Source organism: Engystomops pustulosus, chromosome 1 (assembly GCF_040894005.1).
Source record: "Engystomops pustulosus chromosome 1, aEngPut4.maternal, whole genome shotgun sequence".
Classification (NCBI taxonomy): Eukaryota; Metazoa; Chordata; class Amphibia; order Anura; family Leptodactylidae; genus Engystomops; species Engystomops pustulosus.
Genome location: NC_092411.1, coordinates 16,290,329 through 16,362,417, shown reverse-complemented (window position 1 = coordinate 16,362,417; position 72,089 = coordinate 16,290,329). Strand labels below are relative to the sequence as shown.

The window sequence follows — 72,089 nt, the reverse complement described above, 5'->3', positions numbered from 1 at the left end:
CTGTTCTTAAAGCGCACCACGTTCCTCCTCTTAAACGCCTGCCCGGAGTATTGTGCACTGGAGGTAAAGGAGGGAGCACCGCGGCTCCAGGCATTTCTAGGAGGCTCTTGACGGGGTTCACTCTGGCTATTAGGGTGATGGTCTAATCTAGGGGGATCTGACTTATTTGGGGGGCTTGATGTTAGAGGGGGGAAATCACATACATCATCCTGTACAACCCCCTGCGCCCCATCCACCTCTATGCTATTATTAGATGGTTGCATATCCCAGACAGACTGAGGGTCCCCTCCATCCCCCAACCCCTCAGGTTCATCAGAATGTCCCCCAGTCTCGGTCACAGCAGCACAGATCTCCTGGGACAGTGCATCAGTCTGACACACAGAGGAAAATGCTTTGTCTTGCTGCTGCGCAGTCACTGCTGGGACTTGTTGTACCACATCCTCGTGCTCCTTCTCAGTGACTGCTGCAGAGGTCTGCGGCTGATCCTGCGACTGTCCCTTTTGGAAGGAGAAACTAGCAGGTTTCAGTACAGGTGTTGTAACACGGGGCGCATCTGGGATCTTGGGTCTGGGGTCACAGCTCTGCCTCTGCTGTGAGAAGCGCTCCCTATTCCGATATGTCTCGGCCAGGGGTCCCATCTTCTCCAGAACACAGTCCATGTCCCTCACCACCTGTGCCAGCTCTATGCTCAGTGAGTGCAGCTTGGTATCATACAGTCTCTTACTCTCTGGATGCGCAGTTTTCAGGTTATACATACAGTCTATCTGCATCTGCAGCATTTCCTTATGGTGGCTAAGCTCCCCCATCCTCCTTACCAGTCCTGGGATCTCCTCTGCTAGCCTCAGCTCAGGCGCTCGCACGGTCTCCTTCCCCTGCTGTGCTGGTCGGGGTGCTGCTCCAGGTGGTCTAGGACAGTGATGGCGAACCTTTTAGCAGCCGGGTGCCCAAACTGCAACCCAAACCCCGCTTATTTATCGCGAGGTGTCAACCAAGAATTAAAGCAGTAACTTATTGCTCCCTGTTCAACAACTTTCAATTGTTTTGGCCTCCTGAGGACAGCAACACATCGTAGGGCCAGCAGGAGGTCCTCCAAAAATAATTCGACCCTGTCTACTCATTCTCCCTCTTCCTACAGTCCCAAGTAAGTATCAAAATATGACTGAAAGCAGCATCCTTTAAGTTTCTTGGAACTGCAGGAAGATTTTTTGAATCTCGTCTGGTGTGCTGGGGCAATGGCCCGGGTGCCCACAGAAAGGGCTCTGAGTGCCGGCTCTGGCACCAGTGCCATAGGTTCGCCACCACTGGTCTAGGAGCACCCGTCTCCTTTGCAGCTCCAGTCTTTCTGTCTGCAGTGGCAGAGCTTGAGGCCTGTTCACACTGTGCAGGGACACTCTGCGGCTTAGCTGTAGATCTTGTGCGGCCTGTGCAGGCCATGCTGGACACCACATCCTTCTGCAGTAAGTTCTCTTGCAGGGTTTGTCTCTCCAGGGACGTTCTTCTCTGTCTGGGTGCAGGAGTGGGGGGCTGTGCACCTGCTGCTCGTCCTGCACTCACCACCTGTGCTGCTCCATGCTGGCCGGGCCTGGGACTCACTTCCATCATTGCTTCACTCACTTTGTTTTCTTGTATCTTCTTTACAACATCCATATTCTGCTGACTTTCTTCCTTACAAATGACTCTGGGATTTCCATCCCTTGTAGAAATTGTATGGGAGTTTTCTCCCGGTGTAGGCCTGGAAGCCTGGGCCTAGCTTGGGGAATCTCCCCACCCAGGGTGGCCCCGCCCTGGGCTCGCTCCAGACATCAGGAGACTCAGGAGCTCACACTGCACACAACCTCTCAGCAAGGGGGCAGTATTATAGTAGTTATATTCTTGTACATAGAGGGCAGTATTATAGTAGTTATATTCTTGTACATAGGGGGCAGTAATATAGTAGTTATATTCTTGTACATATGGGGCAGTATTACGGTAGTTATATTCTTGTACATAGAGGGCAGTATTATAGTAGTTATATTCCTGTACATAGGGGGCAGTATTATAGTAGTTATATTCTTGTACATAGGGGGCAGTATTATACTAGTTATATTCTTGTACATAGGGGACAGTATTATAGTAGTTATATTCTTGTACATAGGGGCAGTATTATAGTAGTTATATTCCTGTACATAGGGGGCAGTAATATAGTAGTTATATCCCTGTACATAGGGGGCAGTATTATAGTAGTTATATTCTTGTACATAGGGGGCAGTATTATAGTAGTTATATCCTTGTACATAGGGGCAGTATTATAGTAGTTATATTCCTGTACATAGGGGGCAGTATTATAGTAGTTATATTCTTGTACATAGGGGGCAGTATTATAGTAGTTATATCCTTGTACATAGGGGCAGTATTATAGTAGTTATATTCCTGTACATAGGGGGTAGTATTATAGTAGTTATATTCTTGTACATAGGGGACAGTATTATAGTAGTTATATTCTTGTACATAGGGGGCAGTATTATAGTAGTTATATTCTTGTACATAGGGGGCAGTGTTATAGTAGTTATATTTTTGCACACAGGGGGCAGTATTATAGTAGTTATATTCTTGTACATAGGAGGCAGTATTATAGTAGGTATATTCTTGTACATAGGGGGCAGTATTATAGTAGTTATATTCTTGTACATAGGGGACAGTAGTATAGTAGTTATATTCTTGTACATAGGGGGCAGTATTATAGTAGTTATATTCTTGTACATAGGGGAGCAGTATTATAGTAGTTATATTCTTGTACATAGGGGCAGTATTATAGTAGTTATATTCTTGTACATAGGGGGCAGTATTATAGTAGTTATATTCTTGTACATAGGGGACAGTAGTATAGTAGTTATATTCTTGTACATAGGGGGCAGTATTATAGTAGTTATATTCTTGTACATAGGGGGCAGTATTATAGTAGGTATATTCTTGTACATAGGGGGCAGTATTATAGTAGTTATATTCTTGTACATAGGGGACAGTAGTATAGTAGTTATATTCTTGTACATAGGGGGCAGTATTATAGTAGTTATATTCCTGTACATAGGGGGCAGTATTATAGTAGTTATATTCTTGTACATAGGGGGCAGTATTATAGAAGGTATATTCTTGTACATAGGGGGCAGTAGTATAGTAGTTATATTCTTGTACATAGGGGGCAGTATTATAGTAGGTATATTCTTGCACATAGGGGGCAATTTTTATTAGTATAAAACAAACATAAATACAGAAATACCTTTTCCATCAAAATAAATCATAGATTATTCAGTATAAATCATACATGTTCATAAAAATAAAATTAAAAGTAACTTAAGAGTCCATTTTGGCTGAAAGGGAAATAAAGAAAAACATAAGAAAACAAATGCATCCACATTATATAATCGGACATATTTCATTCTAGATGGATGTTTCTCCAGAGTCTTACATTCTCCCCCTTTTTCCTGACCTCTAGTGACTGGATCCACCTGAGCTCGGCCATGATGAGGCTTATGGCTTCATTATGATGGAATGGCTCGCTATGGACGGACACTCTGGTTCTCATGTGCCAGTGGTAATACTTGATGACCTGGATCACTATGTACATGGTCTCCTGGTCGATGTTATGTACAGTAGGTGTCACGCCATAGAGGATCTCTGGGTACCTGAGGGACTGCAGTGATGGTATCTTTAGCTTGGTGGATATGTCCCGCCAGATATTCCGTCCACCCCAGCACTCTGATATAAAATGGACCATAGTCTCCTCCTGATGACACCCGAGGGGACACATACGATCTGCGACACTCAGGAACTTAAGATTCCCCCTGACAAAGAGATTTCCCTGTAGTGAGAGCCAGGCGATGTCACCGAACTTATGGGGCAGCCTACGACCATTCAGAAACCTCAGACTGTCCTGTAGGGTGGTGGTTGGACAATCTGGGAGTGCCAGCTGTAAGCAATAGAAAGTCCTACAGACTCTGGAGTACAGATCTTTCCTGGTCTTAGTTTCTATGAAAGACTTTTCTATCCCCCATTTCTTCAGACACCTTATTCCATACTCCAGATACTGGGGGATGAAGCCAGGAGTCCATCGGCCCCTCTTGAGACTGCCGCCTCGCACCCAAGACTCTGCAAAAGGCAATATCCAGTCCCTGACACTACTTACCCACAGGAGACCATTGTTTGAGTCCAGGCAACCAAAATTTACTTTCAGAAACATGGAGTCAAAAAAGACCCTTGGATTTAACATATCCAGTCCACCCTCTCTCCTCTGTAGGTAGGTGATCCCTCTTTTTACTGGGTTCAACCTGTTCCCCCATAAAAGCTGGAAGAACAGGCTAAAGAGCCTAGCGGAGAAAGATTCTGGCAAAGGAAAGACGACAGAGACGTAGAGGAAGACAGGGACCAGGTAAGTCTTCATCAGAGTAACCCTTTCTCTATAGGTCAGCCTCCAGTTCTTCCATCGCTGAACCTTTACATTTCCGGTTTCCAATTTATCCTCCCAATTTAGTGTGGAATTGTCTTCCCTCCCAAATTTAATCCCAAGGATCTTAATATGGGTGGAGGCCTTGGCGAACTGTGGCAGATCAAAGTCAGGAGCAGTATCCAATGTCCAGAAAGCTTGACTCTTCTGAAGGTTAACCAGAGACCCAGAGGCCTCTGAGTAACTTCTGATGGCTGCAGATAACATCTCCACCTCACGAGGTTCAGATATCACCACAGTCACATCATCCGCGTAGGCAACAACATCTAGGGGCAAGCAATGGGGGACCGGCACCCCCTGAAAATCACACCGCTGCAGTGATCGCAGGAACGGATCGATGGCAAACACATACAGCAGTGGACTCAGAGGACAACCTTGTCGCACCCCTGCCTCTACCCTGAAAGTGTCCCCCTGCCAACCATTGATCAGAGGAAAGCTCTTCGCCTCTCTATACAAAGTCCTGAGCCAATCCAAAAATTCTCCCGGAATACCGTACTTTGATAAAGTTGCCCATAGATAATCGTGGTCAACCCTGTCAAAGGCTTTAGCCTGGTCCAGACCTACAACATATCTCCCACACCTCAGAGCTTTACATCTGTCAAACATCTCCCTTATCGAGATGAATGCTCCAGAGATGTTCCGCCCTTTTACTGTGCCGTACTGAGAGTCTGCCAACAGTGTCGGGGACAAACAGACTAATCTACAAAATAGAATTTTTGCCAAAATCTTCCTGTCAACATTCAAGAGGGCGATTGGCCTCCAGTTCTTGATGTCACTAGGCTCTTTCCCTTTTGACAGCAGGATTAACGATGAGACCCTCACGGATGGAGGCATCAGGTGATTTTCTAGACAATTTCTGTAAACATCCACGAGGATTGGAGCTAAGAGGTCTCTGAACTTCTTATAAAATTCTGCTGTAATACCATCAGGACCTGGTGCCTTCTTCAGATTTAACTTATCAATGGCCTCTTTTATCTCCTCCACCGTTATTTCTGCTGTCAAAGGAGAAAAGTCCAATTCTCTATTATCAGGGCCCGGAGTTGCCTCCAAGAATTGGGCCACTTTTTCCTTATCCAAAGCTTTCTTCTGAAACAAGTCAGTATAGTACGATCTCACCACCCCCAGGATTCCCTCCCGAGACTTTTGTAAAACACCCTGGGAGTCAGTGAGACCTGTGATCAGTTTTTTCTCCACACGCTCCCGGCAATTCTCAAATGGATCAGGTGCCCCTCGGGTTCCATAGTCCCTTTCCACTACCAGGGAGGTGTACCTACTGTACTGATACTGCCTTATCTCAGATTTCAGCCGGTCAATCCTTTGTTGGTCATCCCCACCCGCCGAATAGAGTGACTCCAATTCTTTCCGCAGTCTCAGATACTGGATGTACTTACTTCTCCCCTTCTTAATTGACAGTCTCTGTAAGAGGGACTGGATCTCCTCCTTGACGTCCTCCCACCAGTTGGCCATGTTGTTATAAAAATCCACTCTGTCCAGTTGATGCTGAAAGAAAGAGTAAATGTATTCCTGCACAGAATCATCATCTAACAGACTAGAATTTAGTCTCCATAGCCCTCTACCAACATCAGGATACTTAGAGGCACCCAAACAAAAATATAAGGCCAAATGATCGGAGTATGGGACAGTTCTTTCCCTTTTTTCTCCAATGGCTTCAGTAGGACTCACCAGAGTGAGATCAATCCTACTGCTGCGTCCTGCACATGTGTAAGTGAATTTAGGACTCCTACCACCCTGTACAAAAACATCGGACAGGCCAGCCTGCTGAATAATACTGTTAAGGACCTTACAGTCCCTGGTAAGGGGCCTACTGTTCCTGTCCCTGGTAGAAGTGGTGGCATTAAAGTCCCCAGCCATGATGACAGGAATAGATGTGAACAGATAAGGCTTCACATCATTAAAAAGCTGAGTCCTTTCGGTCACTGTCTGTGGGCCATAGATGTTAATGAGGCGGAGTCTTCTACCTCTGATGGTGACCTCTAGCAGCAGGCACCGTCCCATCGATACCTCGGTGAGTCTGTGGACGGTGACATCATGGGTGTTAAACAAGATGGAGACCCCGGCATAAGGCTCCACAGCCAGCGACCAAAAGGAAGGACCAGACTGCCAATCTCTCTCCGCCTCTCGCATGAGACCCAAGGTGTTTAAACGGGTCTCCTGCAAGAAAAACACATCAGCCTTGAGATACTTCAGGTGGTCATATACAACATGTCTGGTCCTTCTAGCCCTAATACTATTCACATTGCTGGTGACCACAGAAAGATGGAAGTCTGCCATCATGAGAAGAAATAGAAAGAGAATCCCCATCATAAATCAGAGTCAGAGTCAGAGTTGTCTTCCTGACTACCGGTTTCCATATCCCAAACTAACTGAGACTCAGCATTAAGGGGCTTCTTTTTTGTGGGAGGATCTCCCCCTGGGTCGTCATCATACTCCTCCATCATGCGTTTCAGCTCTCTCTCAATCTCCTCCTCCCCATCTGACTCGGACAGTACGCTGTACCTATTTGTGGTTACGGTAACATCAGCCTGACTCTGCATTTTCATTTTTGAGGGTTTTTGGACGGTGGTCCACGCACTCTCGGGTTTGCGTGTGATTTTATCCTTCTTCCTCTTTTTAACACTATGATTTCCCCCAGTGGTGGGTGTCAAGTCAGGGGAAGAGACGGGCACTGGCTGCTCTATAGGCTGCTCCACTACCTCCATGTCCCCCTCAATGTTACATGTCCCTGGATGGTCCGGGGCAGCACCACTAATATCCGGGGTCTCTGGCACAGTACACACTGACCCTGGCAATAGGGCCTCCTCCTCCTGCTCCTCATCTGGTACATCTGCCCCTTCCATCAGTTCTTCATCAGGGAGGTCCCTACAGATGTTATGCCAGGCTTCAGGACAGTCCCTATGGGGGTGACCGATCTGACCACAAAGGTTGCATCTTATGGTCTGGCAGTTGGCGCTCACATGGCCGAGGTCCCCGCACAGGGTGCACTTCACTGTGGTGCAGTTACTCGCCATGTGACCTGATCTCCCACACCTAAAGCATAACCTGGGCTGACCGACATAAAAGCATACACCCTTCTCTCTGCCGATAAAGAAGGAGTTGGGGAGGTGATGGGTGATGTTCTGGTTCTGATGTAATTTAACCAGGACCCTCCACCCCCCGGTCCAGATTCCATCCTCATCCCTGGTCTTGGTCATGTCTGACATGAGGGTGCAATGTCTCTTGAGCCATATGATGATGTCCTGGGGGGGACAGACTCATTCCAGAACAGGATGGTGACAATTGCTGTATCTGGCTTGGAGATGGGAATGAAACTAAACCTGTTCCACCCCTCAGCATCTCTGTAGCGGGGTTGTTGAGCCCAGAACCGGTCCAGATTAGACATCAGCTTGAAGCTGATATCATACCCCTGTCTGTCAGGCAGATTTATCACTGCCAGGATGTCGGCTGGCTGGAAACCCATCTGGGTGCACAACATGTCCCTCACCATGTGCCTCCTGTCAGGCAGATCCTCCTTAGCCCCTCTGTGCCTAAACCTGACAACATTCCTCCTCTTGAAAGCCTGGCCGGTGTAATGGGTGCTAGAAGAGAAAAATGGGGAACCCCGACTCCACGCATTCCCAGATGACTGACCCTGGTCCTGGTCCTCAGTTGTTGATTGTCCCTCACCCTCCACAACAACATCAGTGCTATCTGTGTCACCAGCTGCCCTAGATAGTACCTGGGATGACTCCTCAGCTGGGACATTATCACACACAGAAACATCAGACATATTAGAAACACCAACCACAATATTAGGCACATCAGCAGAATCATTATTAGCATCAGCATTAATCCCTTGCACATCACAGTCCTGAATGTCCTCCCCAGAAACATCCTGCACAGCAAAGTCCTGTGGAGAAACACCCTGAGGTGCTAAGGTGTTACCTTCAGGTGCGAGTCCTGAGTCCTCCTGCAGTTTGCTGCCTCCTGGGACTTGTGGTGTTTGCACAACTTCACTGCTGTCATCAGGTCTGCTTACTGCTGGGACTTGTGGTGCCTCACCAAGGGTTGCTGGGTCTTGTGGTGCCTCACCAAGGGTTGCTGGGTCTTGAAGTACCTCACCGTGTTGATATCTTCTTTTGTATACTTCTCCCTCCTCAAAAAGAAGAGTTGCTGGCTGCAGTACTGGTCTTACATGGGACTGCTGGGTCTCAGACCTTGATGTTGATGCAGATATTTCCTCTTTGTCAAACCTCTTCTGGTTCCTGTAGGTCTCTCCAACTGGTCCCATTTGGTCAATAACAGCCTCCATCTCCCTCACAATGTCAGAGAGCTGTTTGGCCAGTGAGTCCAGCTTCTTGTCCAGCAGGTTCTGTTTCCCTGGGTTCGCTGCCTTCAATTTGTATGTGCATTCAATTTGTTTTTGCAGGAGAAGTTTTTGCTTTTTGAGTGTCTCCATTTTCCTCACCAGTGCTGGGATCTGAGCGGCCAGCTGGAGCTCCGGTGATGGGGGCTGCAGTTTGCTGCTGGAGTGTTGCTTGATGGCAGGCCCGGATCCTGTAGGCACACCATGAATGCTCTTTCCTGGGACCGGACCCTGAGATTTTGGTGCAGAGTCCTGAGACTTAGCGTCCGGAGGTCTTGCAGACACAACTGTGGTAGTACCTTTAGTTTTTCCTTCTTGGCCGCTTTTGGTCTCCTTCCCAGCCTGCAGGCCCCCAGACCTGGTGCGCTCAGACTGTAGCACCACGCTCTGCTGCAGGTTCTCCTGGATCGTCTGTCTCTCCAGCGATGTTCTCCTCTGCCTGCCCGGGGTGGAGGTGGATTGTGCACCTGAGGCCTGGGATGGAGGCTGCTGCACACTCTGCATGTTACTTTTCTTTGGGCTGTCAAACACTTGGCTTTTGTTTGTAGATGATCCTTCACTGGTAGGAAGTTTCACCAGGATCTTATTCTCTGCTGCTTCTTTTTCCACACAAATGTTCTTTACATTTCTTGGACTGCTGATACTTGATCCACTCTGAGAAACTTTGGGATTTTCATCCCTTGCTTTAGCTGGCTGGGTGTTACAAGCAGGATTAGGTCAGGAGCTCAAACCACGCACAACCTCACCTCTAGGAGGCAGGATTATAGTAGTTATATTCTTGTACATAGGGGGCAGTATTATAGTAGTTATATTCTTGTACATAGGGGGCAGTATTATAGTAGTTATATTCTTGTACATAGGGGGCAGTATTATAGTAGTTATATTCTTGTACATAGGGGGCAGTATTATTGTAGTTATATTCTTGTACATAGGGGGCAGTATTATAGTAGTTATATTCTTGTACATAGGGGGCAGTATTATAGTAGTTATATTCTTGTACATAGGGGGCAGTATTATAGTAGTTATATTCTTGTACATAGGGGGCAGTATTATAGTAGTTATATTCTTGTACATAGGGGGCAGTATTATAGTAGTTATATTCTTGTACATAGGGGGCAGTATTATAGTAGTTATATTCTTGTACATAGGGGGCAGTATTATAGTAGTTATATTCTTGTACATAGGGGGCAGTATTATTGTAGTTATATTCTTGTACATAGGGGGCAGTATTATAGTAGTTATATTCTTGTACATAGGGGGCAGTATTATAGTAGTTATATTCTTGTACATAGGGGACAGTATTATAGTAGTTATATTCTTGTACATAGGGGGCAGTATTATAGTAGTTATATTCTTGTACATAGGGGGCAGTATTATAGTAGTTATATTCTTGTACATAGGGGGCAGTATTATAGTAGTTATATTCTTGTACATAGGGGGCAGTATTATTGTAGTTATATTCTTGTACATAGGGGGCAGTATTATAGTAGTTATATTCTTGTACATAGGGGGCAGTATTATAGTAGTTATATTCTTGTACATAGGGGGCAGTATTATAGTAGTTATATTCTTGTACATAGGGGGCAGTATTATAGTAGTTATATTCTTGTACATAGGGGGCAGTATTATAGTAGTTATATTCTTGTACATAGGGGGCAGTATTATAGTAGTTATATTCTTGTACATAGGGGGCAGTATTATAGTAGTTATATTCTTGTACATAGGGGGCAGTATTATTGTAGTTATATTCTTGTACATAGGGGGCAGTATTATAGTAGTTATATTCTTGTACATAGGGGGCAGTATTATAGTAGTTATATTCTTGTACATAGGGGACAGTATTATAGTAGTTCTATTCTTGTACATAGGGGGCAGTATTATAGTAGTTATATTCTTGTACATAGGGGGCAGTATTATAGTAGTTCTATTCTTGTACATAGGGGGCAGTATTATAGTAGTTATATTCTTGTACATAGGGGGCAGTATTATAGTAGTTATATTCTTGTACATAGGGGGCAGTATTATAGTAGTTATATTCTTGTACATAGGGGGCAGTATTATAGTAGTTATATTCTTGTACATAGGGGGCAGTATTATAGTAGTTATATTCTTGTACATAGGGGGCAGTATTATAGTAGTTATATTCTTGTACATAGGGGGCAGTATTATAGTAGTTATATTCTTGTACATAGGGGGCAGTATTATAGTAGTTATATTCTTGTACATAGGGGGCAGTATTATTGTAGTTATATTCTTGTACATAGGGGGCAGTATTATAGTAGTTATATTCTTGTACATAGGGGGCAGTATTATTGTAGTTATATTCTTGTACATAGGGGGCAGTATTATTGTAGTTATATTCTTGTACATAGGGGGCAGTATTATAGTAGTTATATTCTTGTACATAGGGGACAGTATTATAGTAGTTATATTCTTGTACATAGGGGGCAGTATTATAGTAGTTATATTCTTGTACATAGGGGGCAGTATTATTGTAGTTATATTCTTGTACATAGGGGGCAGTATTATAGTAGTTATATTCTTGTACATAGGGGGCAGTATTATAGTAGTTATATTCTTGCACATAGGGGGCGGTATTATAGTAGTTATATTCTTGTACATAGGGGGCGGTATTATAGTAGTTATATTCCTGTACATAGGGGGCAGTATTATAGTAGTTATATTCCTGTACATAGGGGGCAGTATTATAGTAGTTATATTCCTGTACATAGGGGCAGTATTATAGTAGTTATATTCTTGTACATAGGGGACAGTATTATAGTAGTTATATTCCTGTACATAGAGGGCAGAATTATAATAGTTATATTCTTGTACATAGGGAACAGTAATATAGTAGTTATATTCTTGTACATTTTGTCAGTAAACAGTGTTATGAAGTATCTGGAGGTGGTTGGAGGTGGAGGTAGAAAATTTTAACATATTTGAGTGAATTGAACTTATTTGCAGGTTAAAGTGACAACCATATTGGATTTAGTTGAAGATGTAAAAGTAGTACAATGCTGCCACCTAAAGGACAACTACCAGTTTGCAAACTTCTATAAAATTGATCCATAAGTGGCAAATATTGTCAAAAACGGCAAAAAAAATGTATTGAAATTCATCAAAAAAATTACATGAAAAAACCAGTTGAGTTTTTCTGCAGTGAAAGACAAGTTCAGGTGATTTATCTGAAGTGAATTTTCTCTCTTTCGGACTCGTCTTTGTCAGGTCGCCGGTGGCGCGCAGCACGTTCGCCTGTCACTGTCCGATGACCTAATTAAAATTCACAGCCGGATTACGCGGGAAGTGTTGGAGAGCGGGCGCTTCAGTAGCTGAGTCCCAGGGTTCTGCTGATACCATCTGCTCGGCCCACTTTGATAGTGACCCGGAGCTACTCACCGAGGAGACATGAAAGTGCGTCGCACTGTTTTGATGGCGCAGACACGAAGACGGGAAAAGCTGTCCCTTTGATGGACGAATAAGAGCGGACGCTCCGGCTTAGTGGGAGAGGGACGTTCAATGGTCCTTTCTATGAGGCTATAATGACTGCAGAGGACAGATGGGACATGGATCAAAGTGGTGCGCCAAAATCTAACGGAACACGTATCGTCACGTGTAACAACACCAATCCAACATTAAAGGGAACCTGTCAGCAGGCGTGACCATGTAGACTGCAGCCAGTGTTATGTTTTATTCCTGGAGAGATGTGTAATCAGACCTCTGTGTGTGTTATTAGTAGCAGCAGGACTGTGATATATGGCTTCATAATCCAGGATTGTAGCTACTCTAATTACACTGGAAGTGTATCCTCACACTGCTGTGCTCACTGCAGTCAATGTTTAGGGATTGTCCCTATAGAGATGTGTAATCCTAATTTTGTGTGTGCAGCAGGACTGTGATATATGGATTTATATTCCAGGATTGTAGCTACACTAATTACACTGGAAGTGTGTCCTCACCCTGCTGTGCTCATTGCAGTCAATGTTTAGGGATTGTCCCTATAGAGATGTGTAATCGTAATTTTGTGTGTGTTGTTAGTAGCAGCAGGACTGTGATTTATGGCTTCATAATCCAGCATTGTACCTACTCTAATTACACTGGAAGTGTATCCTCACCCTGCTGTGCTCACTGCAGACAATGTTTAGGGATTGTCCCTATAGAGATGTGTAATCGTAATTTTGTGTTTGTTTTGAGTAGCAGCAGGACTGTGAAACATGGATTTGTATTCCAGGACTGGAGCTTCTCCTAGTGTAGTGAGCGCATCCTCACACTGCTGTGCTATGTGCTATCTGCAGACAGTGCTAGGTATTGTAGTCCTATCATATGTGAAATTAGTAGAACCATCATTAGTACCATAAGTAGTGGAAATACACTAAAAGAGAACCTGTCAGGGGCATTTGGGGCACTAAACCACTCACAGGTCCTTTTGGACCAGTGGGGTAGTGCCCCAAATCTCCCTTTATGAGGTTCCTACATGGGCGCAATTAAAACAAAAAAGCTTTTATACTTATCTTCCCTCCTGAGACCGGCGCTCTGCTGCGAGTACAGCTGGAGTAGTACTCACCAGCTTCACCGCCCATGCGCTGTGGGTATGGCGCTTGCACAATGAAGACCTGGATTTATATAAGTATTTGTCCCTGGGGAGATGTGCAATCACAACTTTGCGTATGTTGTTAGTTGCAGCAGGACTGTAAAATATGGATTAATATCCATATTAATGGGGTGTCCTCACACTGCTGTGCTCTCTGCAGACACTGGGGCACATTTACTTACACGGTCCTGTCGTGATCCAGCGGCTCGTTCTCAGTGGAGGATTCGGGTCTTCAGACGACCCACTAAGGTCGTGCGCCCGATGTCCACTAGGTGTCGCTGCTGCGCTGAAGTCCGTCGGAGTTCACGATCCATTGCTGGGTGCAGGTTTTTCTGAATCCGTCGGGTTTTCCGACGGCCATGCCCCCCGTTTTTCGTGCATGCCGGCGCCGATGCGACACAATCCGTTCCCGTGCGCCAAAAACCCGGGGTAATTCAGGGAAAATCAGCACAAAACGGTAATATTAGGGTATCCCGACGGAAAAACGCGATTCGGGCCCTTAGTAAATGATCCCCAGTGTTCGGTATTCTCCCTGGAGAGATGTGTAATGATATCTTTGCGTATGTTGTTAGTAGCAACAGGACTGAAATAAATGGATTTATATTTAATTGGGGGGGTGTCCTCACACTGCTGTGCTCTCTTCAGACAGTGTTCGGTATTCTCCCTGGAGAGATGCCTTTGTTGTTAGTAGCAGCAGGACTGTGAAATATGGAATTATTTTCCAGGATTGCAGCTTCTCCAAATGCATTGGGGGCGTGTCCTCACACTGCTGTTTCCTCAACTCTCTTCTTTGAACTGTGACTTCCATCTACTCTAGTAATTGCTGCCGTTTTCAATCAGAAGCCAACTACAGCTCTTACTTAGTGCAGAGGGATTAGAGTACTACAAAGAGCCTATGGTGTAACAGGTCCAGCTACAATGCTGGAATATAACAATTGATACGTGCTACAGTCACTCCATTTTCTTAAATCACTCTCTCTGTCTGCAGCTATTGGGGGAAGTTGAACTTAAAGGGATTGTTCACTTTTCAATAAATCTTTTCCATTAGACAGGTCTCTGCATGTATATGTTCCTGTGTCCTTCCCTCCTTTGAGAGCTGCAGCCTTTCCGAGCTATCCCCATGCTGCACTCTGCATATATACACACAGCTGCCTTCTCACTCGCTGCTAAAAGCCATCCTTATGGCATTTCCCATTGCATCTCTCTTCTCACACGCTGTCCTGACAGAGACAAGAATAGGCGCAAGGGCAAGATGAGTTATAATCACCTGCTACAGCTCCTCCTATTCAGCAGAGCTCAGAGATCTAAACAAATAAGCATGGAGAGTCTGCACACTGCCTAAAAGTAAGTAGCAGGACTTCTGAATCACTTGATGAACATTAAGGCATTAAAAGGCCAGTTATGTAAAAGAGTGGCCAACCCCTTTAATATACTTCCATCTATGAGCTGAATCTTCAGCCAATAGCTGCAGAGCAGGAAGTGATTCAGAAAAGGCGGAGTTATTTCTACTGCACATAGTTGTGTCAGTACAATAATGAGCATGAAATAAAAGGAAAAAAAAAATACAGAAAAATCATTTAAAAATTCAATAAAAATACCAGCGTAAATCATTGCATATAAATTCTTTAATTTTTTTTTATATATATATTTAAATATAAGATGTCAGACGTCTCTGATGTATAAAAAAAACGGATTTAAATAAATCTGGAATTACTAGAAAACGCCAAATCCACACAAAGACTCGTCGTAACTTCTGCGATATTAAGAATAATAAAAACCAGAATCTCAGGAAAAACGGCGTCCTGGACCCTGAATCCGTAAAAACAGAGGCGGGGCTTAATATTAATATTATTGCTTTACATTTTAAAAACAAAATAAAGATCTTTTTTTTTTTCCATAATAATACAAATATGTACATTAAAAAAAATAGAATTCTAGGAAGGCGGCGGATTCGCTGCCATAAAAACAAAATAAAAAAAGTCCTATATAAAATGTGCAGATGTTTTTATTTGGAAGGTCCGGGAATTAGATTTACTGTTAAATAGTTGCGGTACCTGAAACAAAAAAAAAAAAGAAAACATATTAAGGATTTATTAGAGATGTATAAAAAAAAAAAATCAGTTTCTGTTTTCTGTCATTTATTTCCTGATGTTGCCTTAAAGGGGTTGGCCATTGTTTCATCGCTATCCCCTATTCTCAGGATAGGAGTCATATTTCTAATTAGTGGCGGTCCAAATGCTAGGATCCCCCCTTCCTACAGTAATCACAGGAATGGAGGTCTCGTTCCAGTTAATAGGTGTCAATTGGATTGTCTAAAATTGCTCCATAAGTGGAAAGAGGACAACAATCCAACTCTGGACATTCCCTTTAAAATAAACCCTTCATCAAAATCCATAATAAACCAGGGACATTACTCATAGATCCAGGCACCCGGACTGTGGTATCTTCTTATATGTATTATCCATGGCCTCCTTCCTTCTAAAATCAACTTTTAAAATTATGCTAATGAGATAAAAGGGCTATGGGAACCGTCTGTGCTGTCTCCTGCTCCCTCGGTACTTCACCACTCCCTCTGGCTAATTTAATCTCACACAGGAGGAGGGAGTGCTCCTGCACAGAGTAACAGGAACTTAACCCTTTCACGACCCGTGACGTAATAGCACGTCACGGGTCGGGCGCGGGTGCATGGAGAGGGCTCACGCGCTGAGCCCTCTCCATAGTCGGTAAGTCTTTGCTGCAATGCTGCCAGCGGCTTCAAAAGGATGGCGGCACGTGGGCGCCGCCATCTTTTCGAGGATCGCCGCTCCCCGTGACGTCATCGGGGAGCGGCGATCCGTCGCCATGGTAACCTCGGGTCTCGCGAAGAACCGAGGCTACTTCAGGTCAACCCATGCATTACAATGTGCTATCAGCACATTGTAATGTATGAGTAGTAAAATCCCCATATACTGCCATACTGTAGTATAGTAGTATATGATAGGATCGTGCAGACCCCCTAGGGTTAAAGTACCCTAGGGAGTCTGAAAAGTACCAAAAATAAAAATAAAAAAAAGTAAAAAAAAAAAAAATTATAATAAAAAACCCTAAAAACTCAAATCACCCCCCTTTCCCTAGAACTGATATAAATATAAATAAACAGTAAAAATCATAAACACATTAGGTATCGACGCGTCCAAAAATGCCCGATCTATCAAAATATGATAACGGTTTTTCACTGCGTTTAATCCCGTAACGGAAAATCGCGCCCAAAGTCGAAAATGCCACTTTTTTGTCATTTAACAAAATTAAAAAATTCTATAAAAAGTGATCACAAGGTCGAACAGTCCTAAAATTGATAACATTGTAAACGTCATCAAAATCCGCAAAAAACGACACCACCCACAGCTCAGTACACCAAAGTATAAAAAAGTTATTAGCGCCAGAAGATGGCAAAATCCCCCAAAAAATTTTTGTACAGGAGGTTTTAATTTTTTTAAATGTATGAAAACATTATAAAACCTATACAAATTTGGTATCCCCGTAATCGTACTGACCCAAAGAATAAAGTAGACATGTCATTTGGGGCGCTCAGTGAAATCCGTAAAATCCAAGCCCACAAGAAGACGGCACAAATGCGTTTTTTTACCAATTTCACTGCATTTGGAATTTTTTTTCCTGCTTCCTAGTACACGGCATGGAATATTCAATACCATCTCTATGAAGTGCAATTTGTTATGGATTTTTGATCATGGGGAGTAAAAAATGAAAATGAAAAAACAAAAAAGGGCCAGGTCCTGAAAGGGTTAAACAACAGCACAGAGGGGCTCTGGTAACACCCCCCCCCCACCCCTTCCAGAGTCCTTGTAGTTCATTAGCATAATTTTAAAATGCTATAATGAAGGAGGTCATGAATAACAAATATAAGATTACCACAGTCACAGTGACTGGATCTATGGGTAATGTCCCTGGTTTATCATGTTATGACACCACCCATCAGAAGTCTATGGAGGGGGAAGCAGCGAGGCACCCCAGCCCCCCCGCGTGTCTCGGTTCAGTTCGGGTTCAGGGTCAGAAACCCTTTAATCTTATCTGTGTCTGTCACCACAACTTATTTGTTGGGAAAACCCCTTTAAGCCTTAAAGGACCCTGTATATTTAAAGGGAACCTACCATTTGATTTGATGCATTATGAAGCAAATATACCTTGAGAATGCTGTAGCTACACTGATGCAGGATCATATCTTGGTTAATCCCTGAGCTGAGCGGTTTTGCTGATAAAAAAGATATAACATTATGATAATGAAGCTCTGTGGCTTCTATGGCTGGTTCAGATTTTATCCTAGCACATTAGTTATTCACTGCTTACAGGATGATGTAATCCCTGGGTTGTGCCTCAGGGCAGAATAATCAATTGCTGCACCATCCCCCAGCTGCTGTGTATGACTGATCCAGCTCGGGTTGATTAGTCATGTCTTGACTAACCTCCATTTGTTGTAATTACAAGCTCTGTGTCTAATGTGTTGATCGAGGCAGCCAGCCTCACCCAGCTTTCCCAAGGTCCTGAATGTTATAATTGTTTTTTCAGCAAAACCATTCAGCTCAGGGATTAAACAAGATATGTTTCTGCATCAGTGTAGCTACAGCAGTCTCAAGGTATGTTTGCTTCATAATGCATCAAATCAAAGGGTCTGTTTCCTCTAAACATTTTGAGATTGACCCAAATCTTTTATACTCTTACCACAGTTAAAAAATTATGTTTCCATAGCGATTTCTGTGTCATTTGCGTCTTCGGAGGCTCGCGCCAGTATGTCGGCCATTAAGGCGTCTTCTAGTTTTTTCCGTACGTGTTGTACTCGCTCTTCTTGTTTCCTGAAATGTACAAAACACAAGAACGGACTAAGAAAAGGGGAGATCTCATAGGATACAAATACCAAGAGGGGCTTACAGGAAGGGGCTAAAAGGAAATCTAATGGTTTTCTATTTTTTATCATCATGCAGTAAAGTTTTAATGTTTTTATACTGCTCCCGATGGAGAACTTTGCTATTTTTCTATATGTAGAGCAGTGAGTGACAGCAGCTAGGTCTCCACCCTGTATAACATATATGTCTATGGAGAGGGGAGGCAGTGAGGAACATCAGCTAGGACTCCACCCAGTATAACAAAGAGGTCTATGGAGAGGGGAGGCAGTGAGGCACAGCAGCTAGGTCTCCACCCAGTATAACATAGTGGTCTATGAAATGGGGAGGGGAGAAGTGAGTCACAGCAGCTAGTACTCCACCCAGTATAACATATATGTCTATGGAGAGGGGAAGCAGTGAGGCACAGCAGGTAGGACTCCACCCAGTATCACATAGATGTCTACTGAGCGGGGAGGCAGTGAGGAACATCAGCTAGGACTCCACCCAGTATAACATAGAGGTCTATGGAGAGGGGAGGCAGTGAGGCACAGCAGCTAGGTCTCCACCCAGTATTACATAGAGGTCTATGGAGAGGAGAGGCAGTGAGGCACAGCAGCTAGGTCTCCACCCAGTATTACATAGAGGTCTATGGAGAGGGGAAGCAGTGAGGCACAGCAGCTAGGTCTCCACCCAGTATTACATAGAGGTCTATGGAGAGGGGAAGCAGTGAGGCACAGCAGCTAGGTCTCCACCCAGTATAACATAGAGGTCTATGGAGAGGGGAAGCAGTGAGGCACAGCAGCTAGGTCTCCTGTTAGGATAACATAGAGGTCTATGGAGAGGGGAGGCAGTGAGGCACAGCAGCTGGGTCTCCACCCAGTATAGCATAGAGGTCTATGGAGAGGGGAAGCAGTGAGGCACAGCAGCTAGGTCTCCTGTTAGGATAACATAGAGGTCTATGGAGAGGGGAGGCAGTGAGGCACAGCAGCTGGGTCTCCACCCAGTATAACATAGAGGTCTATGGAGAGGGGAGGCAGTGAGGCACAGCAGCTAGGACTCCAGCTAGAAACTGCAAAGAGTAGATGTGCTAGAAAATAAAGATTAGAAGTCACATAATGATAATGAGCACAAATAGGGTTAACCCTCCGGATGACGGACTGGACTAATTATGTTTCCAGCAGCAGACACTGCCCGGTGCTCAATATAGTGGGTGTTACATTACATGAGGAGCAGCACAGTACAGCACTCTCCTACCTATAGATGCAGGTCAGGACACTGCTTATTGTAAGGACTGCAGCACCAGATTCCTCATTGTGCACTTTACAGACTACACCCCCCACGCCGCTTATTAGAGATACATTCTTTATCCAGACACTGAACCAGCAGGAGGCGCTGATGTTGTGAGCTCAGAGTAAAAAACTGTCAATGCAGCAGAACGCAGCAACAATCTAGGTCATAACCCGGCAAAGTTATTACATCCACACATCAGAATCCAAACCAGCAGGGGGTGTAGAGGTATTACTGTCCTCCATGGAGCGAGCAGCGAGGTATCCGAGCCGTGCTGTACCACGAGTGCACCGACTACCCTCCCCATCAGTCAGTCACTCACAGATTCTAAACTCGTGAGCAGCAACTCCAGGGGTGACTCCGGAGGATTTGGAAGAGGAGAAGAGACACAAAACGGCCGCTTCAAGCGAGATTTGTAGCGCCGGACGAGCTCCATTAATTTATTGATTAGACGAGGCGTCTGCATTAAATACTAATGAGCGGAGGACTCGCACAATCTGCTGAGCCGCACAGCGCGGGGCGCACAGCCGCCATTGCTGCGATGACCATGAACGCGCTGAGAGCGATGGCCATAACCGCTTAGGAACCTCAGGAGATTTTAGCTTTAACCGACCACAAGATAGAATATTCTCAGAGCAGCTACATTGTGAGGGCTTTAATACAGTTGTATGGGGTCTTTTTTGTAGTAGGAGTAGTTTTTTCTAAAGGCTCCATACTATGAGATCTTTTTTTATAGTAAGCATAGTTTTTTGGGGATTTTTTGTAATGGCTCCGTTGTATGGGATCTTGTTTTTTGTACTAGGGGGCGTTATTTATTGTACGAGGTCTTACTTTTTATAGCAAGAGTATTTTTTTGTAATGGCTCCAATGTATGGGATCTTGTTTTTTGTACTAGGGGGCGTTTTTTTTGTACGAGGTCTTACCTTGTATAGCAAGAGTATTTTTTTTGTAATGGTTCCAATGTATGGGTTCTTGTTTTTTGTACTAGAGAGCGTTTTTTGTATTGGCTCCATTGTATGGGGTCTTACTTTTTATAGCAAGAGTATTTTTTTTGTAATGCCTCCATTGTATGGAATCTTGCTTTTTGCAGTAGGAGTTTTTTTTTTTTATTAGTGGCTCAATTGTATGAGGGTCTTTGTTTTTTTTTTTTTCAAGTAAAATTATTTTTTTTTTCTTATGGCTCCAATGTATTGGGTCTTGTTTTTTTGCAGTAGGAATTCTCTTTTCTAATGGTCCCATCAAATGGGGGTCTTGTTTTTTACAATAGAAGTTTTTATTTTAATGGCCATGTATGGAAAATATTTTTTTTTTTACAGAAGGAGGAGTTTTTTCTAATGGCTCCATTATGGGGAAACCGTCGCTGTGTCATTTATCTTTACTTGTTTTTTTATGAGGGTTGCAATTTTTAAAGTTCCTACATTTTCATGCAGCTTTAGGTTTTGTTATCATTACAGTAAGGTCTTCAGTTCAAGCAGGCAAAGTAAGGAGGCCCACAGAGATGAAAAGGTTTTGCCCTCCATCAGGTAACTGGAACCCTATAGATCGGTAGCGTATACTCTGGTGGCTTTTCTTTTTACAAGTAAATACCAAGCAGAGCCTATATACCTACTTATACAGTTCCCTACAACCACCCTGGACTACAAGGGAAAGTACTGAAACTTCTCCTTATCTGCCTCCCCCATCCCCCTTAACCTTCCACATTGCAGATGCACTAGATCACTGCTCTGGCGTGGGGGGGATTCGCTAGAGGAGTGATCTGCAGCTGGTGGCCAATGCTAGATTTAGATGTCAGGAGCAAAAAGAGGGGCAACCCCTTAAAAGGGTCTTCCTCCCACGAAGACAAGTTTCTTACATATACTCAGGATAACAAAATATCACATTCTCTAATTCACTGTTATTAACACAAATCCAGCATTTCACAGATATAATTCCAACCTGTCTCTATCAGATCTGGTGTACAGAATGAAAGTGCACATACATCTGTACCCCGATAATGTAACCACATTGTCACCCCACAAAATTAGATGCATCATAATGGGGCTCATTTACTAAGGGTTCGGATGCCGCACTTTCGCGATTATTTCTGTTTTGCGTCGAATTGCCCCGGGGTTTTTGGCGCACGCGATCGGATTGTGGTGCATCGCCGCCTGCTTTCACGCGACAGAAATCGGGGGCCGTGGCCGTCAGACAACCCAACGGAATCGGACAAACCGCAGAATTTAAAAAAGGAAATGTGTCACAAGATCAAGCACTCACATGCATCGGGAAGAAGATGGTGAACTCCAGCGGACCTCGGTGCAGAAGCGATGGATGCAGGAACTCGGGCGCACAATCTTTGTGAATCGCGGCAATAAATCTGCCTCAATGGGGGTCATTTACTAAGGGCCCGATTCACGTTTTCCCAACGTGTTACCCGAATATTTCCGTTTTGCGCCGATTTCCCCTGAATTGCCCCGGGATTTTGGCGCACGCAATCGGATTGTGGCGCATCGGTGCTGGCATGCACGCGACAGAAATCGGGGGGCGTGGCCGAACGAAAACCAGACAGATTCGGAAAAACCGCTGCATTTAAAACAAAAAAATCTGTAGCGGAGCTTGCACTTACCTTCACTCAGCCCGAGCCGGTGAACTCCAGCGCGTTCCGATGCTTTTCAGCGCAGCAGCGCCACCTGGGATTTTACACTGAGCAACCGAGGGAGTAAAGGTATTTCCTGTGTATTACTATAGGATCAGTGAGGATCTGATCTCTGGGACAACGATGATCATGATCTTGAGGGTCCCATTACCCTTAACTGATGGAACAGTGAGTGGAGCTCAATTCATCATCCAGGAGAGTGATTGGGAAAGTGGATACAATGGACACTCCTATAGACACAGAATGGAGGAGTAGGACTCATGCTCCACCACCAGCTGCATCTTATAGGGGTATTGAGGCCCCCATTCTCGTGATTCTCAAGGTTCTAATCCAAATGGTAATTCCTGTTCTTATGGATAAGGGTAACGCATCCATTTCCATGAGGCCATTACAGTGGTGGTATAGCGCTGGACCACCATAACGTCAGACTCCCATCAGGCCTATCTGTCGTTATTTGTAGCAATGCTGGGAGTTGTAGTTGCAGACCCCGGGGTACATGTAATCCTGTCCTATATACACTGGTGTAGTGTAGTATAGCCGCACTGCAGTAACCAGTGGTACATACTGCGGAGCTGCAGACCATCGCTCCCCTGCAGACCAGGGCCATACATACCAATAACCCCACTTACACGGAGCGGAGCTCTGCCATTCATAAATCCAAGCTCCCTCATCAGGCGATGGTTTTAGGCCTGACACAGGGATCTATACTTATTTCCATGCTGCGATATCTCTTTGTTTAGGGCTTCACCCTCCATCCAAAAACCCTTTTTCTTGCCCCCCTCCCACTCTTCCTGCATTATGGAGCTGCATTGTTATAGTTGGCGGAAATAAATCTGACAACTTTCTCCTGGAAGAACAAGAATAATAACCCGAGATCATTTATACTGAGCAGCTGCAGGGGAGACGCACGGCCGAGGAGTGTTACATCCAGCACAACATTACAGCTGGGACCTATGGGGCCCGGACTATAGAAGACGTCTGCGGGGGGGCCTAAGCTGACTGCCTCCAAGTCATCACCAGCGCATCACTGGCTGCGGCCTCCAGGAATCCTACAGATTATCCATTAAAAAAAACTTTGGAGTAGGTTCATCAGTGTTGCTCTCTGTGATGTTACTGGACAATAACTAGAAAGGGTCAGGGGTCATGGGCGCTCTGACCCCTCTGTGACTACACCCCCCATACACAGCGAGCTGCCATGTCCTGTGGGTCCTGACACCTTTCTATTATAGCCAGCAGTGGTCAGGGGTCAGCATGGGCGCTCTGACCCCTCTGTGATTACACCCCCCATACACAGCGAGCTGCCATGTCCTGTGTGTGCTGACACCTTTCTATAATAGCCAGCAGTGGTCAGGGGTCAGCATGGGCGCTCTGACCCCTCTGTGACTACACCCCCCATACACAGCAAGCTGCCATGTCCTGTGGGTCCTGACACCTTTCTATAATAGCCAGCAGTGGTCAGGGGTCAGCATGGGCGCTCTGACCCCTCTCTGACTACATCCCCCATACACAGCGAGCTGCCATGTCCTGTGTGTCCTGACACCTTTCTATCATAGCCAGCAGTGGTCAGGGGTCAGCATGGGCGCTCTGACCCCTCTGTGACTACACCCCCATACACAGCGAGCTGCCATGTCCTGTGTGTCCTGAAACCTTTCTATCATAGCCAGCAGAGGTCAGGGGTCAGCATGGGAGCTCTGACCCATCTGTGACTGCACACCCCCATACACAGGGAGCTGCCATGTCCTGTGTGTCCTGACACCTTTCTATCATAGCCAGCAGTGGTCAGGGGTCAGCATGGGCGCTCTGACCCCTCTGTAACTACACCCCCCATACACAGCGAGCTGCCATGTCCTGTGTGTCCTGACACCTTTCTATCATAGCCAGCAGTGGTCAGGAGTCAGCATGGGCGCTCTGACCCCTCTGTGACTACACCCCCCATACACAGGGAGCTGCCATGTCCTGTGTATCCTGACACCTTTCTATCATAGCCAACAGTGGTCAGGGGTCAGCATGGGCGCTCTGACCCCTCTGTGACTACACCCCCATACACAGCGAGCTGCCATGTCCTGGGTGTTCTGACACCTTTCTATCATAGCCAGCAGTGGTCAGGGGTCAGCATGGGGGCTCTGACCCTCTGTGACTACACCCCCCATACACAGCGAGCTGCCATGTCCTGTGTGTCCTGACACCTTTCTATCATAGCCAGCAGTGGTCAGGGGTCAGCATGGCCGCTCTGACCCCTCTGTGACTACACCCCCCATGCACAGTGAGCTGCCATGTCCTGTGTGTCCTGACACCTTTCTATCATAGCCAGCAGTGGTCAGGGGGCAGCATGGGCGCTCTGACCCCTCTCTGACTACATCCCCCTATACACAGCGAGCTGCCATGTCCTGTGTGTCCTGACACCTTTCTATCATAGCCAGCAGTGGTCAGGGGTCAGCATGGGTGCTCTGACCCCGCTGTGACTACACCCCCCATACACAGCAGGCTGCCATGTCCTCTGTATCCTGACACCTTTCTATCATAGCCAGCAGTGGTCAGGGGTCAGCATGGGTGCTCTGACCCCTCTGTGACTACACCCCCCATACACAGCGAGCTGCCATGTCCTGTGTGTCCTGACACCTTTCTATCATAGCCAGCAGTGGACAAGGGTCAGCATGGGCGCTCTGACCCCTCTGTGACTACACCCCCCATACACAGCGAGCTGCCATGTCCTGTGTGTCCTGACACCTTTCTATCATAGCCAGCAGTGGACAGGAACCAGCATGGGCGCTCTGACCCCTCTGTGACTACACCCCCCATACACAGCGAGCTGCCATGTCCTGACACCTTTCTATCATAGCCAGCAGTGGACAGGGGTCAGCATGGGCGCTCTGACCCCTCTGTGACTACACCCCCCATACACAGCGAGCTGCCATGTCCTGTGGGTCCTGACACCTTTCTATCATAGCCAGCAGTGGACAGGGGTCAGCATGGGCGCTCTGACCCCTCTGTGACTACACCCCCCATACACAGCGAGCTGCCATGTCCTGTGGGTCCTGACACCTTTCTATCATAGCCAGCAGTGGTCAGGGGTCAGCATGGGCGCTCTGACCCCTCTGTGACTACACCCCCATACACAGCGACCTGCCATGTCCTGTGTCCTGACACCTTTCTATCATAGCCAGCAGTGGTCAGGGGTCAGCATGGGCGCTCTGACCCCTCTGTGACTACATCCCCCATACACAGCGAGCTGCCATGTCCTGTGTGTCCTGACACCTTTCTATCATAGCCAGCAGTGGTCAGGGGTCAGCATGGGCGCTCTGACCCCTCTGTGACTACATCCCCCCATACACAGAGAGCTGCCATGTCCTGTGTGTCCTGACACCTTTCTATCATAGCCAGCAGTGGTCAGGAGTCAGCATGGGCGCTCTGACCCCTCTGTGACTACATCCCCCATACACAGAGAGCTGCCATGTCCTGTGTGTCCTGACACCTTTCTATCATAGCCAGCAATGGTCAGGGGTCAGCATGGGTGCTCTGACCCCTCTGTGACTACACCCTCCATACACAGCGAGCTGCCATGTCCTGTGTGTCCTGATACCTTTCTATCATAGCCAGCAGTGGTCAGGGGTCAGCATGGGCGCTCTGACCCCTCTGTGACTATACCCCCATACACAGCGAGCTGCCATGTCCTGTGTGTCCTGACACCTTTCTATCATAGCCAGCAGTGGTCAGGGGTCAGCATGAGCGCTCTGACCCCTCTGTGACTACACCCCCATACACAGTGAGCTGCCATGTCCTGTGTGTCCTGACACCTTTCTATCATAGCCAGCAGTGGTCAGGGGTCAGCATGGGCGCTCGGACCCCTCTGTGACTACATCCCCCATACACAGTGACCTGCCATGTCCTGTATCCTGACACCTTTCTATCATAGCCAGCAGTGGTCAGGGGTCAGCATGGGTGCTCTGACCCCTCTGACTACACCCCCCATACACAGCGAGCTGCCATGTCCTGTGTCCTGACACCTTTCTATCATAGCCAGCAGTGGTCAGGGGTCAGCATGGGCGCTCGGACCCCTCTGTGACTACATCCCCCATACACAGCGAGCTGCCATGTCCTGTGTCCTGACACCTTTCTATCATAGCCAGCAGTGGTCAGGAGTCAGCATGGGTGCTCTGACCCCTCTGTGACTACATCCCCCATACACAGCGGGCTGCCATGTCCTGTGTATCCTGACACCTTTCTATCATAGCCAACAGTGGTCAGGGGTCAGCATGGGCGCTCTGACCCCTCTGTGACTACACCCCCATACACAGCGAGCTGCCATGTCCTGGGTGTCCTGACACCTTTCTATCATAGCCAGCAGTGGTCAGGGGTCAGCATGGGCGCTCTGACCCCTCTGTGACTACACCCCCCATACACAGCGAGCTGACATGTCCTGTGTGTCCTGACACCTTTCTATCATAGCCAGCAGTGGTCAGGGGTCAGCATGGGCGCTCTGACCCCTCTGTGACTACACCCCCCATACACAGCGAGCTGCCATGTCCTGTGTGTCCTGACACCTTTCTATCATAGCCAGCAGTGGACAGGGGTCAGCATGGGCGCTCTGACCCCTCTGTGACTACACCCCCCATACACAGCGAGCTGCCATGTCCTGTGGGTCTTGACACCTTTCTATCATAGCCAGCAGTGGTCAGGGGTCAGCATGGGCGCTCGGACCCCTCTGTGACTATACCCCCATACACAGCGAGCTGCCATGTCCTGTGTGTCCTGACACCTTTCTATCATAGCCAGCAGTGGTCAGGGGTCAGCATGAGCGCTCTGACCCCTCTGTGACTACACCCCCCATACACAGTGAGCTGCCATGTCCTGTGTGTCCTGACACCTTTCTATCATAGCCAGCAGTGGTCAGGGGTCAGCATGGGCGCTCGGACCCCTCTGTGACTACATCCCCCATACACAGCGACCTGCCATGTCCTGTGTCCTGACACCTTTCTATCATAGCCAGCAGTGGTCAGGGTTTAGCATGGGCGCTCTGACCCCTCTGTGACTACACCCCCCATACACAGTGACCTGCCATGTCCTGTATCCTGACACCTTTCTATCATAGCCAGCAGTGGTCAGGGGTCAGCATGGGTGCTCTGACCCCTCTGTGACTACACCCCCCATACACAGCGGGTTGCCATGTCCTGTGTATCCTGACACCTTTCTATCATAGCCAACAGTGGTCAGGGGTCAGCATGGGCGCTCTGACCCCTCTGTGACTACACCCCCATACACAGCGAGCTGCCATGTCCTGGGTGTTCTGACACCTTTCTATCATAGCCAGCAGTGGTCAGGGGGCAGCATGGGTGCTCTGACCCCGCTGTGACTACACCCCCCATACACAGCAGGCTGCCATGTCCTCTGTATCCTGACACCTTACTATCATAGCCAGCAGTGGTCAGGGGTCAGCATGGGCGCTCTGACCCCTCTGTGACTACACCCCCCATACACAGCGAGCTGCCATGTCCTGTGTGTCCTGACACCTTTCTATCATAGCCAGCAGTGGTCAGGGGTCAGCATGGGCGCTCTGACCCCTCTGTGACTACACCCCCCATACACAGCGAGCTGCCATGTCCTGTGGGTCCTGACACCTTTCTATCATAGCCAGCAGTGGTCAGGGGTCAGCATGGGCGCTCTGACCCCTCTGTGATTACACCCCCCCATACACAGCGAGCTGCCATGTCCTGTGTCCTGACACCTTTCTATCATAGCCAGCAGTGGACAGGGGTCAGCATGGGCGCTCTGACCCCTCTGTGACTACACCCCCCATACACAGCGAGCTGCCATGTCCTGTGGGTCCTGACACCTTTCTATCATAGCCAGCAGTGGTCAGGGGTCAGCATGGGCATTCTGACCCCTCTGTGACTACACCCCTATACACAGCGAGCTGCCATGTCCTGTGTGTCCTGACACCTTTCTATCATAGCTAGCAGTGGTCAGAGGTCAGCATGGGTGCTCTGACCCCTCTGTGACTACACCCCCCATACACAGCGAGCTGCCATGTCCTGTGTCCTGACACCTTTCTATCATAGCCAGCAGTGGTCAGGGGTCAGCATGGGTGCTCTGACCCCTATGTGACTACACCCCCCATACACAGTGAGCTGGCATGTCCTGTGTCCTGACACCTTTCTATCATAGCCAGCAGTGGTCCGAGGGGAAGGCTGCCACCTAGTGGATGTATTACAGAATACCTCCCCCATCACTATACAGCAGGTGAATAATAACAGAATAATAATCTTTATTTACCACCAAATTCCGCAGAACTTTACAAATATTGAACATGTCATAATTAAATATGTTTCTGTAACTGACATGAAATCCTCACCAGATAACAACCCATCCAATCCACACCGCCAAGAAATGATATAGGGCAAAAGCACTGAACATGTTACTGACACATGTAATACTCTGCACAGAGGCCGATGCTGGGGATGAAGCTTCAAGACGCCTCCTGTATGAAGATACTAGTGTCCTGCATTGCCCAGGGGAAATTCTGGCCCATTCTTCCCATCCTGAAGGTCCTGTGTCTCCATCTATGGTCTCCATAGATTTTGTATTGGATACAGGTGCCGTGATTCTAGCAGATTTCTCCTCTTTCCCTAAATGTTCCCTCGGTTGTGTGTCTGGGATCTTTCTTTTGCTGGAATGTCCTCCCTCGGCTCCTCATCGTGGTAGATGGCAGCAGATTTATATCCAGAATGTTGTGTTACAATTGTCCATTTATCTTTCCTTCATTTATATCCGGTTCACCAGAAGACCAGCCCCAGCCCATGATGTTCCCACCTCAACACTTTCCTTATGGTTTATGGGGTGATAAGCAGCACCTTCTGGTCTCCAGACATGGTATGTATTATGGCATCTAAGAGATCAGTTCGGATCTCCGTGTCCTCCCAGTATTTCTCAGGTTTGTCTAGAACCGGCTCTTGTGTTGCGCAGCAGAGCCGCGTGTGAAGAGCGGTCACATCTTATGGTTTTCTTTGATCCTGCCGATCCAGGTCTCTGTAGTTCTCCACCTTTTATAAGCCATTCATTTTCCACCAAGTAGCAGGATGGCTTCTGATTACTGATAGATTTCAGCAGGTGTCATGACTTTCATGGCTTTTTGCATCGCTCTTTCTTCCTGTCTTGTCCTGTCCCGGTGTTATTTCCCATCATTACACAGAATCTAAGGAGGGATTTCTTTTCCGGTTTGGATTGGATGGGTCGTTACTGACATCTGGCGAAGGAAAAAAATGCATTCTGATAGGGTGCGATACTTCAACCCCCATACTACACTGTAAGCAAGACAGTTTTATCCTGATTTACATGTAATAATTGATGCAGAAATTTCGATGAGTCCAGTGATGGTACAAATTATATATGCAGCTTCCTACACTATGTCATCGGAGAGCAACCCCCACCATACAACCGCCTACATACACGGCTCCCCCCCCCCCACCACCATACACGGCGCCCCCCACCATGCACACATCCCCCCACCACACTTCGCCCCCCACCATACACATCTCCACCACGCACACCTCCTACATGCACACCTCCTACATGCACACCTCCACCATACACACCTCCTATATACACTGCGCCCCCCACCATACACACCTCCTACATACACAGCGCCCCCCCACCATACACACCTCCTACAAACACGGCGCTCCCCCACCGCACCCGCCTCCACCACGCACCCACCTCCTACATACACATACACACGGCACATACATTCGATCTCTGTGGCAGACGAGGCATGCTGGGAGTTGTGCTGGTTGCTGTCCCCTCGGTGGGTCGCCCTGACTTCCCAGGTGTGTGATCATAGCCCTTGGTCCCGCCCTTACCTGATATCATCATCCGTGACTATAAAAGCTTTGCAGAGCGGCTGCGATGTGTTTAACCAGACGGACGGGTTTTTCTCCACCGCCGCTGACAGCTGGCCTGTGATTGGCGCAGAGCTGGTGTGCAGGGCGCTGGCGATGGCGGCTAGTAGTGTGTCCTCGTTGTTTCCTGGACCCACACCTGTAGTCATAAGAAAGGTTACAGTTCATTTGCTTGTGTTTTTCTAGCAGGTCATATAACACTCTCTCTCCTCTAGGGGGCAGCACGCAACCTTTAACACCACTGTGGATCAAACACTTAAAGTGAATCTCCCCTTTAAACAAACTTTGGAGAAATCACTATTCCATAGTGTAACATCTTAGCTGCTGTGACTCAGCGCTGCCCCCTGCCTGCACACATCTATATAAGCTTACAACCAACTTTCCCAGACCCCTGAACTGATATTCCAATCTAGCTAGCTGTGCATTTTCTAAAGCCACCACTAGAGGGAGCATAAAGCGGAAATGAACTGTCAATAAACTTTGCATAATCCAACAGTACAGCAATTATAATAAATCTACATACGCCTCTATCTCCATCTATGAGGCTCCTTCCTCTTAAAGTGAACCGGTCACCAGGTACCTCATTTTCACTAAAGACAGGTTACAGAAGTCCATTAAAGCTGTATACTGCTTTCTCTAAGCAATATAATTTTGTGTTCTAACTTACCTGCTTCCTGAAAGAATCCTCTGTGTAGTCCCAGGGGTTGGGCTTCGGATGCATTTCAAAAAACAACACATGACTCCATGATTGTGCTGAAGACTCCTCAGCCCTTCCCCCAGCTCCTCCCTCACCCACTGATGTCAGCTCACCAGGCTGTGACCTCTGTGAAAAAGAAGGAGGGAGGAGCTGTACAGGAGCACAAAGGTGGGGGCTGAGAGCTGAGCAGCACAGTCACGTGTTGTTTTTTGAAAAACATCCAAACCAAAGTCAAGCCCTTGTGACAACCCCAGGATTTTGTCAGGATTCAAGGTAAGTTATAACGCACAATTATATTGTAATGCAAATGCTTAGAAAATGCAGACGTCATGGGCTTCTGTAACCTGTCTTTGCAACATCCCCACCGGTCCCGACAGCTAGACGGGGCAGCAGTAACTCGATGGTGCCTAGGTCGCAGGTGTCATGGAAGCCCTGGGTTCTGTTGTAGATCTCTTCTACATCATCAGGGCCGGCATGGTGAAGCAAAAAAAAAGGGGAAGATCACAAGTGTAGAAGATATTCCCTGGGTGTAGGTTTCTATTTCCCGGACAGATGTTATGTGGGAGGCCGTGATGGCAGTGGCAGCCAGGGACACACAGAGTAAAGCAGAGATCTCCAAGAACTCACAGTTCTGTTTACTGTCAGGCTTAGAATAGCAGCAGAACAGCCGGCGGCTGATAACTCTTTCCTTGTAGAGGCTATAGCAGGGCTGTGGAGATAATGGGGAAACTGCACTAAAAGTTCTCTGCCTGTGTATAATGCTGGGTGCAACCGATTCATCAAGAACGTGCGCCAGAAATCATGAATCTGGCGCTTCCCTGCACTGGCCCGACAGAGTTCACCAAATTTTTTGTGGTGCAGCTTCAACATATACGGCATGAGACAGACTTTGCACATGAAATCTGCACACAGTCTGAGCACCGGAACGCCTCCTAATGTGTGTCGCATGGAAGCCAGTGCATCTGCGCCACAAAAGGGTCACTTGTGACACAGACACTTCTTAAAGACCTGTGTAAGCACCGAAAAGAAAATGCAAAGCCCTTAGTAAATGTGCCCCAATAAGTGAGGACTAGTGCTCAGCTTCGCTGGTAAGAATCTACTTTGCTGCCAGGTGGGCTCTGCTGCATGGGCAGCACAACAGCCATCTCAGTTGTAGTTGCATTAAGACACAGTTGTGAGGACACTCTGGGCTGCCAGCCAATCATTAGCCTGGAAGATCACAGGAAGATACATAATGCAACAGCCATAATGTAAACATATAGTAACCATATAATAAAAGGGATTCTGAGTGTGGATGAGACAATAACTGGCTTGGAGCATAAAGGGGTGATCAGTCCCACTAGCCCCATGGAGTAAGATTATAGTTTATATCATAATGGCCCAACTCCAGGGCATTACATTTATAAAAGGGGGTTACTCTGTTACTTTTTGTTTTAGAAAACATTCTATGCTTTATTACCTGCATGTGCACTAAGCCCCTGTGCACACTTACCTTGTAGACCTTTAGGAAGTTCCATGAACTTTATTGCTTGTTCCGTTACATCTGAGGCGCTGAGTCCTTCTAGTCTCTTCTCCCAGAAAAGCTGAAAGAAAGTAAAACATATATTATATTATATATATATATATATACACATACAGTACAGACCAAAAGTTTGGACACACCTTCCCAGTGTTTTCTGTATTTTCATGACTGTAAAGATTGTAGATTCACACTGAAGGCATCAAAACTATGAAATAACAAATATGGAATAATATACTTAACAACAAAGTGTGAAACAACTGAAAATCCTATATTCTTGGTCCTTCTGCTGTGATTACTGCTTTGCACACTCTTGGCTTCTCTTGATGAGATACAAGAGGTAGTCACCTGAAATGGTCTTCCAACAGTCTTGAAGGAGTTCCCAGAGATGCTGAGCACTCATTGGCACGTTTGCCTTCTCTGCAGTCCACCTCACCCCATCACTCTCTTACTTGGTCAAATAGCCCTTACACAGTCTGGTGGTGTTTGGGGGTCATTTTCCAGTTGAAAAATAAATTATGGTCCAACTAAATGCAAACCGGATGGAATCGCAGCCGCTGCAAGATGCTGTGGTAACCGGGCTGGTTCAGTATAATCCCCAACAGTGTCACTAGCAGAGCCCCCCACACCATCATACCCAACAGTGTCACTAGCAGAGCCCCCCACACCATCACACCCAACAGTGTCACTAGCAGAGCCCCCCACACCATCACACCCAAAAGTGTCACTAGCAGAGCCCCCCACACCATCACACCCAACAGTGTCACCAGCAGAGCCCCCACACCATCACACCCAACAGTGTCACCAGCAAAGCCCCCCACACCATCACACCCAACAGTGTCACTAGCAGAGCCCCCACACCATCACACCCAACAGTGTCACTAGCAGAGCCCCCACACCATCACACCCAACAGTGTCACCAGCAAAGCCCCCCACACCATGACACCCAACAGTGTCACTAGCAGAGCCCCCCACAGCATCACACCCAACAGTGTCACTAGCAGAGCCCCCCACAGCATCACACCCAACAGTGTCACTAGCAGAGCCCCCACACCATCACACCCAACAGTGTCACTATCAGAGCCCCCTACAACATCACAACCAACAGTGTCACCAGCAGAGCCCCCCACACCATCACACCCAACAGTGTCACCAGCAAAGCCCCCCACACCATCACACCCAACAGTGTCACCAGCAAAGCCCCCCACACCATCACACCCAACAGTGTCACCAGCAGAGCCCCCCACACCATCACACCCAACAGTGTCACCAGCAGAGCCCCCCACACCATCACACCCAACAGTGTCACCAGCAGAGCCCCCCACACCATCACACCCAACAGTGTCACCAGCAAAGCCCCCCACACCATCACACCCAACAGTGTCACCAGCAGAGCCCCCCACACCATCACACCCAACAGTGTCACCAGCAGAGCCCCCCACACCATCACACCCAACAGTGTCACCAGCAAAGCCCCCCACACCATCACACCCAACAGTGTCACCAGCAAAGCCCCCCACACCATCACACCCAACAGTGTCACCAGCAGAGCCCCCCACACCATCACACCCAACAGTGTCACCAGCAGAGCCCCCCACACCATCACACCCAACAATGTCACCAGCAGAGCCCCCCACACCATCACACCCAACAGTGTCACCAGCAAAGCCCCCCTACACCATCACACCCAACAGTGTCACCAGCAAAGCCCCCCACACCATCACACCCAACAGTGTCACCAGCAAAGCCCCCCACACCATCACACCCAACAGTGTCACCAGCAAAGCCCCCCACACCATCACACCCAACAGTGTCACCAGCAAAGCCCCCCACACCATCACACCCAACAGTGTCACCAGCAGAGCCCCCCACACCATCACACCCAACAGTGTCACCAGCAGAGTCCCCCACACCATCACACCCAACAGTGTCACCAGCAAAGCCCCCCTACACCATCACACCCAACAGTGTCACCAGCAAAGCCCCCCACACCATCACACCCAACAGTGTCACCAGCAAAGCCCCCCACACCATCACACCCAACAGTGTCACCAGCAAAGCCCCCCACACCATCACACCCAACAGTGTCACCAGCAAAGCCCCCCACACCATCACACCCAAGTGTCACCAGCAAAGCCCCCCACACCATCACACCCAACAGTGTCACCAAAGCCCCCCACACCATCACACCCAACAGTGTCACCAGCAAAGCCCCCCACACCATCACACCCAACAGTGTCACTAGCAGAGCCCCCCACACCATCACACCCAACAGTGTCACCAGCAAAGCCCCCCCACACCATCACACCCAACAGTGTCACCAGCAAAGCCCCCCACCGCCATCATACCCAACAGTGTCACCAGTAAATCCCCCCACACCATCACACCCAACAGTGTCACTAGCAGAGCCCCCACACCATCACACCCAACAGTGTCACTAGCAGAGCCCCCCACACCATCACACCCAACAGTGTCACTAGCAGAGCCCCCACACCATCATACCCAACAGTGTCACTAGCAGAGCCCCCACACCATCATACCCAACAGTGTCACTAGCAGAGCCCCCCACACCATCATACCCAACAGTGTCACTACCAGAGCCCCCCACACCATCACACCCAACAGTGTCACCAGCAGAGCCCCCCACACCATCACACCCAACAGTGTCACCAAAGCCCCCCACGCCATCACACCCAACAGTGTCACCAGCAAAACCCCCCACACCATCACACCCAATAGTGTCACCAGCAGAGCCCCCCACACCATCACACCCAACAGTGTCACCAGCAAAGCCCCCACACCATCACACCCAACAGTGTCACTAGCAGAGCCCCCCACACCATCACACCCAACAGTGTCACTAGCAGAGCCCCCACACCATCATACCCAACAGTGTCACTAGCAGAGCCCCCACACCATCATACCCAACAGTGTCACTAGCATAGCCCCCCACACCATCATACCCAACAGTGTCACTACCAGAGCCCCCCACACCATCACACCCAACAGTGTCACCAGCAGAGCCCCCCACACCATCACACCCAACAGTGTCACCAGCAAAGCCCCCCACGCCATCACACCCAACAGTGTCACCAGCAAAACCCCCCACACCATCACACCCAATAGTGTCACCAGCAGAGCCCCCCACACCATCACACCCAACAGTGTCACCAGCAAAGCCCCCACACCATCACACCCAACAGTGTCACCAGCAGAGCCCCCACACCATCATACCCAACAGTGTCACCAGCAAAGCCCCCACACCATCACACCCAACAGTGTCACCAGTAAATCCCCCCACACCATCATACCCAACAGTGTCACTAGCAGAGCCCCCACACCATCATACCCAACAGTGTCACTAGCAGAGCCCCCCACACCATCACACCCAAAAGTGTCACTAGCAGAGCCCCCACACCATCACACCCAACAGTGTCACCAGCAAAGCCCCCCACACCATGACACCCAACAGTGTCACTAGCAGAGCCCCCCACAGCATCACACCCAACAGTGTCACTAGCAGAGCCCCCCACAGCATCACACCCAACAGTGTCACTAGCAGAGCCCCCCACAGCATCACACCCAACAGTGTCACTAGCAGAGCCCCCACACCATCACACCCAACAGTGTCACTATCAGAGCCCCCTACAACATCACAACCAACAGTGTCACCAGCAGAGCCCCCCACACCATCACACCCAACAGTGTCACCAGCAAAGCCCCCCACACCATCACACCCAACAGTGTCACCAGCAAAGCCCCCCACACCATCACACCCAACAGTGTCACCAGCAGAGCCCCCCACACCATCACACCCAACAGTGTCACCAGCAGAGCCCCCCACACCATCACACCCAACAGTGTCACCAGCAGAGCCCCCCACACCATCACACCCAACAGTGTCACCAGCAAAGCCCCCCACACCATCACACCCAACAGTGTCACCAGCAGAGCCCCCCACACCATCACACCCAACAGTGTCACCAGCAAAGCCCCCCACACCATCACACCCAACAGTGTCACCAGCAGAGCCCCCCACACCATCACACCCAACAGTGTCACCAGCAGAGTCCCCCACACCATCACACCCAACAGTGTCACCAGCAAAGCCCCCCTACACCATCACACCCAACAGTGTCACCAGCAAAGCCCCCCACACCATCACACCCAACAGTGTCACCAGCAAAGCCCCCCACACCATCACACCCAACAGTGTCACCAGCAAAGCCCCCCACACCATCACACCCAACAGTGTCACCAGCAAAGCCCCCCACACCATCACACCCAAGTGTCACCAGCAAAGCCCCCCACACCATCACACCCAACAGTGTCACCAGCAAAGCCCCCCACACCATCACACCCAACAGTGTCACCAGCAAAGCCCCCCACACCATCACACCCAACAGTGTCACTAGCAGAGCCCCCCACACCATCACACCCAACAGTGTCACCAGCAAAGCCCCCCCACACCATCACACCCAACAGTGTCACCAGCAAAGCCCCCCACCGCCATCATACCCAACAGTGTCACCAGTAAATCCCCCCACACCATCACACCCAACAGTGTCACTAGCAGAGCCCCCACACCATCACACCCAACAGTGTCACCAGCAGAGCCCCCCACACCATCACACCCAACAGTGTCACCAGCAAAGCCCCCCACACCATCACACCCAACAGTGTCACCAGCAGAGCCCCCCACACCATCACACCCAACAGTGTCACCAGCAGAGTCCCCCACACCATCACACCCAACAGTGTCACCAGCAAAGCCCCCCTACACCATCACACCCAACAGTGTCACCAGCAAAGCCCCCCACACCATCACACCCAACAGTGTCACCAGCAAAGCCCCCCACACCATCACACCCAACAGTGTCACCAGCAAAGCCCCCCACACCATCACACCCAACAGTGTCACCAGCAAAGCCCCCCACACCATCACACCCAAGTGTCACCAGCAAAGCCCCCACACCATCACACCCAACAGTGTCACCAGCAAAGCCCCCCACACCATCACACCCAACAGTGTCACCAGCAAAGCCCCCCACACCATCACACCCAACAGTGTCACTAGCAGAGCCCCCCACACCATCACACCCAACAGTGTCACCAGCAAAGCCCCCCCACACCATCACACCCAACAGTGTCACCAGCAAAGCCCCCCACCGCCATCATACCCAACAGTGTCACCAGTAAATCCCCCCACACCATCACACCCAACAGTGTCACTAGCAGAGCCCCCACACCATCACACCCAACAGTGTCACTAGCAGAGCCCCCCACACCATCACACCCAACAGTGTCACTAGCAGAGCCCCCACACCATCATACCCAACAGTGTCACTAGCAGAGCCCCCACACCATCATACCCAACAGTGTCACTAGCAGAGCCCCCCACACCATCATACCCAACAGTGTCACTACCAGAGCCCCCCACACCATCACACCCAACAGTGTCACCAGCAGAGCCCCCCACACCATCACACCCAACAGTGTCACCAGCAAAGCCCCCCACGCCATCACACCCAACAGTGTCACCAGCAAAACCCCCCACACCATCACACCCAATAGTGTCACCAGCAGAGCCCCCCACACCATCACACCCAACAGTGTCACCAGCAAAGCCCCCACACCATCACACCCAACAGTGTCACTAGCAGAGCCCCCCACACCATCACACCCAACAGTGTCACTAGCAGAGCCCCCACACCATCATACCCAACAGTGTCACTAGCAGAGCCCCCACACCATCATACCCAACAGTGTCACTAGCATAGCCCCCCACACCATCATACCCAACAGTGTCACTACCAGAGCCCCCCACACCATCACACCCAACAGTGTCACCAGCAGAGCCCCCCACACCATCACACCCAACAGTGTCACCAGCAAAGCCCCCCACGCCATCACACCCAACAGTGTCACCAGCAAAACCCCCCACACCATCACACCCAATAGTGTCACCAGCAGAGCCCCCCACACCATCACACCCAACAGTGTCACCAGCAAAGCCCCCACACCATCACACCCAACAGTGTCACCAGCAGAGCCCCCACACCATCATACCCAACAGTGTCACCAGCAAAGCCCCCACACCATCACACCCAACAGTGTCACTATCAGAGCCCCCACACCATCACACCCAACAGTGTCACCAGCAAAGCCCCCCACACCATCACACCCAACAGTGTCACCAGTAAATCCCCCCACACCATCATACCCAACAGTGTCACTAGCAGAGCCCCCACACCATCATACCCAACCGTGTCACTAGCAGAGCCCCCCACACCATCACACCCAACAGTGTCACTAGCAGAGCCCCCCACACCATCATACCCAACAGTGTCACTAGCAGAGCCCCCCACACCATCAGACCCAACAGTGTCACCAGCAAAGCCCCCCTACACCATCACACCCAACAGTGTCACCAGCAGAGCCCCCCACACCATCACACCCAACAGTGTCACCAGCAGAGCCCCCCACACCATCACACCCAACAGTGTCACCAGCAAAGCCCCCCTACACCATCACACCCAACAGTGTCACTAGCAGAGCCCCCACACCATCATACCCAACAGTGTCACCAGCAAAGCCCCCACACCATCACACCCAACAGTGTCACTAGCAGAGCCCCCCACACCATCACACCCAACAGTGTCACCAGCAGAGCCCCCCACACCATCACACCCAACAGTGTCACCAGCAAAGCCCCCCACACCATCACACCCAACAGTGTCACTAGCAGAGCCCCCCACACCATCACACCCAACAGTGTCACCAGCAGAGCCCCCCACACCATCACACCTCCTCCTCCTGGCTTCATGGGGGGAACCAGACATGTAGAGTCCATTCCTACACCTTTTCTGCGTCACACAAAGCACAGATTTCCCCTCGTCTAATGTCCATTTCCTATTAAGGTAGATCAGGTGGTAGGTGCCTCTTTTGTACGTGAGGATAGCCCTTTTAAGGGCTAATTCTAATGTCCCCTGTATCTTTTTATAACTTTTATCTCCCTAATATGCTAATTATTTTACAGAGGTTACTGTGGCATGGAGTAGCCGGAGCTGAGGCCACAAGGCGCGGCTACTCTACACCCCAGTAGCCTCTTTGATCCTCCTACTGTCACATCTTTGTCGCGCAGCTACAAGGAGCTGGGTGCCCTCGTCCATGAAGCAAGAGTCCTGCGCATGCGCAGTAGATCTGGCTTCAGAGCAGTGACCGTGCAGCCGTGGGCCGGCGTTCTGCTCATGCGCAGAACTCGCGGACGAGGGCACGCAGCTGCACACCGAAGATTTCTGGTAGGAGGATCAATGAGGCTACTGGGGCATGGAGTAGCCGCACCGTGTGGCCTCAGCTCCGGCTACTCCACGCCCAAGCACTGTCTTTAGAAGATTAGCATATTTGAGAAATAAGATACATGGGACGTGAGGATTAGCCCTTAAAAGGACTATCCTCACGTACAATAGAGGCACCTACCACCCGATCTACCTTAATAGGTAGATCCGTGGCGGTAGGTTCCCTTTAATTATACATTTCCACATGTGACAATTCATACTTTTGATGCCTTCAATGTGAATCTACACTTTTTATAGTGCTGAAAATACAGAAAACTTTTTGAATGAGAAGGTGCGTGCAGACATTTGGTCTGTAGAGAAGAAGGACACAGGCAGAGGAATGAAGTTTATCCACATGAAGGAAAACTCTCATTACATCCCTCTATGTCCATAGATAAGGAGGGTCTCAGCAGCACATGTGTGCAGCCCCCTTCAAACGTCTGTACGGGAAGATATGGAGAAGCCGGACACACCACGGACTATGTGCCATAACTGTCTGTAATGGGGATTAACCCTTTCTAGGTACACCAGCAGGAGATAGCAGCATTGCTGCACAGGGTCTTCTTTGGCCTTGCAAAGGTTGAAACTTGCAGGGTAATCCAGCGCCGCTCCTACATTATTTCTATCAATTCTTGGAGCAGGACTGTGAAACATACATTTATATTCCAGGATTGTAGCTTCTATAGGTTGGCTGGCCTCACACTGCTGTGCTCTTAGCTCTCTGCTTTGAACTGTTAAGCGGCCTCCTCCGTCCTCCTGCAGTTCTCAACTGCTACAACATCACATTGGAGCAGAGGGAAGAGGCTATAAGCAGAGCAGCTCTCTGCAGACTGCAAAGAGCACAGCAGTGTGAGGACACATCCCCCAGTGCATTTGAAGAAGCTACAATCCTGGAAGTACTGCTGCTACAACATACACCTAGGTCTGGTTACACATGTCTCTAGAGCCTACAGAGGGCACAGAGCACAGCAGTGTGAGCTTACACCTCCAATGCATTTGGAGAAGCTACAATCCTGGAAGTACTGCTGCTACAACATACACCTAGGTCTGATTACACATGTCTCTAGAGGCTACAGAGGGCACAGAGCACAGCAGTGTGAGCTTACACCTCCAATGCATTTGGAGAAGCTACAATCCTGGAATATAAACTAATGTCTTCATGGTTTAGATGTCTGAAATGCTCTCATTATCTCGCTCTGTGTGACGTAGAGCTGCGGGTTTGGTGCTCTGTACAGTAAGGACGTGTTTGTAGCACCCATGCCCTGCAGTCACACAAGGGATGTGGAGGATATTCTGTGCGTCTCATCTATGACAATCCGCTGCTTCCGGCTCGGTCTATAGAGTTACGGGGTGATCTCCGGAGGGAGACATCGGCCTCGAAACCGCAGAGGAAATGAGCGGGGTGTATAAAGCGCGTCGTGGCTTCCTGCCCTCAGCCCCGGGATTCATTAACCCTTCACACGTCAGTCCATGTCTGAACATCTTAAAGGGATTCTCCTGGAATTTACACCAATGGCCGAATCTAGACCAATAATGTGTGAGGGACGGGGATCCAAACATTTCATGTACTGATCTTTAGTCACTATTTACACGGTGTTGTACCCAGGCTCGCCAGTCACCAGCAGAACCAGGGACCCAAAGTCCCCTGTAGGTCCTGTGTAGATGTACATGCTCACCCTGTGCACCAGAGTTTTGCATAGGACCTGCATGAGCACCTGTGCTTCAGTTAGTGTGCTGGAAATTCAGGGGGACCATGCACCCGATACAGCTGATACAGCTCCCCCTCTGCCACTGACTGTCTTACCTGTCGGGGCTGCTCGATGACCCGCTGGGGGTCCGATCGGACTTTGTTGTTAGGATGGTTGGTGATCTTGGTGACCGGCTGCTTGAAGATGGACGCGGTCTGCCGGATCGGTAACGTCGTGTTAAGGTCTGGTTTGGACTGTGGAGGAAAAGACAAAGCAAAGTGTTAAAGGGGATCCAGATATTAAAGTGACGATTACAGGAGTATAACAGGTGTAATACACTGATGTAATGTATAAAAGCTCCCATCCCCCTCCTAATTACAAAACAATCAAGTTGTTTAACCAAAATGAAGAAGTGATACCATCTTCCCAGAAACCACAGGATGAAACAAAACTGAGAAACAGGTGCACATACAGGAGAATAGGGGCACTGAGGGTACAGGATAAGTGATGTCATGTATGTACACAGTGACTGCACCAGCAGAATAGTGAGTGCAGCTCTGGAGTATAATACAGGATGTAACTCAGGATCAGTACAGGGTAAGTAATGTCATGTATGTACACAGTGACTGCACCAGCAGAATAGTGAGTGCAGCTCCGGAGTATAATACAGGATAAGTAATGTCATGTATGTACACAGTGACTGCTCCAGCAGCAGAATAGTGAGTGCAGCTCTGGAGTATAATACAGGATGTAACTCAGGATCAGTACAGGATAAGTAATGTCATGTATGTACACAGTGACTGCACCAGCAGCAGAATAGTGAGTGCAGCTCTGGAGTATAATACAGGATGTAACTCAGGATCAGTACAGGATAAGTAATGTCATGTATGTACACAGTGACTGCACCAGCAGCAGAATAGTGAGTGCAGCTCTGGAGTATAATACAGGATGTAACTCAGGATCAGTACAGGATAAGTAATGTCATGTATGTACACAGTGACTGCACCAGCAGCAGAATAGTGAGTGCAGCTCTGGGGTATAATACAGGATGTAACTCAGGATCAGTACAGGATAAGTAATGTCATGTATGTACACAGTGACTGCACCAGCAGAATAGTGAGGGCATCTCTGGAGTATAATACAGGATGTAACTCAGGATCAGTACAGGATAAGTAATGTCATGTATGTACACAGTGACTGCACCAGCAGCAGAATAGTGAGTGCAGCTCTGGAGTATAATACAGGATGTAACTCAGGATCAGTACAGGATAAGTAATGTCATGTATGTACACAGTGACTGCACCAGCAGCAGAATAGTGAGTGCAGCTCTGGAGTGTAATACAGGATGTAACTCAGGATCAGTACAGGATAAGTAATGTCATGTATGTACACAGTGACTGCACCAGCAGCAGAATAGTGAGTGCAGCTCTGGAGTATAATACAGGATGTAACTCAGGATCAGTACAGGATAAGTAATGTCATGTATGTACACAGTGACTGCACCAGCAGAATAGTGAGTGCAGCTCTGGAGTATAATACAGGATGTAATTCAGGATCAGTACAGGATAAGTAATGTCATGTATGTACACAGTGACTGCACCAGCAGCAGAATAGTGAGTGCAGCTCTGGAGTATAATACAGGATGTAACTCAGGATCAGTACAGGATAAGTAATGTCATGTATGTACACAGTGACTGCACCAGCAGCAGAATAGTGAGTGCATTCTCATTCTGCTGTGAGCTGCTGACGGGTGTGGTTGTGTGCTGCTGAGCTCCTGCACCACCTGGAGCAATCTCCATCCACCCAGGCCTGCTCTCTCCTCCCCAGGGAGGGAGTGGGTTCTCTGGGATGAATCAAGCTGGAAAGTCCCAGGCTCCTGTCTCCCGGACCAGGCCGGCGGGAGGCAGGAAAAACAAGTTACCGGCCAAAGCAGAAGGGGTGAGAAGATCTGCCCGGAGCCAAGGACGCAGCGATGTGACCTCGGCTGCCACCCCCAAGACCCAGGGAAGCCGCAAGGTCTCCGGTTCACAGAAGATCAAGGCAAGTGACATCAGCCTGAGTGCTCCTCCTGGAAAGCTGGATGTATGTGCGGGAAAGCTGGGTGGTTCAGCTGAAAAGCTGGGTGCTCACGGGGGTGTGCAAAAAGCATGGGGTGATCTTAAGGCCCGGGAGTCTGCTTCCATCTATGGCTCCCGGATTGCTGAGCACCTCCGTGAGTACGAGGAAGCTGGAAAAGCGCTGAGGAGGCTCCAGGAGGAGATAAGGGAGACCTTGGCCCTAGCGGGGGTGGCTACGCAGAGAAAGAAAAAGTCTGATCTACTTACCACCATAGACAGACTAAAAGCCGAGGTCACCGCTCTGCAGGAGAAGCGTCATCTTATCCGTGAGCACAGCGGTCCGTTTCGTGAAAAATTGGAGAATGATGCGAGGTTTGATGACATGCGCCAGGAGCAGCTGAGAAAGCTGAAGGGGCTTGAGATCCAGGCGGATGATGGCGATGATGAGGAGGAAGAGGAAGACCTGCCGTGTCCGTCTGGTGGCCTGCACCAACACCAGCAGGCCTCGCACGACAGGCTGCCTGCGGAGCAAGCGCCATTACCATCAGGCTGCGGCTCTGCCAACCTGGAGGAGGAAAGTGATGACAGCGGCCAGGGGGGGGCGCTAATGGCTCAGATCCGTCAGCTTGAGTCCCCAGTTCACCTCCAGAACTTTTCCTTCGGCGATGATATCCCGAGTGACGACCAAAAGAGAAAGAAGACGAGACCCAAGAAGACCAAGGCGTCTCAGGAGGTGAATCTGGTGTTTCGTCCCCTCCCTGTTCCCTCCGGGCGGGCAGCAGTGCCAGCCTGTCGTGTAGGCCCCGTTACCCAGCCCAGCACGAATCCTGCAGTGGACTCGGTGCCAGGGTGCGGGGAGAGTGCAAAGCCACGTTCCATCATGGCGCAGAGCACCAGCCTTGTTTGTAGTAGCAAGGATGGTGCAGGGAAGGCATCGGCCGAAAGGCCGGACAGTGAGGGCGATCTGGCAGGTCCTGGTACTGTGCGCTGCCCCCCAGTGGGAGGGGGGGGTGGCCCAGTGCCAGGGGCAGTGGCGGTGGCTCCTGTGGCCCTTAGCGCTGTTGCTTGCTCCGGTGAGCAGCGGCAGTGTGATGGGGCTGCTGGGGCTTGTAGTGCGGCGCCTCCCAAACATCCCGTGCAGCCTGCAGAGAAAGTCGCAGGAAAAGTGTTATTCTGTATTGGTGCATCAAACTCTGAAGATATGAAAGGGGCAAAAAGACTGTCTGGAGTCTGTAAGGACAAGAGGCCTCTACCACCAATCGAGCAGCGATGCTCAAACATTATAAAAACTGCAGGACAACAAGGGGTTAATGCCAATGAGGCAGAGGGCACAAGTAAGATCGGGGTTGGAGCTGCCTCTTCTCAGGCTGTATCAGCTATGGAGGTAGCTCTACCCCCAGTGCCCAGTGACGCCGAGGCAACCCCAGGTCCTCCTGGCCCAGCTGGTGTGAGTGATGCAAGGAAGCGAGGCAGTGATGCAAGGAAGCGAGGCAGTAATGTATATAGTGTGGTGAATGTGGGGGTGGTGAATGGCGCTGAGGGGGATCCTGGTGTGAGTGCTGGTCCATCTGCACCCCCAGTGGTGGCCGCTCCCATAAGGAGCTATGCGAGTGTCACCGCTGGGGCAAGTGGGGTTAACTCCTTGTCTCCTGGCTCTGGGAACAGCGTTTTGCAAAGGCGTCTTCTGGAGGCTCTCAGGAGAGGGGAAAAGTCAATCACTGTAGAGGGGAGAGATGTTGATCTGTCCTTCTGGACAGACAGGCATGGCCTGGCAGCCTTCCAAGAGAAAAGGGGGGGAGAGACTGTATGGTCTTTACCCACAACCGGGCCCGGAGCTGCCCGTAGGAATGTGGTTCGTCTTCGCTGGAGGGGCAGTGACGCATGCCCACCCAGGTCAAGGGTGGTGGAGCTCCTCCTGAAGATGAACTTCAGGGCTAGTGACATCTTTGCCCTGATACATCCTTATGGTACTCCGGAGTTCGATGTCAGCTTTGTTCGGCCGGAGGGCTTAGAGCTCTTCTGGTCGAATTATGAGCTGGCAAAGAACGAGCCCGCATGGCGAGACTTTGCTGTGCAAGCAGTGTCTCGCCAAAACACAGTCAGGAAAGTGACCGTTTTGACCCGTAACGAGTCACTTTCTTGCATGGACATCATGACGTGGCTCAGTCGTTATGGTGAGGTTGTACAGGTACCTCAGAAAAACCGCGATGAATTTGGCATTTGGTCTGGGGCCTGGACCTTCATGATGAAGTTGAAGTGTTCAGGCGGCACAGTCGCCCACATTCCCTCTTCAGCCTTTCTTGGGCGGGACAGAATCCTGATTTTCTACCAGGGGCAGCCGAAGGTCTGTCACAGGTGCGGTGACCCCACACACTTTAGCGCCAGCTGCCAAGTGCAGAAGTGCGCTTTGTGTGGTGGGCTAGGTCATCTCGCTGCATCCTGTAAGGACATTAGGTGTAACCTGTGTGGTGAGCTCGGTCACCCTTTCAGCCGTTGTCCTCGCTCCTTTGCCAATGCGGTTGTGACCCCAGTGGAGGAGAGCCAGGAGGTTGCTTCTGCTGGGGAAGGTACCAGCAGAGGTGGAGGAGCTGAGGGGCCTGTGAAGAAAAGCAAGAAGAAGTCGCCTTCTCAGTTAAGGCGGCTTGAAGCCAGACAAAAAGGGAGAGAACTGGGGAAGCCTCAGGTTGCTGGGGTGACCCTTGGTCCTTCCTCAGAGGCTGGTCATGCTACTGAGGCCCTGAGGGATGATGAGTTGGATGAGGAGGTCAGGAGGATGGAGCGCGAGAAAGGTGCCATGTCCTCCACGTCCTCCCATTATGAGAGTATGGATGAGGATAACAGGATTTGGCTAGAAAATAAGCGCAAGCAGAAAAAGAAAAAACGCGGCCTATCTAAGGTACCTAAGGAAGGGAAAACTTCCTCCCCTCTGGTTGAGCTTTCCAACCAGTTCCTCACCCTCGATGAGATCGCCTCCTCGGAAGGAGAGGCTGAGGGTGGGGTTCTGGAGGTGGCGGCGGAGCAGCCTGCAGGGGGCGCCGAGTCTCTATCCTCTGGGGATGCTGGGTCCTCAGAGTGGGAGACTGACTCAGAGCCAGGAGACAAGGACGAAGGAGAGGGTGGTCCGGGTGGGTCCTTGGGGGCCAGTAATAACATGGACACCTCAATTTCGTTAAAAAGAAGTTGCCCCAATTCTGAAGGGAAAAGGGAAAAGGGATCATCCTCAGAGGACAGTAGAGGGAAGGGAGTTAGTAAGAAAAAAGCCGTCTAACTCAATCACTCATGATGGCGGCACCCACTCCGTTGACGCTGGCGTCCATTAATGTCGCCAGCATTAAGTCTGATGCGGCTAGATTTGCGGCCTTTGATTTTCTCGGCCGTGTTGAAGCCGACATTTTATTTTTGCAGGAGACCAGGCTGCCAGATTTGGCGGCCGTGTTTAAAGCTAAGAGGGAATGGAGACACGGGCCTTCCTATTGGTCTCTTGCGGCCGAGCCGTATAGCGGAGTGGCGGTCCTTTTTACCGCACCGGTAGAATGCCGACGAGTTATTGAGTTAGAAATGGGGAGGTGCCTGATCATGGATGTCCTCATGAAGGGACAAGAACTTCGCCTAATTAACATCTATGGTCCCCAGTCCAAGTGGGACAGGAAGTGTCTCTTTATGAGGATCAAGCCCTACCTTTTTACAAGTCGGCAGGTGGTCTTTGGAGGGGACTTCAATGCTGTCACGAGGTCCCAGGATAGGGGAGGTTCCAGAGACAAGCTGACTTATGATAGCGTCGCTCTTAATAGCATAGCTAGTGAGGCTCGCCTGGTGGATGTCCACATCCGGCACACCCCAGGCCACGCGGGGTTCACCTATTATAGGGGTAGCTGCAGGTCTAGAATAGACAGGTTTTATTTAAAGGAGGAAGCCATCTCTTCAGCAGTGTCCGTTGTTGAGGTGGAGTTCTCCGACCACTGTCTAATTTTGTTTTCTCTGAATGTTACAGAGACCCCCCGGATGGGAAGAGGCTACTGGAAGCTCAATTCGTCTCTCCTGGAAGAAGCAGAGATAAGACAATCCTTTGAGGACTTTCTTCAGAGCCAGGTACCATTGCTGGGCCTTTGTAGCAGTAAGTCAGAGTGGTGGGAGATGCTCAAGAAAAGGGTGGCGAGATTCTTCCGCCAGCTCTCGAGCCTCAGGAGCCTGGACAGGTACCGCCTGTATCAGGGCCTGAGGAGGAAACTCGAGCATCTCGTCTCGACTGGAGGTAGTCGTGAGGACATCTCCAGAGTGAAATCCTTGCTGAAGAGGTGTCAGTACGATAGACACGCATCTTTGGTTTTTGAGAGGGATTACGGGAAATACCGCTCGCCCGACCCTTACAGAAACTGCAAGATGTCAGTGAATGGTAAAGTTGTCACAGGACTGGTTGACAGTACGGGATCCCTGAAAAGGTCCAGATCAGGGATTCTGGAGGTCGTCAGATCCTTCTACTCGCACCTCTTGGGCAGGAAGGATCTAGATCGGGATGTGATGTCGGCTTTCCTGGCTGAAACTGTCCCTGAGCCAGGAGTAGACCCCTCTCTTGATGTTTTGACAGAGATGATTAGGGAAGAGGAAGTCAGCCGGGCGATTGAAGGGCTCGCCCTCAAGAAATCGCCGGGTCCGGATGGCTTAACATCTGAGTTTTATAAGACCTTTAAGGACGCCTTGGTTCCCCTCTTGACTGAGGTATTCAATGAGTGTCTTTCCTCGGGCGCTCTGCCGAAGTCAATGAGGAGGTCTGCCCTGATCATCCTGTCAAAGGGTAAGGACCGATCTCGTATTGAGAACTGGCGTCCCATAGCGCTTCTCAATACGGACAGAAAGGTTTTGGCAAAGGTGCTGTTTAATCGGCTGGTGCAGTTTGCACCCCGGCTCCTTTCGGGGACCCAGCACTGCTCTGTTCCAGGCCGCAGTACATTTAGTGCTGTGCTTTGTGTCCGGGAGGCAGTGGAACAGGGCAGGGCTGGTAACTGGAAGGGGTACTTGCTGTCCTTGGATCAGGCAAAAGCGTTTGATCGGGTTAACCACGAGTACCTCTGGTCTGTCCTTCTGAGGTATGGCCTGCCGGGTGGGTTTGTCAATTGGCTGAAAGTTTTGTACGCAGGGGCAGAGAGTTTCCCGCTTGTGAACGGTTGGATTGGCCGCTCTTTTGAGGTTGGGTCTGGTGTTCGCCAGGGTTGTCCTCTGAGCCCACTACTGTACGTGTTCGCGATTGACCCATTCCTTAGGAGGGTTGATCGTGGGCCGTTGGTGGGAGTCGGGATGGACCGGGCAGCACCGGAAGCCACTCTAAGGGTGGTAGCGTATGCTGATGACGTCACTGTTTTTGTGTCCTCGAGAGGGGAGGCGCAATGGGTGATGTCAGAGGTCTACCGCTACTCAGAGGCTTCTGGGTCCAAGATCAACCGGGATAAGTGTGAGAGTCTCTGGCTGGGAGAGGGAGGTCCAGGCTTTGATCTCCCGGACACTCTTCCAGGGCCCCAAGACTCTGCCAAAGTTCTCGGCATCGAATTTGGCCAGGGGGATTACCCCATGCAAAACTGGGACGGCAGGCTTAAGATCGCCGCTCAGAGGGTGGACCAGTGGAAGGGTTGGTCTTTGACCCTCAGAGAAAGGGTTAATCTGATCAAAACTTACCTGCTCCCATTGCTGATTTACCTGGGCAGTGTGTGCATGTTGCCAGAACCCCTCTGGACTCGGGTTTACAGTCTGTTCTTCCAGCTGTTATGGGGGAATAGGCTGAACCTAATCAAGAGGGAGGTTACTTACCGCACGAGGAGACAAGGAGGGTTGTGTATGGTCAACCCTGTGGTGTTCCTAGTGAATACCTTTCTTAAAATCAATGTAGCAAACCTCTGGAAAGAGAGGGCTCCTCCGTGGGTATACTCCTGCAGGGGATGGTTTCGGCCTTTCTTCCAGGAATGGGAGACAGGAGGACAAGTGAAGGATCTCCGCACACCGCATGGGCATCTTCCGGCTTACGCTACCCCGGTTCTGAAGGTGATTCGCCGGTGGGGTCTGGGAATGTGGGAGATCAGGACCATGTCGAGGAAAACCCTTGACAAAAGGGTTCTGTTTGCCCGTTTCCAGAAGCCTCTGGCCCTCAGGGATTGCCCAAGTCGGGATCTTGGGGTGGGTTTGAGTTTATTGAATTCCATCAGGATCCCCTTGAAGTTTTGGGACTTGACTTGGCGCTGCTTCCATGGAAAGCTGTGTGTGAGGGACAATCTGAAGTGTAGGAGCTCTGAGGAAAGGGGTTGTCCCCGGGAGGAGTGCGGTGGCCTGCTGGAGAGCATGGACCACTTCCTGCTTCAGTGCCCCTTTAACACAGAGGTGTACAACCGGGTGGGCGCTTCCATCCATTGGTCCGGGTTGGCTGGTCTCTCCTATGCGGAGTGGGCCTATGGAGCATTCAGAGGCCTGGGTGGCCGGGACCGCTGCACTTTATTCCTAGTTAGTCTAGTGGTCAGGTACCACACGTGGAACGCACGGTGCTTAGTTTCGACGCAGCGTAAAATCCTCCCGGTGGATGAGGTGGTTAGGAACATTCTGGGTGACCTGGTGAAGGTGCGCTCTCTGGAGTATGAGGGGCTGGGCACGGGGAGGGCCTCTCTCCTTTGGAGGGGGTTCTCCTTTAGTGTCCCTTAGTCTGTCATCTCCTCTCCTGGTGTTGGGCTGAAGCTGACACTGTAGATTTTTGTTTTGTATCTGAGGTTATAGTGATGTAGGGGCTTGCAGGCGCCGAACCTGGGCTTTATGTGGTTTTGATATATGTTGATATGTTTAATGTGTTTGTATCTTGTGTACATTGTGTATTTATTTATAGTTATATGTAGTTATAGTTCTTGTGTGTATATAGGTTGGTTGGTTTTGGGGTGTTGGTGTTAGGGTGTTAGGTTGGGAGGGGGGTGGACGGGACTTGGACTATACGATCCTGGGCACTGGTCTGGACTATATAGCGCGGACTTTGGACGTTAGACCAGTGTCTGGGGGGGGAGGGTGATGGGCGTGGGATTTAGTTAGTTATATTTTATGTTATTTATTGTTATTAATGTTATTTCCGTTATATTCATTGTTATTTCTGTGTTTATTTTTTGTTTATTTATTTATGTGTATTTTGCTGTGTATTTTGATATAAAAAAAAAAAAAAAAAAAAAAAAAAAAAAATTTAGGTGGTGGGACTGGGTGAAGGTTTTGTTTGTTTTCATGCTGAGTGTGTGTGGCTGGGCCAGGAGGTTTTGTAAGTTTATTTTCGTTTATATTTGTTCTTTTGTAATTCTTTTGCCAGAAGTTATGGCTTTATTTATGTTTATTATTGTTATGTTTTTCACTTTTATATAAAATAAAAGATTTACAGGATGTAACTCAGGATCAGTACAGGATAAGTAATGTCATGTATGTACACAGTGACTGCACCAGCAGCAGAATAGTGAGTGCAGCTCTGGAGTGTAATACAGGATGTAACTCAGGATCAGTACAGGATAAGTAATGTCATGTATGTACACAGTGACTGCACCAGCAGCAGAATAGTGAGTGCAGCTCTGGAGTATAATACAGGATGTAACTCAGGATCAGTACAGGATAAGTAATGTCATGTATGTACACAGTGACTGCACCAGCAGAATAGTGAGTGCAGCTCTGGAGTATAATACAGGATGTAATTCAGGATCAGTACAGGATAAGTAATGTCATGTATGTACACAGTGACTGCACCAGCAGCAGAATAGTGAGTGCAGCTCTGGAGTATAATACAGGATGTAACTCAGGATCAGTACAGGATAAGTAATGTCATGTATGTACACAGTGACTGCACCAGCAGCAGAATAGTGAGTGCAGCTCTGGAGTATAATACAGGAGATAACTCAGGATCAGTACAGGATAAGTAATGTCATGTATGTACACAGTGACTGCACCAGCAGAATAGTGAGGGCATCTCTGGAGTATAATACAGGATGTAACTCAGGATCAGTACAGGATAAGTAATGTCATGTATGTACACAGTGACTGCACCAGCAGCAGAATAGTGAGTGCAGCTCTGGGGTATAATACAGGATGTAACTCAGGATCAGTACAGGATAAGTAATGTCATGTATGTACACAGTGATGGCCCAGCAGCAGAATAGTGAGTGCAGCTCTGGGGTATAATACAGGATGTAACTAAGGATCAGTACAGGATAAGTAATGTCATGTATGTACACAGTGACTGCACCAGCAGCAGAATAGTGAATGCAGCTCTGGGTATAATACAGGATGTAACTCAGGATCAGTACAGGATAAGTAATGTCATGTATGTACACAGTGACTGCACCACCAGCAGAATAGTGAGTGCAGCTCTGGAGTATAATACAGGATGTAACTCAGGATCAGTACAGGATAAGTAATGTCATGTATGTACACAGTGACTGCACCAGCAGCAGAATAGTGAGTGCAGCTCTGGAGTATAATACAGGATGTAACTCAGGATCAGTACAGGATAAGTAATGTCATGTATGTACACAGTGACTCCTCCAGCAGCAGAATAGTGAGTGCAGCTCTGGAGTATAATACAGGATGTAACTCAGGATCAGTACAGGATAAGTAATGTCATGTATGTACACAGTGACTCCTCCAGCAGCAGAATAGTGAGTGCAGCTCTGGGTATAATACAGGATGTAACTCAGGATCAGTACAGGATAAGTAATGTCATGTATGTACACAGTGACTGCACCACCAGCAGAATAGTGAGTGCAGCTCTGGAGTATAATACAGGATGTAACTCAGGATCAGTACAGGATAAGTAATGTCATGTATGTACACAGTGACTGCACCAGCAGCAGAATAGTGAGTGCAGCTCTGGAGTATAATACAGGATGTAACTCAGGATCAGTACAGGATAAGTAATGTCATGTATGTACACAGTGACTCCTCCAGCAGCAGAATAGTGAGTGCAGCTCTGGAGTATAATACAGGATGTAACTCAGGATCAGTACAGGATAAGTGATGTCATGTATGTACACAGTGACTGCACCAGCAGAATAGTGAATGCAGCTCTGCAGTATAATACAGGATGTAACTCAGGATCAGTACAGGATAAGTGATGTCATGTATGTACACAGTGACTGCACCAGCAGCAGAATAGTGAGTGCAGCTCTGGGGTATAATACAGGATGTAACTCAGGATCAGTACAGGATAAGTAATGTCATGTATGTACACAGTGACTGCACCAGCAGAATAGTGAGTGCAGCCCTGGGGTATAATACAGGATGTAACTCAGGGTCAGTACAGGATAAGTTATGTCATGTATGTACACAGTGACGGCCCAGCAGCAGAATAGTGAGTGCAGCTCTGGGGTATAATAAAGGATGTAACTCAGGATCAGTACAGGATAAGTAATGTCATGTATGTACACAGTGACTGCACCAGCAGCAGAATAGTGAGTGCAGCTCTGGGGTATAATACAGGATGTAACTCAGGATCAATACAGGATAAGTAATGTCATGTATGTACACAGTGACTCCTCCAGCAGCAGAATAGTGAGTGCAGCTCTGGAGTATAATACAGGATGTAACTCCGGATCAGTACAGGATAAGTGATGTCATGTATGTACACAGTGACTGCACCAGCAGCAGAATAGTGAGTGCAGCTCTGTGGTATAATACAGGATGTAACTCAGGATCAGTACAGGATAAGTAATGTCATGTATATACACAGTGACTGCACCAGCAGAATAGTGAATGCAGCTCTGCAGTATAATACAGGATGTAACTCAGGATCAGTACAGGATAAGTGATGTCATGTATGTACACAGTGACTGCACCAGCAGCAGAATAGTGAGTGCAGCTCTGTGGTATAATACAGGATGTAACTCAGGATCAGTACAGGATAAGTAATGTCATGTATATACACAGTGACTGCACCAGCAGAATAGTGAGGGCATCTCTGGAGTATAATACAGGATGTAACTCAGGGTCAGTACAGGATAAGTAATGTCATGTATGTACACAGTGACTGCACCAGCAGCAGAATAGTGAGTGCAGCTCTGGGGTATAATACAGGATGTAACTCAGGATCAGTACAGGATAAGTAATGTCATGTATGTACACAGTGACTGCACCAGCAGCAGAATAGTGAGTGCAGCTCTGGAGTATAATACAGGATGTAACTAAGGATCAGTACAGGATAAGTAATGTCATGTATGTACACAGTGACTGCACCAGCAGCAGAATAGTGAGTGCAGCTCTGGGTTATAATACAGGATGTAACTCAGGATCAATACAGGATAAGTAATGTCATGTATGTACACAGTGACTGCACCAGCAGCAGAATAGTGAGTGCAGCTCTGGAGTATAATACAGGATGTAACTCAGGATCAGTACAGGATAAGTGATGTCATGTATGTACACAGTGACTGCACCAGCAGAATAGTGAATGCAGCTCTGCAGTATAATACAGGATGTAACTCAGGATCAGTACAGGATAAGTGATGTCATGTATGTACACAGTGACTGCACCAGCAGCAGAATAGTGAGTGCAGCTCTGGGGTATAATACAGGATGTAACTCAGGATCAGTACAGGATAAGTAATGTCATGTATATACACAGTGACTGCACCACCAGAATAGTGAGTGCATCTCTGGAGTATAATACAGGATGTAACTCAGGATCAGTACAGGATAAGTAATGTCATGTATGTACACAGTGACTGCACCAGCCGCAGAATAGTGAGTGCAGCTCTGGAGTATAATACAGGATCGAACTCAGGATCAGTACAGGATAAGTATTGTAATGTATGTACACAGTGACTGCACCAGCAGCAGAATAGTGAGTGCAGCTCTGGAGTATAATACAGGATGTAACTCAGGATCAGTACAGGATAAGTAATGTCATGTATGTACACAGTGACTGCACCAGCCGCAGAATAGTGAGTGTAGCCCTGGAGTATAATACAGGATGTAACTCAGGATCAGTACAGGATAAGTAATGTCATGTATGTACACAGTGACTGCACCAGCAGCAGAATAGTGAGTGCAGCTCTGGAGTATAATACAGGATCGAACTCAGGATCAGTACAGGATAAGTAATGTCATGTATGTACACAGTGACTGCACCAGCAGAATAGTGAGTGCAGCTCTAGGGTATAATACAGGATGTAACTCAGGATCAGTACAGGATAAGTAATGTCATGTATGTACACAGTGACTGCACCAGCAGCAGAATAGTGAGTGCAGCTCTGGGGTATAATACAGGATGTAACTCAGGATCAGTACAGGATAAGTAATGTCATGTATGTACACAGTGACTGCACCAGCAGCAGAATAGTGAGTGCAGCTCTGGAGTATAATACAGGATCTAACTCAGGATCAGTACAGGATAAGTAATGTCATGTATGTACACAGTGACTGCACCAGCAGCAGAATAGTGAGTGCAGCTCACATAGTCAGTGATAATCCTTCTACAGATGGTGATGCAAATGTTTAGTTGTAGAAAACCAGGTCCTCAGCGTCAGTCAGACAGGATTGTGTAGGAGGTGATACATGTGGAGCGTGTTACGTGTGTACGGCCCTTGCCCCGGTGTCTGCAGGAGCCTCCATGTTTAGCCGAGCTCTTCATTGGAGCAGAACGAGACATAATATGTCGGTGTGTAAATCCCACAATGTGGGGAGTGTATAGTCTGGTGCACGGGGAAAAATATACGTCCTGTGAGGGTGACCAGCACAGCAGAGCCGAGGGAGTACGTCTGGTTACATCTGACCCCAAACACAAGCCGGAAAAAGGGGGACTTCCCATTGTCCAAACCAAATTTTCTGGGACAGACTTTCACTACCGTCATACACCTTGTCTACAGTCTTTCCTGAGAAGACCACCACACAGGAAGACCACTTTTATATGCAATTTTGGGTGCTCATCTCAAAGACTTAACCCTTTATACTGGACAAGAGAATACTCGGACCCCCGGTAAATGGGGGCTCTTATCTGATCTCACTATGACCCAGGAGCTCGGCCACATTGATGTGTGTCTGGCTGTAAAACAACTGGCTACAGCAGGAAACTCCCCCCTCTACTGTATCTGATAGGACAAATATATTAATATAGCCCCACCCTTTTTATAAGCCCCACCCCATTGTCCATTCACAAGCTCAATGTGGAGCAGACCAGTTAGGGATTAAGTTCATCACCTGTTTTGGCTTATGTTCACACCCATAGAAGAAGAGGTCCAGCTACTTTCCTCTACACACTAAATTCCCTCTCCATGGTCTAAGAGCTCCGTAAACCCGGATATATTCCCGATATTCTGGATTGCACTACCTGCTGCCAACATAAGGCGGCGCTCACGAAACATCACTGGAGCGTCTAACCAACCTTGGCTTGATTGAGAGGGTCATTTCTTAGTCTTTGTTTGTTCTTCTGTAATTTGCTAGGCATCATCTTTCCCGTCCTGAAGTCAAAACTGCTGAGGTCAACAGAGTTCCCCAGGTAGCGGGCCAACTGGGGCTTGCTTCTGAACTTCTTACCGCTCGGACTGGAAAGAAGAAAATATGTAAGTGTGGGTCCTCCGAGGCCAGAGGGGGAACTGTCTCATGGAACAAGTCCTAAGAGTCTAGATTGGAAGATAAAAAGTGGTCATTCTAGATCAGTGATGGCTAACCTATGACACACGTAGCCATTTTCACTGACACGCGGCTGCCTGAGAGTTAAGTTTCATCCTACATGACCAGGTGCAGTAGCTGAGAGGCTGAGAGATTGCACTGAGCTCCCAGCACTCCCCCCTACTCCTCCTCCTCCGGGCCGGCCCCTTCCCATGTGTGAGCTGTGCCTAGTGTCTCCAGTCAGCACAGGTATCAGCAAGGAGCACAGCAGGAGAGGTGACCCAGCCATACACCCAGGAGGCTCTTCTGCAGTTCCTGATAGTTCTGGTGGGGGGAAGATGACAGCACAGTCAGAGGCCACATCGCTGCTGCCTTGTGTGATGTCCCAGCAGCTGCCACCTCTACACTGACCATCTGCACAGCAGGGGCAAGGGAGGACAACCACTCTCATCATATAGTAAGTAAGGTCAGTGCACTGTATGATAGAAGACAGTCATCAGGGCTTGTGTGTCAGTTTTGTGATGTACAAGCCCAGACATTGCGATTATTTTGCTCCGCACACCTTCTCCATGCCAAGAGGGCATGAGGGAGATGCAGACAGCGGCGCCTGCGCCCTCGCTATAACCTGTGAACTTTCATGACAGAAAGTTCACAGGTTACTAAGCATTTCCACACGTGTCTGATTGTAACCGATCTATTACAATGTGCGATTTGCACATAGTAATAGATGATTGGGAAAATCCCCATATTCTGCCATACTGTAGAATGGCAGTACATGGTAGGATCAATCAGACAACCTACGGTTAAAGTGCCCTAGAAGTTAAATAGTATACATATTTGTTATTTAAACTATAAATATCACAAAATTATGTTTTTTTGTCAAGGTGACTCACCACCCGAGTTATGCTCGGTTTTTTGGCGAATTTTGACACACCAAGCTCAAAAGGTTGCGCATCACTGTTCTAGATGTTACTAGTCAGTCATGCAGACCTCCCAGGGGTGTATAGTAAAGTCTCCTAAATATCTCAAAAATTAAAACACAAACCATCATTTATAACTACTGGCGTGTGTATTGCGGCCTTGCCAACCTCCAGAGAAGGTCTCGTGGGGGGGGGGGGGGGCTTGCCAACCTCCAGAGAAGGTCTCGTGGGGGCCCTGCCAACCTCCAGAGAAGGTCTCGTTGGGTGGGGGGGGGGGGAGCTTGCCAACCACCAGAGAAGGTCTCGTGGGGGCCTTGCCAACTACGTTACCTCCATGGTTGGCTTTGTTTTTTTTTTTTTTAATGTGCATAAAGGTCCTAATCTCCGTACACCTTAAAATAACACTCTTTCAACCTTGAGGCGACTAAAGCGGCTTGTGGATTCCCTCATCTTCTCTCACCTAGGTTTCTTCAGCTTCTTTCTCTGAGCTCACATCTAACAATCTTTTGTCCCTTCTATCCTCAACTCTGCCAATCGATCTACCTCTCCCACCACCCACCTCTCACCCATACTAATCCCATCACCGATTATCCACTGCCCAACATCATTTTAGTCCTTCCACAACCTATTTGCTTCTTACATATCAGACCCAAGGTCTATACACTCCCTAATTATCATCTAGACCTTCTTTTTTGTTTTCTTCACCTAGACTTCTCCTGTGCTTACCCCATACTCTGGATTTTGCTACCCCAATTTGTCACACTCCTAATCTTCCAACATCTTCAAAGTAATCTCATCACTACCTCTTGAAGAAAATATGCCCTTCTGACCATGCCATGTAGGCAGTTCCTAGCACTGGACCTAGTAAGCCCCTGTGGGCAGGGTCCAGTCTCCTCAGTACCAGTCTGACACTCAGTAAGTTAATTATTGTCCTTATTCATGCACTCCATTCACACTAAAGTCATAGGGGTAAGGGGCAGGGGCCTACTAAAAGTCCCAAACGAAGGTCCAATTCCATCTCTAGATACACATAGCCAGTGATCCAAAGTCACCCAGGTGATGACACTTGGATGTGTTGTACCTGGTGTCACCTATAGCACCCCAAAGGCTCCAATGAGGACCTACATCCAAAGAGCTAGAGCCACCAACCAGATTGACCATAGATATGCTACTCGGAGGGGTTTTTTGGGGGTCTGAGGAAGCCATTTCTGCAGGATCAGTAGACATATGTGAATACACACGTATGATAAGGTAAGAAGAAGGGGAAGAAGCCTTCTCCGTGCTTGCAGAGTAGTCCGGCACTTTGTAATCTACCAATAGATCCCCCACCTTCGATGCGTCGCTGTTGTATTGCAGAGCCTACAGTAAAAGGGTTCTCCTGGCCCCTGTGCCGATATGGTGTGCACAAGTGAGCGCAACATAGGCCAGGGATGTCACGGCCATCAAAGTCGGTTCAGAACTCAGTTCCAATAAAGTGAATGAGGACGAGGTGCAGTACCAAGTGCAGCCACTATATAAGGTACAGCACTGTGCTTGGTAGACAGTGAAGGACACGGCTCCCCCCCGTCCATGATGGATGAGGGCACCACTCGCATGCACACATATTGCAAATCAGCTGAGGGGTGAGGGGGGTCATGCTGGGAATGGGACCCCAGTGGATCATGAGAATGGGGGGTCCTGTTCTCACCAATTGCCTCTGTGTGTACTGAGCATAGCAGCACCCTGCCTTGTTACTCCGACCGTACAAAGGAGTCATTAATGAGAGGATGGGAGTCAAAAACAAACAAAATGTCCCCCTCCCCTCCTTGTGAGGTCATCATCCGATTCTATGAGAAATAACAGAGTCATTCATTGCTCAGTAACCAACACATGGCCGGACAATGGAACAAGCAACCAAATCCACCCACCCATCCAGGAGACGAGAGCAGCACATAGCACCGCCTGATGCCATGACCTGCATGAAAATGTACAGATACATCCTCACACTGCTGTGCTCTTAGCACTCTGCACTAGGGTGCTTCATAGTCCTTCCCCTCTATTCCTAGTAAAAGCTCTCACAGGCTTCTGGCTACAGCGGCTGTAGAGGGGGAGGCAGTAGAGCAGTTCAGTTCAGAGAGCTCAGAGCACAGCAGTGTGAGGACACCCCCCCAAGTGCATTTGGTGAAGCTACAATCCAGGAATATATATCAGTATATTGAGACATCTGTTGAGGGACAATACCTAACCATGTCTACATAGAGCTCAGGGAACAGCAGTGTGAGGACACGTCCCCAGCGCACTTGATGAAGCTACAATCCTGGAAGATAAATGCATTTTTTACAGTCCAGCTGCTTCTAACAAACCAAGCAAAGGTCTGATTACACATCTCTCCAGGGACAATACTGGAGAGTGAGCAGCCGTACAGTTGAGTCCTATCTTTATAGATTGCACATGTTGATGTTATAATGTGGTGCCAGCACATAGATGCCCACAGTGATGGCTAGGCATGATGGGTATGATGCCATGTAGCCCTATACTACTGTGCCCAGCGGCGGTTGCTTTGATGTATAATGGGCTGACGAATATTTCCATGGCAGGAGAAGATCGTTCAAAAGTCGGTTATTGCAAATCCCCCCCCCCCCCCTTGGATCACTTATGTCTTCTCTTTACACGTTTTTTGGCTACCCCCGCCCACGCAGGCAGAGCGCTCCCCTGTCTCCATCTTCTACACGTTGCTCATTCATTCTGATACATAACTTCCACACACACGTGATACAGATACATTGTAACTCAGCTGTAACCTGTAAGGAAACATAACAGTTTCCCTACAGCACCCCCACAGGAGGTGTAAGGTATTGCAGCTCTTATAGGTCCATTTAACTCCTTGAACTTCCGGAGCACAAAAATAGGGAGGTAAAAAAAGACTGACTACAGTTCCCTCATATTAGGGAATGTCACAAAAAAAACAGGGGTGCCTAAAGTTTTATTGTATGTGTATAGATAAAGGGGGCTCCCAGGTCTATGGTACTGAGTGATCAGCGGGGGTCTGACATCCCCACAATCAGCTGGTCGTGGCGGTGCTTTCTCTTCCCGGACGTGTGACCTTTGCACCAGGTCATGCAGGTGTGTGACCTTTGACCCAGGTCATGCAGGTGTGGAACCCTGCGGAGGGGGTCGATGACACGAATGTGGGACCCCCAGTCCCTTTTACTGTAAGTAGGAACCACAAATCTATGATGTGAGAATGTGGTGAAGAGATGAATCACCCCGGAAGTGATGGTCTCGGCTCGCTGGAATGACTATGCTGCTCGTGCAGTGCTGTTAACCCCTCCCTGGCCGGCTGAGCTCACAATCCACAGATAGGTGCGGGGGTTTTATTTTTATTGGTCAGGCTTTACGAGCCAAGAGAAGGAGAAATAACTCTGTATAAGGAGAGGCCTTGTTATAAACGGGGTGGAAAATTCCTTTCTCATTGATGGACCTTACTCCCCAAACTCCCCACCACTCCGAGACACCCTATATTCCGAGAGGGTCAAATACCAATGCAAGAACGTACCCCAAAAGCCAAATACAATCCCTTTAATACATTTCCACGAGGTGTGCGCTTGTGTCCGGTAGAGGCACAATAAGGCCTTATTCACACACTGCAGATTCGGCTACAGTCATTGGGTGGGGTAATAGGATTATATCTGCACCCCCTCCCAATTTCATCAATTTACTGAACAGGAACCAAGGAGCAATGTCTGACAAAACAAGTCGTCTCCCGAGACGCCCGAGTGTGATTAATCCCGCGGAGGGTAAGAGGGAGAAACGAAAAGGGCGACTTCATACGTGTCGTATACATGCAAGAGAGTCATTGGATACTATAGATCTGTAATTATAGCGCCACCTCTGTCCATGGGTTGTATCAGGTACTGCAGGCAAAGAGCAATGAAATATGAAGGTGATCACAGAGGAGCCATAGAGGAGGCAAGACGTGTGGAGGGACGTGTGCACCTACCACACAAAGAGGTGAAGGGGTGGCCGAGCCTCTGGCCGATATCAGCACATTACACACAATACGTCATGTAGGGAGGGGGAGCGGGCTGTGAGGTCATCCGAAATCCTTGGGGTGGGGGGAGAATTCAGAATATGTGTAAACGATCCGCACGATAACCGCTATCGGCTAAGAGCCGGGCGCCCGTAGATCTGATCAATAGGAAAATCCAGGGGGACCCGTATAAATATCTATGTGGCTTCTTAATGAGGCTTTACCACCCACGACCTTGTCAGATTGCTGGGGGTCCAGCTTGTGGGACCACCAGTGATCAGGGACTGAAGGACCCCCTATACCCTACCTCCGGAGGTCCTATAGTACACGTGCTCTGGATTTAAGGGGACGTTTGGTCCCCCATACTTCCAATAGCTGGGGAGTCCTGGTAGTCAGACCCCCACATTCTATGGAGAAGGGTCTTTAGAGGGTTCATAGATCTTCCTACATTGTGACCAGACAGATATAGGGCACTTATATAATGTGGATGAAGCCCCCTGACCACCTGCACGGTGTACATATACTGTACATATGATGAAATAGATGCAAATCCCTATCACCCCCTGGGGACCCCCATCCCCCCTACCCCCATGATATCCTGGCAGCTCCTGGAACACATATTTATCCGGCCACATGTTGCAATGTTGCGTATTTGTTGCTCCAGTGATTGGGGGATTAGATCCTCCGCTCGCACCCCGGAGCAGATGTTATGGAGGCGACAGATGACTCCGACCAGACAAATGAAGGGACAATACTCCAGGAGCCCACCAGGCGGCGCCACACGAGGGCAGAGAGGGCACTTAGCAGCCTCAGACCATGAGTGAATGATATACAATGTATGAGGTTTCCGGAATGATCTATAGGCACAGGGGTCCAGCAATCTAGACCCTCCCCATGGGGTCGTCTCATGTTCCTATCTGGGGGCGTCTATGACCACCGCTCTGGGGGGCTTTGGTCAGTCAATGTATACACCAAGTATTATCAATGATTTTTTTGTGGCAGGTCAGGCAGCTGCAATACTGTGAGGGGTTTCTGCAGGGGTCCGGCACACATGATCCCTACTATCAGCAGTATCAAGCAGTCTCCTGTGCCAGATGAACAGCTCCGTCCCCTGTGTAGTGGTCAGGCCTGGTAACTGCAGCTCAGCCCTCATTAAAATGAATTGCAGTGACACAGCTCGGCCACTACACAGAGATGGGCGCTGTTCTTCCACCTCAGTATTTTCTGGTGCCAGAGGAAGCTGAAATAAGCTCAATCAGAGGAACTAGAGATCCCTTTGATCTGATACTGATGACCAACCTGTGGGCACATCCTGAACGTCTACCATCACATGGGCAGAACGAGAGCCGAGCGATCAGGAGGAGGAAAGCTACAAGAGCGAACCGCGCCCGCCATAAATCCACCCACATATAACCAAGACAGGATACGCCCCGTCCCCAGGACTCGCCCGCCCGCTCCCATGTCACATTATATAACAGGAGCTGGTGTGCTGTAGATACACTGTGTGCCAGCGCCAGCCCACGGGGGAAAGGCCACTGTGTGCCAGCGCCAGCCCACGGGGGAAAGGCCACTGTGTGCCAGCGCCAGCCCACGGGGGAAAGGCCACTGTGTGCCAGCGCCAGCCCACGGGGGAAAGGCCACTGTGTGCCAGCGCCAGCCCACGGGGGAAAGGCCACTGTGTGCCAGCGCCAGCCCACGGGGGAAAGGCCACTGTGTGCCAGCGCCAGCCCACGGGGGAAAGGCCACTGTTTGCCAGCGCCAGCCCACGGGGGAAAGGCCACTGTGTGCCAGCGCCAGCCCACGGGGGAAAGGCCACTGTGTGCCAGCGCCAGCCCACGGGGGAAAGGCCACTGTGTGCCAGCGCCTGCCCACGGGGGAAAGGCCACTGTGTGCCAGCGCCTGCCCACGGGGGAAAGGCCACTGTGTGCCAGCGCCTGCCCACGGGGGAAAGGCCACTGTGTGCCAGCGCCTGCCCATCGGGGGAAAGGCCACTGTGTGCCAGCGCCTGCCCATCGGGGGAAAGGCCACTGTGTGCCAGCGCCAGCCCACGGGGGAAAGGCCACTGTGTGCCAGCGCCTGCCCACGGGGAAAGGCCACTGTGTGCCAGCGCCTGCCCATAGGGGAAAGGCCACTGTGTGCCAGCGCCTGTCCATGGGGGAAAGGCCACTGTGTGCCAGCGCCTGTCCATGGGGGAAAGGCCACTGTGTGCCAGCGCCTTCCCACGGGGGAAATGCCACTGTGTGCCAGCGCCTGCCCATGGGGGAAATGCCACTGTGTGCCAGCGCCTGCCCACGGGGGAAAGGCCACTGTGTGCCAGCGCCTGCCCACGGGGGAAAGGCCACTGTGTGCCAGCTGGTGTAAAGGAAAGGCCTAGCCCATAAAAATAACACCATGCGATGGCACCAGGACCTGAGGCTGGATTTGTAAAATCATGGCTGATGACAAACCCTTTAAGCCATGTGCTTGGCACACACTGATCATCGGGCACTACCACGAATCACTTGAAACCCCAATAACTACAAATAATGAACTCATCCCCATTTACTTCAATGAACTGAGCCGCAGTACCAGACACTACCTGTGGAGAGGGGAGGCGCTATTTCTAGAAGAAATAGATATTTCTGATTCTGACAACTCCCTTAAGATATAAAGGGGTTGTCAAAGCAGCAAATAATTGTGGAGGGGCAGGAGACGCCCACATACGGATGACAGCTTCCTACCCCTATATACATACGTGTTCTACCAAGTGAGAAGCCACTGCCAGACACCTCTGATGAGGGGGGGGGGGTGTTGCGCTGGATCCAACATGGCCGACACCTCTCTCCTCACATCAGCCGCTAAAACTTCACGAAAACTTTCATAAAACGTTCTCATTTATTTAATTTCCATTCACTGACTGCAAGCAAGGGAAGGCAATCTCATTTAGACCAAAAGAAAAACTATCCCAACCTCATACTACGCAGAGCTGAGGCTTTGCTACAATCCTATCCATTGTACTCTTCAGTGAGTAAAACATGTGAACACTGTATCAACTCAGGTCCAATGTATCAGATTATTTGTATCTAGAAGACTGATACATTGTAACCAACCCTCAGCTATGAGAAGAATCCGATCTGTCAGGATTTTAGCATCTGGATATAAAGTGGAAAGTTTCTATTCACTGACTGTAAGAGGAGGAATACATTTTTTAGACTAATACTTCTCACAGCTGAGGGTTTGCCACAATTGCATCTAGTTTAGACTCTGTGAGCCAAACACATCAATACTATCTCCATAATCTGTACCTGTGCTGGTCCAATGTATCAGATTATTTTTATCTTGCAGAATTGTCTGAAATGAGAACATTGTAACCAACCCTCAGCTGTGAGAAGATTCTGATCTATAGGGATTTCAGTTTCTGGATATAAAGCTGACGGTCTCTTTTCACTGACAGCAAGCGGAGGAATACATTCTTTAGACCCAAAATACCTGTTCAGACCTAATACTTCTCACAGCTGAGGGTTTGCTACAATTGCATCTAGGGTTTGATGCATTTGTTTCCGTGAGTGAAACACAGAATCCGGTCTCTGTCATCTGTAACAATGTATCAGTGCAGGTCCAATATATCAGATTATTTTCATCTAGGAGACAATTGTCTAGGCTGGAAACATTGTAACCAACCCTCAGCTGTGAAAAGAAATCTGATCTGTAGGGATTACAGTCTCTAGATATAAAGCAGAAGGTTTGACATTCTCGGACAGCGAGGAGAGGAAATCCATCATTTAGACCCAAAATACCTGCCCAGACCATAAACTACTCACGGCTGAGGGTTTGCTACAATTCTTACTGGTCTACACTCTGTTCTGTAAGTAAGACTCCATCTCTCTCCTACCTGAATAATTTGTTACAATGTATTAGCGCAGATGCCAGTGTTATCAGATTTTGAGGATTGTCTACACTGGAAACATTGTAATGGAACCTCAGCTGTGAGAAGAAGAAACCTATTTCTAGGGATTTTAATTTCTGGGTATAACGTGGATGGTTTCTATTCACTGACACCAAGCGGAGGAATACATTCTTTAGGCCCAAAGATACCTGTCCAGATCTACTACTATTCACAGCTGAGGGTTTGCTACAATGTATCAGCAAAGGTCCAATATATCAGATTGTATTGAGGGTTGTATAGACTGGAAACACTGTAACCAACCCTCAGCTGTGAGAAGAATCTGATCTGTAAGGATTTTAGCCTCTGGATCTACAGCGGACTATTTTTATTCACTGACAGCAAGCAGAGAGTGGGCGTAAAAAGCAGATCTTTGTACACCTTTTGGGTCACTATTCACTGACGCTGCTCAAAAACCGTGCCGGTTTCACAAATTTTCTCCAGATTTTCGCCATAGATCCAAAAAAAAACACTTACGGAAAAAAAACGTAAACGCCGCCTTACTGCCTGGTGCAATTGAAATGACTCCACCCACCGCGATAGTCACGACTCCACCCCCCTGACTCCTGGGGGACGCCTTTGACGCATCTGACTACGACTTTTTACGTTTCTGGCGTTTGCGTTCGGTTGTCGGACGGGTTTACGTGATCTGTCAGTTGAAGAAAGTGCGAAAAGATTGCAAAAAAAAGTTCAGAAAAAGTGTCATGTGACCGCGACAACAAGTCAAGGAGTCGTCTGACCTACTAGGGATTGGTGGCACCCTGACCCCAGGGGGGGCTGCACCCCAATAGTCACCTGCACCCACTCCCCTCACCTGAAGTAGTAGACATCGCTCTTGCCAGCGCTCAGCCCGGACTTTCTGATGACCTCCTCCTTCTTCCAGCCGGGCGGCAGTGCCGGACAGTCCATCCTCCTCTTCTCCATGGACCGGCTAGTGTCCTAGAGCATAGCCCGGCAGTCACTGGCCGCCCCCCACCTCGCACTGCGCTGTCAAGTAGCGGCAGCGCCCCCTGGCGGTGCAATACTCTTCCGCAATCAAGTCCCGACCTGAGTCGGCGGACGGATATTTCCACACCAGGAAACCGGTCTGGTGATCCCACGAGTGACAGCCTCCGCTTTAACCCTTTCCCTGCGAGGTGTCGTAAAATAATCCTCATAGGTCACCACCTAAATCTACAATCCGCCTCCTTGACGGTTTATACGGTTAATAAAACTACAATTCCCATGAGCCATTGCCATATCCCGGAGCGTGTGAGACTCCTGGGAGTTGTAGTTTTTTTTTTTTTTTATCTCAGTGTCCTTCCGCAGTTTCTTACTGTAATTAGACCAAGGCAAGGACAGGGTTAACCCTTTATGTTATGTGTCGATAAGAAGTTAAAAGAAACTCTGAATTTTCTAGTACGTCATAATTAAAATGTTTTACATGTGTGGATTCGGTGTTTTGTTACAATGTGTCAGTGCAGACAAGTTGACGTTTAGGTGTTTTTGTAGCAATTGGCGTTACGTCAGAGGAGCAGAAAAACCAAAAATGATGTGTGGCTGATCTGGAAGGTTGTGGACGACGGTGACCCACCCCGATAAGGGGGTTTGTGTGATGGGTTTTGCCATTTTACATGGAATAAAATCATATTATACGATTTGCTGTGTGCGACACAGATATATGAAGGAAATCTACCATCAAAACTGTGGTTATCCATGGTCTCCTTCCTTCTAAAATCAACTTTTGTAATTATGCTAATGAATAATGGTGTTACCTGAGCCCCACTGTGCTGTAGATTCACAGGCTGTTACACTGTGCAATAGCACTTCCCCCTCTCTTTGTGTGAGAATACAGCAGGGAGAGGGGAAGTGCTGAGGGAGCGGAGGTTTAGGGTGGGTCCACATGTGCAGTCTTCCAAATGCAATTTTTGAAGCCATGATGATAATTGGTTGAGACAAATAATTGAAAGGTGCTGCTCCTCCTCCTACTTTTACTTCATTCCAGGTTTGGGCATCAAAAACGTTATCTGAAAAACTGAACGTGTGGTCGCACCCTAAAACAGTGTAACAGCCTGTGAAGCTACAGCACAGAGGGGCTTTGGTAACGCCTCCCAGAAACGTTAGACTCATTAGCATAATTTTAAACATTGCTTTTTAGAAGGAAGGAATCCATGGAGAACTATATCTATGGGTCAGTGTCTCTGGTTTATAATGATGGATTCAGATGCTAGATTTCCTAGTCCCGGGGTCACATATACATTTATCATTTGGATTTGCAGGTAAAGTTTCCGGCATCATCATCATCTGTGCCCTGAATATAGACATATCTGTTATATTTATATGAAGATGATTTCGGTGCACTGTGGGCGTGGCTATGAGGTCCAGTGCACCTTCCCTTGTCCAGCTGAGAAAGTAATGATGGACAGTAATGAGATGTATTAACTGTATTGAGTTCTGAGCCTGTTAGAGCAGGAGCGACGCAGCGTCATTGGTCACAACTTCCGTATATCAAGGTCAAAGATCGCTGCGTCACCCTGCGACTTGTACACTTGTGTAAGTGACTGGGGCCAGACGCGGATGACTGCGACCGTGACTTTTAGCTACAAAAAAGAAAAATGTGCAAAATAGTCAAAGTTGCACTGTGACGCCATTCCTTCACATTTAGTGTCCAAGTCTCAGGGTGGCGCAGTAATCTTTTGTCTAGCGATGTTAAAAAATTCACAGAAATTGACCAGATCTGCAGCATTTCCAGTGCACATTTATCAGTACTAGTGCCGTCTGTACTATGTGCAGTTACCTGTGTAAGGTGCAGGGGGCGCCAGATTCATCAAAACAGGCAAATGTTCTTTTAGGACAACCCCTTTAAAGACTAAGGCCACACTCCCTTGTGCTGGGGACACATAGGAACTAATCATAAAGGGTTAACACAGCAATGATGGAAGCAGCCTTAGGGTGAAGACACACATGGTGTTTTTGGGCCGTTTTTGGGCCGTTTTTACTAAGTGCGTTTTCAGATCGTTAAAAACGCATGCGTTAAAAAACGCATCCGTTTTTTAAAAACGCATGCGTTTTCTGAAAACGCATGCGTTTTTGTCCGTTTTTCATTGCGCAATTTCGGAAAAACGGACAAAAACGGATGCGTTTTTTAACGCATGCGTTTTTAACGATCTGAAAACGCACTTAGTAAAAACGGCCCAAAAACGGCCCAAAAACGCCATGTGTGTCTTCACCCTTAGACCCGTCCTGCAGCCTAAGGGTAAAGACACACATGGCGTTTTTGGGCCGTTTTTACTAAGTGCGTTTTCAGATCGTTAAAAACGCATGCGTTAAAAAACGCATCCGTTTTTTGAAAACGCATGCGTTTTTGTCCGTTTTTCCGAAATTGCGCAATGAAAAACGGACAAAAACGCATGCGCTTTCAAAAAACGCATGCGTTTTTAAAAAACGGATGCGTTTTTTAACGCATGCGTTTTTAACGATCTGAAAACGCACTAAGTAAAAACGGCCCAAAAACGGCCCAAAAACGCCATGTGTGTCTTCACCCTAAGGGCGCGTTCACACGTTGCGCTTTGGTTGCGATTTCATTGCGTTTTAAAACGCATTACAACGGCTGAGATGAGGTGATTTGCCTAATTACATTACTGTTAACGTTTCAGTTTACAAAACATCTAGTAAACGTGATGTTAACGCATGCGTTAACAATGCGTTAACAAATGTAAACAGTAGTGCAATTAGGTAAATCACCTCTCCGCAGCTGTTGTAATGCGTCTCAAACGCAATTAATACGCAGGACAAAACGCAACGTGTGAACACGCCCTCGGGATTTGATTTTTAGGGGTTTTTTTTAGCATTTCTCAGTGATTTTTCCAGCGGAGAGACCGTCCCATGTGTCCCGGGGTCTGGAGGCGTTGGGTCCTGTCCACAGCTCTGTGCTCTCTTCTGAATTTTATTTGCAAAAAAAATGGGAATGGATCCCAGCGGGGGGAAGGAAGAAACCGCTCTGCGCTGGGATCCGGTCCATTTTACAAAAAAGTGCAGCTCAGGAGATACAGAGCGTCACCCACATTCCTGCACGGGGGGTGATAGCGGTAACACTACCTGCCCATAACAACCCCTGGCAGCAGAGGGGTTAATCATCCAGCATTGGCAAGAAGTGCAATCCCACAATGTGCATTACTGAGCTATAATTGACATGATGCAGGATCCGTGCTGACTCCACAGCTGCACCCCTTCACGTCCAGACCGCGGCTACAACACATCCAAACCAGGGGCGTGCACCCCATTACATGCCACCCCCCAGATGTTACACGGGAAGCAATAGGGGACAACAAATGCAGATTCACACGATGTGGCCGGATAACGTGCGTCTTATATCTGACCCTACCATTATACCCACTCACTATTCTCCTGCTAGTTGGGGCTTATTTACTAAGGGGCGCGGATCGCACTTTCGTCAGGCTGTTCGCCGTTTTTGGGATTGCCGCAGCTTTGACAGGTATTTAACAGGGGTTTGCGTTAAGATTGTGCCGCACATGAGATTTTGGCGCAGCTGCGTTGCTTCCATGCGTCAGAAATCAGGGGGCGTCGGACGATCCGACTGATTCCCTAATCAGAGGTGATTATGGCACGACACATCAGCTCTGTGTAGCCATTGTAATAGGGGTGGTGTTTCTTCTAATTATCCCAATTTTTCTGATCTTTGCAAGCCGTGACCTGCACCCCACGGCCTCTCCTCTGCACCTGACTCCTGCACGAGCAAGAACGCACACGCCGCCCGCATCTCTCATGGGAGTCACTCAGCAGACGCTTCTCAGCGGGGGACGGGTGCAGGAGGACTCTTTGATCTTCTTCTGGAGTCCCAGGTGGGCGAGGTGGTTGAGATCAGGGCAAACCTTTAACCAGTCTTGTATTCAGAGTATGTAAAACTTAAAGGGATTGTCCAGAGTTGAAAAACCTAGCTGCTTTCATCCAAAATAGAGCCACACCCTACCACGTGTTGTGGGTGGCATTGCTGCTCCTCCATATTCACAATAGTTTTGTGGAGGTGCAATACTAAAACCAACCACTGTTCAGGCGTGGCGCTGATTTTGGAAGAAAGGAGCGTCACACTGATCCATAGCTTGTGTGTGGCTTGGCATCCATAGCTGCAATATCAGAAGCCACCACTGTATGGTGGTTTCTGCAACTGTGTGACATCACGTGACCAAGGATATAACAAGCTGTGCACCTGTGTGACATCACATGACCAGGGATATAACGAGCCGTGCACCTATGTGACATCACATGACCAGGAATATAACGAGCTGTGCACCTGTGTGGCATCACATGACCAGGGATATAACGAGCCGTGCACCTGTGTGACATCACATGACCAGGGATATAACGAGCCGTGCACCTGTGTGGTATCATATGACCAGGAATATAACGAGCCATGCACCTATGTGACATCACATGCCCAGGGATATAACAAGCTTTGTACCAGTATGGCATCATATGACCAGGGATATAACGAGTTGTGCACCTGTGTGACATCACATGACCAGGGATATATAACGAGCCGTGCACCTGTGTGGAATCACATGACCAGGGATATATAACGAGCCGTGCACTGGTGTGGCATCACATGACCAGGGATATAACAAGTCGTGCACCTGTGTGACATCACATCCCCAGGGATATAACAAGCTTTGCACCTGTGTGACATCATATGACCAGGGATATCACGAGCTGTGCACCTGTGTGACATCATATGACCAGGGATATCACGAGCTGTGCACCTGTGTGACATCACATGACCAGGGATATAATGAGTTGTGCACCTGTGTGACATCACATGCCCAGGGATATAACGAGTTGTGCGCCTGTGTGACATCACATGACCAGAGGGATATAACGAGTTGTGCGCCTGTGTGACATCACATGACCAGGGATATATAACGAGCCGTGCACCTGTGTGACATCACATGACCAGGGATATATAACGAGCCGTGCACCCGTGTGACATCACATGACCAGGGATATATAACGAGCCGTGCACCTGTGTGACATCCCATGACCAGGGATATATAACGAGCCGTGCACCTGTGTGACATCATATGACCAGGGATATATAACGAGCCGTGCACCTGTGTGACATCACATGACCAGAGACATATAACGAGTTGTGCGCCTGTGTGACATCACATGACCAGTGTTTATCCACAGGAAATAAACAATGACGCTTCTTGTAGAATGACAGTCAGCAGAGATCTAGGAAACTGTGAGCAATATATAAAGAAAGTATATTGCTAAATTAAATAACTTTTCATCACACAAACAAATATTTGATGAAAGTGGAAAACCCCTTTAAGGATAGATGATCAATATCACTTTAGTGAGGATCTCTCATTTGCATATTTTTTTAAACCATTTTTTTTGTAAATACAAGGGCATAAGAAGCTAAAAAAAGATCAGATCCTGCCAGAGGGGGCACACACCAGTATGTCAGTGTGCTTGGTTTACAACCCTTCATCCTGGTGGTAGATGCCCTTTCAATTATCAGGGTTCTGCCATATTTAGGATAGGGGTATGGGATTCGGAGGACACGACCCTTGTCACCCCTGCATTCCTCTGCATACAGATCATTCATAATAGTAACCTAATGACCAGCACAGCAGCCAATCGTAGGGAGCAGCTCCGCCATGGGACTCCGAAAAGCGTCACACCCTAGCAAATACACGAGCAATTCGGTTCTGATCCGTGATGATTCTGCGTGGTGGGATGTTCAGGATGTTCATGGAGGTGAAGGAAAAAAACTTTATTATACACAATGCAAAACGCACAACAATTTCACTGGTTACAGCAGCCAAAGAGTTAACACCAAATCAGCAAATCACGTGCTCGCATTCTGTCACATTTCCCGTAAAAACTTCTCCGCTCTTGACCGCCAGAACTATGTCGCTGGCCCCCAGCCCTCCGTGACTCACGCTGCAGTTATGCAATGTCACGAAAAACTTTTTCACCTTTTATTGAAAAAAAAAAATTAAAAAACAGCCCCGGGATCAATAAATCCGTGGTCTCTGAGCATTCCAGGAAATGAGGGGTTAACTCCCCCCCCCCCCCCCCTCCTCTTCCCCTCTGAGGCCGGGCATGAAGTTCTTTCCAAAATGCACAAGACGTTCTGCCAGATGAGGGGTCAGGACCGGCCGGGCTCGGCACCGGTCCAGGCAGGTATTTTTTATGTATCATGTGGTCATGGGC

At 48.7% G+C, this 72,089-nt stretch overlaps 1 protein-coding gene across 2 annotated transcripts; it reads right to left on the bottom strand.

The window, feature by feature from the left end:
- Nucleotides 1–15,041: 15,041 nt before the first annotated feature.
- On the bottom strand, nt 15,042–66,073 carry MBD2 (methyl-CpG binding domain protein 2). Of its 2 annotated transcripts, XM_072134099.1 has the most exons (7): nt 65,686–66,071; nt 55,794–55,953; nt 41,483–41,620; nt 32,315–32,405; nt 30,087–30,264; nt 18,151–18,281; nt 15,042–15,488 (listed from the first exon to the last, which is right to left on the bottom strand). In XM_072134099.1, exons 1-6 carry the CDS (start codon nt 65,793–65,795, stop codon nt 18,164–18,166), a joined length of 795 nt encoding a protein of 264 aa, XP_071990200.1. In that variant the 5' UTR covers nt 65,796–66,071; the 3' UTR covers nt 15,042–15,488; nt 18,151–18,163. The 2 variants fall into 2 exon arrangements, with proteins under 2 accessions (XP_071990200.1, XP_071990210.1); XM_072134109.1 differs by lacking the exons at nt 15,042–15,488; nt 18,151–18,281 and adding an exon at nt 28,889–29,473 and having other exon boundaries at nt 65,686–66,073.
- Nucleotides 66,074–72,089: the final 6,016 nt, after the last annotated feature.

Excerpts from the sequence above, each read along its gene's own strand:
- MBD2 (XM_072134099.1), bottom strand. The coding sequence starts at position 65,795 with ATGGAGAAGAGGAGGATGGACTGTCCGGCACTGCCGCCCGGCTGGAAG. Across the intron at positions 41,621-55,793 it reads ACCCTCTCAATCAAGCCAAG|TCCAAACCAGACCTTAACAC; the intron begins GTTGGTTAGACG and ends TTTCCTCCACAG. Across the intron at positions 18,282-30,086 it reads GTCACGGATGATGATATCAG|GAAACAAGAAGAGCGAGTAC; the intron begins GTAAGGGCGGGA and ends TGTACATTTCAG.